At 33.3% G+C, this 72,089-nt stretch overlaps 2 protein-coding genes across 8 annotated transcripts; both read left to right on the forward strand.

Moving 5' to 3' along the window:
• Positions 1-4,682: 4,682 nt before the first annotated feature.
• Positions 4,683-36,127, forward strand: LOC119639622 (G protein-activated inward rectifier potassium channel 3). Of its 7 annotated transcripts, XM_038037108.1 has the most exons (7): positions 4,683-4,726; positions 7,807-8,438; positions 30,732-30,846; positions 33,700-34,230; positions 34,300-34,489; positions 34,560-34,796; positions 35,682-36,124. In XM_038037108.1, exons 2-7 carry the CDS (start codon positions 7,975-7,977, stop codon positions 36,122-36,124), a joined length of 1,980 nt encoding a protein of 659 aa, XP_037893036.1. In that variant the 5' UTR covers positions 4,683-4,726; positions 7,807-7,974. The 7 variants fall into 7 exon arrangements, with proteins under 7 accessions (XP_037893036.1, XP_037893037.1, XP_037893042.1 ...); XM_038037109.1 differs by lacking the exon at positions 4,683-4,726 and having other exon boundaries at positions 7,975-8,438; positions 35,682-36,127; XM_038037114.1 differs by lacking the exons at positions 4,683-4,726; positions 7,807-8,438 and adding an exon at positions 15,760-16,283 and having other exon boundaries at positions 35,682-36,127.
• A 6,729-nt stretch (positions 36,128-42,856) lies between these two features.
• On the forward strand, positions 42,857-53,537 carry LOC119639181 (ATP-sensitive inward rectifier potassium channel 11-like). Its single transcript, XM_038036446.1, is given in 5 exon segments — positions 42,857-43,666; positions 45,099-45,395; positions 51,042-51,316; positions 51,397-52,170; positions 53,072-53,537. Coding segments are annotated over 4 exon segments (1,371 nt in total). The 5' UTR covers positions 42,857-43,666; positions 45,099-45,114; the 3' UTR covers positions 53,113-53,537.
• Positions 53,538-72,089: the final 18,552 nt, after the last annotated feature.

Below are 72,089 nucleotides of genomic sequence, written 5' to 3' on the forward strand. Positions count from 1 at the left end.
ATTTTCTTTTATTCTTAAAATTCATAGTGTAGGGTACAGAAAGGTAGGGAAATTTGTTTTTTTTTTTTTTTTTTTTTTTTAATTTTAAAAAAATTTTTTTTTTTATGTTGAGGTTCAATTTCTTAGCGGAATGTGTTTCTAGTGAGTAACGTATCGATAAAATGTTGTTGGCCAAAAATCGTGACTGAAATCCAAAATTATAGATTTTCGATATTTTTTATGGGCATTTTTGCTAGACTTGTTTATTTTGTTTTTATTTGCTGTGAATTATAATGATATTTAATGTTTTTGTTTAAGGTAAATAAACGCGGTAGGACAGCAGATTAACTTATCATTCGATTAAACGACAAAAAATAAAAAAAATAAAAATAAATAAATGTTAAAAATAAAATCAAAGCAACATTTGTCTTTGTCAAGTCAATTATCAACAAAACTCCATCAGTTTGCTTTGCTTTCAATTGATTGCTACTGTATCTAGAAAATGAACGCGAAAACAACATAATCTGCCTTACCATCGGAGATTATCAGAAATTTTGAAATTATTTTCACAGCCAGTCCTAAGTCGGCTTTTTTCATTCCGGTTTTATTCACAATCAATGCTTCTTCTTCTAAGCACTTCTTAATAAATAGTCTTAGCGATGCTTTCTATCATAATTTGTTTACCATAATTTGCTCTCAAAAAAAAAAAAAAAAAAAAAAAGAAGAATTTATATGAAAAAAAATTTCCGCATTATTTTCCTAAACAAAATATTATAGTAAACAAGTATTGCCGACGAAGACTTGTAACATGTAGTTGTCGACCCTCGTCATGGGACAAGCGCGTTCGTCTTGCTCCCGCTGTTTTATATATGTTTTACGTGTATTCAAAATATGTTTATTAAAATTAATAACAATCAAGTCAAAAAACTCACTACACAATCAGTAGTAATGATATTATTAACTGACAAGAAAAAAAATAAAATAAAATAAAATTAAAGCTCGTATTCGGTTGGAAACGAATCTTTTCATGCCCACAGTTTTTTTTTTTTTTTTCTTTCTGATTTAATAACAAATTCTATTTTTTGTTTATCCCGACTATTTGACCCCCCTACTAGAGGCTTAGCTGACTTAGTTTAGTTGCTCTCCCTGAATAACCACTTGGACGGATAGGGGCAGAACGGTGTAGGTTAGGGTCACAGATACTTCTTTTAGATTGGCTCCCGTTACACAATGCATTTGTTTTCAGGAGCATAAGATATAATATTTTAATCCATGAAACCGCTAGCACGAAATTGTGATCCGAGTCGATCGCCCACATCGCTGTGCTGACTCCTCTTTCCTCCGCCCGCAAAGGACAAATAATATTAAAAATTATAACAATAAACTCGATGATGGAAGTATTTTCTTTTCTGTAAATTTCTTGGAAACGGACCTTCTGCCTTGAGCCTTGAAAGTCCTGGGTTTATATTCCGGCTAAGAAAGCTCGTTACGTATATACCATAAGATATCTGCCGGAGTATCGAAACACTAACATAATTGATAGGAAATCCTTAACGTAAAAAGGTAATGAAGTAATTTAAATGACATAAGTATACACTAACACAGCCTAAGGGAACCTTTGTTTCGGTGCTTTGATCTGACAATCGCTGTTTCACCACAGGAATAAAAAAGAGAATCAAAAATTATTTAATCGTTTTTAATACATGTAGCTTGGTAGGGTCATAGTGTGTGAGCGACGTAAACATTTATTTGACTTAATATGATCCATGTAAAAATAAAAGGCGAGGAAAGGTGTTTAGGAGTCAAGGCGACTCTTGTGTAACCATTCGCTAGGTCTTATGTCTCGCACTAGAGACTTTGTCCTGCACGCAAGATACGGTGGAGAGAGATTTATGCCCTTTTTCCTTGTGTTGCCCGTTGAAATACTTTTGGAGTGCGTGCACGATCATCGTCTGCTATTAATCAAAGAACTACTACCATCTTAAAAATGTTGACTGATTTCTGCACAAACTATTACAATAACTTTTCGGCTTTCGCTCCTGCACCGATCAAGAATGATTTTCTCTAGTTCAGTTCAGTTACGAATGAGATGACGAAGTTAAAGTATTTTCGTTTTTTTTTGCGAATTACGAAATCCAAGTTGATAAAAATTCCACCAGTAGTATATCTTACAGTTTATTTTACACCCAAAAAAAAAAAAAAAAAAAAAAGGAAAAAAGAAAAAAATTTATTAAAAAAGAAAGCTGAAAGTGATTTTGAAATAAAACCGAGTGAAGAAAAAGAAAGGAAAGGACAGCGAAAAGCGAAAAAGAGCGGAGGATTTGCCTGACAAGCGGGCTATTCTAAAACATCTAGAAAGGAAAAGGAGGACGAAGAAAATCGCATTGTATTTCCTAGTAGACGTATTTTGTATAAAATAAATTCCAAGAAAGCCGATCACTGAATACCTTTTAACTGATAAGTTTTCTTGTGCATCTACCCATGCCTGACTTAACAATATGTAAGTAGCTGCGTCGTGTGGATATCGTCTAAATAATCAAGTTTATTGTTTCTGAAATTAAGCAGCGACTCGACTAGTTAATATTTCTATGCATAAATATACTTAAGTTAAAAGACGAACACATATACACATAGATACACCAATATATTCAAGTACTTAAAGTCTAAATGATGCCAAAATAATTGTATGCTTAGAGGCTAACTGGCAGTCAAATGGAAAGCGATTTAAAGCTAAACTTAGCACATATGTGTACATATATATATTTATATATATATATATATATATATATATATATATATACATAAACTGACTAAGCTTAGTGAGTTATCGAGTAATTATCTTGAACTGTTGCGATATACAAATGTAGATAAACCTACACGGGGAGCAACAGTTGATGACGGTGGCAATGTTGACAATGTTGTGCACACATAAGCACATATGAAGGTTTCCACACAATGTTTTCACATTAATTCTAATGCAGATCGAGTTAATCAAATATCGTGACTACTCCTCAGAAAGATTTAACTGAAGGGAAAGCAATTGAGAGCGAAACTCCTCCACATATAACTCAATGGGGTTTTCTTTATTAAAGGGTACTGCAGCTAACTGGTGAGGAGAAACAAATATGTTTTCGTTTTCTTTTTTGCATCTTTATTAATCTATTTAATTAACTTTTATGGTATTTTTCTTCTTTTTGTCTTGTTGTCTCTCTGTAGATTTCCTAATGCAATGACCTATAAATGATGATAACGTGCATATAACACCAGAAAATATAAACAGAGAATGGCAGAGTGCGCGCAGTGCAGTGCAGTCAAATGTAAGCATGGCATAGCTCGTATAGCTCGTGGCTCTCCATTAACTTTAGCTGTTGTAGATTTGCTGATGATATCAATATAGTTACATAGTAAAACGAACATAAGCGATTTGTTGTTTGCAGTCGCTGGTCTGATTCTGTTGAGAATTAAGTCTCATGTAAAATGTGTCTGTTCACTAACAGCTGCGCATAGAAAGAACATCGGTCTGTGAAAATGGTGAGTAATCGGCGAATAAGAACGAAACGCATGGCCCGATACGGAACGCGGTGATGGTAGTGGTGGCGGTGTAGTTAGCGGCGTTAAAGCAAACTGAATTCGAGTCGAATTAAACAGCTCAGTAACACAAATGACGGACTGAGGTTGATTGCAGGCGGCAAGAGCTGCTAAACGGAATCAACCTCAGCACACAAATGTTTTAGTCTCAAATATAGTCAGAGTCAGTTAATAACGTTTGCTCAGTTCGAAAGGCAACTACTACGGCTGTTAAGAAGAAAACCAAGAAGAAAAAAAAAAAAAAAAAGGAAAAGAAAAGAAAACGAAACGAAATATAAACAAAATAAAATAAAAATGTAATCTTGTTATTTTTTGTTTTTTTTTTTTTTTTATTTATTTTAATGAATCAAATAAAAGAAGAAAGCAAAAAGAGAGAAAAATTGGAAAAATATATATAAAAACACAAAAAAAAAAAATAAATAAATAAATAAATAAAAGTCTAATTACACTATTAACCCATGGAACGCCGTCTATACAAATGCCAGAGAACGTTAGTTGCTTTTTGTTTATATTTGTCGTGGTTTGAGTAAATGTTAAAGAACTTCAGGTGAAACGCTGTGCTTGGATTTGTAAATTAAAAAAAAAAAAGAAGAAAAAAAAATTGAGCTGCTAACGAATATCAAGCCAAGTTTCTTACAAGTGAAAACAAAAAATAAAGTTAAAAAAAAAGAAATCACATAAATGTTTGTTCGTTATCCAAATCATAATAATAAAATATTAATAATGAAAATAAATTAGAAAATAATAAATCTTTATATGTTCATGTATATCTGTAAAAGTATATGTGCGCATATGGTTATATACGAATGCCATTCTGAACAACTCAAGTTTGGAATTTAAAAAAAAAAAAATTTTTTTTTGTTTTTTTTTTTTTTGCATTGCATTTTGTATTGTATAGCAAATAAGAAAATATTTCGTTATCTCTTGAAAGCAAACACCGCAAGTATAATTTTAAAAAGCAAAATGTGAACAAAAAACATAACAATATTAACATATAAAAAACAAACCAAAACAAAGAAACACCAGTAACCTCACGTAAAAATAATTTGTAATTAAAAAAAAAAAAAATAAATAATAAATAAATAAAAAAATAATTTATTTATTTATTTGAAATATGAATGAAACCATATGATCGATGGATAATAAAAAAGTTTTTAAGGTAAATAAATGCTTAGAATATTTCGAAATCAATTTTATATAGAGTTAATGAGTTGCTTATTATAATATTAAACGATTTAATTATGTTATGTTGGAAAACTAACAACAAAACAATATTCACCTTGAGGAGAACCTTCACCACCTGCCTATTCGGCTAAAGCAAAGGTTTTTTTATTCGGTACAGCTGGGTTTATAGATGGATTTAGACGTAATAATTAACTCGATTCAGAATAGCACGCTACTGTAAGCACTTTCCTTTTTTTCTCCTTGTTTTGCCAGATAGATGGACGAAACATATGTAAAATAAAATAAGTTTCGCGTTTCCAGTACTTATCAACATGCTTTTCCTTAGGGTAATACCCTGAAAACGGGAGCATTTTCGATCAACCTTGGGATGAGAGGAAAAACTAATATAGTAAAAATCAGGCAACAAGAAGGCAATCTGCCCAAGGTAAAAGGTTTGCATCAAGCGCAGCGCAGATGAAAACGTCCAATTTTCGACCCGGAGCAACAACGTGTTCATAAATTATATTCAAAGTGAAATCTAAGATAGGTAACCAGCTTTGTTATTTTAGATCTGACACCAATTACGGAAAAAGTACATTAGTTCCTCTATCTCTTAATCCCTAGATATAATAAGATAAGATAATTTTATAAAGAATAACAGGGATATAACATCCTATAGTAGCATCCCCCAAACGATTCGTTTTAAAATGACATGACATTCCGGCCATCAGTTTACAAGCTTATAAGTGGTCCAGGGACAGTAAATTCAGATTTTTCCATTGTTTTACAAAAAGAAAAGTAGCGCCACCCTTATGGAGTGATATACTACATAAGTACTATTCCTCGAATAAGTTTTCAAATTTAGTTAATTAAGCACGTTCATCCGTCGTCGCGGAGTAGAATTCTTCGCCTTGCAAACTTTATGTCTAACTTTCGCTATAGAAAGGATACGATTCTCTTGCTCAAGATTAATAATATATTTGCTCGACCAGGATACACGTCACATACTTCTCAGAGGTGCGTAAATGATTTCTTCAAAGCTCACCCACTAGCGTATCCATAAATAATAAAAGAATTTGTGAAGTTTTCTAAAATCGCTTAGCAAAAATTTACTTTAATTGAAACAAGTCTTCTTGCGATACCAGATCACCGACGGGTGGTGATTAGTCAGTCAGAGTAATATTTAAAAATAGATATTAGAGGTATAATATATGTATGTTTGATTAGCTTTATATACTGAATCGTGTTAATCTACTTCTTCTATTCTTATGTCAGTCCGTCTGTCCACCTATTCGTCTCTCTATCTACTGCTTATGTTTTGTACATTCAGTCATCAAAATTAAATTTAAGCTTGCCATCTGAACTTGTAAAGGATGGTCGCAGATCAATTAATAGGCATACGGTTTTGGCTACGAAACGTTCCCCCTCAGTTAGATGTAATTTCATTAGTTGTTTTTCTTGGCCTTCGATTTTTTTTAACACTTAGGTTCCACACTTTTTGGGATAAAAAATAATTACACGACTTTTCACACGTTACAGATTTTCTTCGCACTCACTTTGTCCATTCGACGAATGCGTTGAGATAATTCCGTTTACTGTTTGCTTTCGTTTGGCCATAGGGTGTAATTCTATTTCTACAAATTACTAAGACTTTGTAAGTTACATTTTTATATGAAATGGAGCGGTAGTTGTATAAAAACTATGTTAAATTCTCTTTAAGACATTTCCAATTTTATATGATGTGGTATAGCTATCTGCCTCTAAGCAATAGGTAATCATGTTAACTAAATAAGGACGACTAAGTATGCTGTTAGATAAATCTTGAGTTAGATAAGTTTTTTTCTCTTTACACTGCTATCATCAGAAAGTTATTATAAATCGATATCAGGTTTTTCTTTATACACCCCATGAACAAGTCCATTAAACAATAAATTATCGAAAAGCATTAAATGAATTATTTAGGTACCCAACAAGTACTTGAAAGGTTATGAGATAGCTGTTCGAAAAAAAAAAAAATAAAAATACAATCACAAAATCCATTAAGATTGGATTTGGTATCAGATTATCTATATATATTTATATATATATATATGTATACTAATCGAAGCTAATAAATTTTCTGATTTATTAAGTGTTTCGTCTTTTATTTATGGCACTCAGCTAAAAGATTTGTTGTGTTATCTCAACTGATTGAGTATTAAAGCAAATAAGTGGCAACACTTTTATTTTTTCATAAATGTTTCACTGATAAACACCAATCAGCTATTAAAGCCAACATAATATAGATGGACCTCCAAAATTTATATCATTTTCTTAGTTTGATTTTTTTTTTTTTTTTTTTGTTGAATATAAAGTTGTTGACTCACGCGGCCAGACAGCAATATGTTCGCTTCGTTGTTAATACGTATCCCCGGTCTTTTATATGTTTTTTTACATTGGAGTTTAAGGCCAAGCATAAGCAAGAGCAAACTTGATTATTAATTGAATTGATTTTCTATCGAAATTGATAACAAATTTCGAGCCCTGCCGCCGCTTAATCTTCACATTTTTAGCTGAACGATTTAACATTTCATACTACGAGTCGTAGCAGAATACGAAGCGGTATCTATCTGTCTATCTTTGTGCGTATGGTAAACCAAACTTAGATGAATTATGTGGGAGTTTTCATATCTTCCATCGCTTGTGCCAGATGGGTATTTGAAGTTAGGGGGGTTGTATGCAACGCTAAAAGAAACTTGAAATAGATTTATCTATTATTATACCGATCAATTCCGAAATACTTGCTATGTCGATTTAAGTTTGTCTGTCCGACTGTTCATTTTGCTTTCTTCAACTTACGGGCCGCAATTCTTAAAGCATTTTAATGAATTTCTTTGAGAGATTGACGTGTTTTGTTTCAAAGACGAACGCTATTGAAAATGGATCTGATCGGACCAAAGTCATTTTACGTGAACTGTCGCCAGCTGCAAGCCTTTTACTTAATTTCAGCTTAAATTGAAGAAAATTAAATGCAAAAACTAAAAGCATATATCCATTGCTTATTACATCTTGGATTTTTGTAAACTTTTCTTGCAGTGATTACTTTCTTCAGCGTTCCTCACTTGAAAACCATATGGAAAGTCGATGCTTGCTTTTAAATATCTTCAATTATGGGGAATTCTTTATATTGCCTTGATTTTTAAAAATAACAATAAAATAAAAAATTCTTAAAAATTCCATCGAATACGAACAAACAAAAAAAAAATGATTGTTGATAAAGCGGATATGGTTAGCGAGCATGCTTGGACAAAGTTGCTCAATGAACATGATACGACGGCAACGGGCAAAGGCGCTGTGATTACTAAAATGATGTCACATAACGATAATAGTTTAATTAGAGATTTTAAGCAACAGCACAACAACAACAATAATAGTCATAATAATAACCATAGCCCTGCTAGCGAAGCCAGTCCATTAACAGGCGAACATAATACCGTCCAGCAATTAAATGGTGGCAGCGGCATGGTAGGTGGCCCTAGTAACGGCACGGTTACCATATGCCTGGGCAAAGATGATATAAACGATACTACAAAATTGAATGCCAACATTGGAGATATGAATGAGAAAACTGTACAAATACAACGCAAAGAGTCCTTGCTTGGAACATTCCATAAACATTTACGAAGATCGATAAAGGCCGTCAGTGAATCACCGGGACCGATAACGAGGTAAGTGTTCGCCCAAAAAAAAAAAAAAAAAAAAAAACAATTGATTAATTTGTCAAGAAATCTGACTCAGTCAAGATTTAAATGAAAAATTGCGGCCTTTTATGAAGAATGTTCTCTCTCTCTCTCTCTCTCTACCACACTTTTCCATTAATTATTTACTTTAATTCATAATTTTGATTTTCTGCTTTAATGTTTTTTTTTTGTTTTTATTTTTGGCGCTGCAGAAATTTCGATTTTTCACATTATCATCATTATTCATTTTTTTTAATGGTATGGTGTGTGGAAGAATATATAAACAGAAAATTGATTTTTAATAATGCATGAAAAATTTTATGTTTATTGCGTCAAAGGCGATCTTTTTTTTTTTTTTTATTTTTTTTTTTCATAATTCAAAACGATTCATTTTGTGTTCGAGTTAATTGAAAAGTAAAAGTATCTTTATAATGGAATTAAGTAAAAATAAAGTTTTTGTTAAAGCAAATAATTTTATTTTTGCAAAAATAAGAAGTTTTCTCTCGAACCGTTTAAATTGAAATAAATTTCTGAACATGTGTGATAGAGAGGGTTCTCACATTCTTGCCATTCCATTAAGTAAACTTATGCATATTCATGTAGATATTAATGACAACATACGATATCTCTCTGTTATTGTAAGACAAACAATGGCAAAAATATTTACATATGTTTCTGTTGCTCGTTAAACTGTTCATACAAACACAAACAAGCAATAATTTTATTAAAAAAAAAAAAATGTTAAAAAACTTCTATATATGCCTCAGAGCGAATCTTGGACACCCTCTAGCTTGAATTTTTTTTTCGCAATAATCGGAGGTAGCCAATTTTTTACCTTGAACTTTTCCACGGTCCCCTTGAATATTTATACAAATATTTAGCTTACAAGTTTTGTTTCTCTTTTAGTACTAACTTGTGGCGAGTTTACGAGCCGATTTGACTGCAGGAGAAGAGAGAACTAAAATTTAGGATACGCGAATGTAAGATTTTAACTCTGTCTACCTCTTCGCATATTTTGCCACTTTGAAACCTCCAACAGCATCTGGCGTATGCAAGGCACTCGGCTTTAAACGGATTATAATTTTATGTTAATCAACGATAGACTATTTACCTCTACGGGGCTTCTTCTGCGTATTTGCAAATGTTGCAAGAAGAATGACAAAACTATCGCCTCCTCATCCTTTAATGATGGCATTCAGAAAGAAAAAAAAAATGAAAATGTCAAATAAATTGTTAAAATTGTTATAAAATTGAAACTGTGTGAATCACATAAGTACATACGTGTACAGCGCGCAGGCGAGAAACGGGAATAATTTATATAAATTGTGTTCTATTAAAATTAATTAAATAACAATGAAAATATGTTTATTAAATTTTCAATTTGATTACATTTAATAACGTAAAGAGTTCAAATGAATCTGTGCGAATAAAATAAAAATATGGAAAATATTTATTTTTAAATGTCATAAAGCATAGTAAACATCATTGTAAATCCTAATGAGTAAATGAGTATTTTGCTAAGCATTTCTTATAAAATTAATATTTTCTTTCGCTTGAATCCATTAGAATCGCTAAGCAAATAAAAGCAAAGAAGAAAATAAGTATACGAAATATCTCTTGAACTTGTAATTTGTTAAATTTGTTGTGGTTGGCCGTTAGCCAGGAATGAAATTTAATGAAATTAGCTTAGTTTTTTATACGAATTGAAAATCTTGGGCGAATAGCTTAATAAACCATTTAATTTGAAAGATTTACATACTAACGAGTACGATCCTATTTAAAATCTAACGGAGAATGCGATTTACTTAGGCGAACAGCTCTTCTCATTAAGAATTGCAGCTGCTTGTAGGCAAAGTGAATAAGTGAAAGTGAATTTTTGCGCAAATTCTGTTAAAGTATTTCAAAAATAAAAATGCAATTATCATCTTTGCGATAATTTTACGATACTGAACCTTATGTTCAAAGTAAGCAGAAAATATTTTGAAAAGTTTCCAAATCTTCTAGGGAGACTTCATCCTTATGCTTCGATATGAAATTAATTTTCAATTTCGTGTTCTTTTAGTGTTTTGCAACAATTCTCAAGGGCTTCCAAAACGCCGATCTGGATTGAGAAGTAATTTTTTAAAACTATTCTTACGGTGAAAAGATTTCAAGGTTCACTTTACTGCAAATTTAATTAGCTTACCCCACTTCAAAGTGGTGTTTCTAGTTTCCTTCTGCTACCATAATATCCCATCTTTCAAATCATACAAATTTAGTTAATTAATTAATCAAATTGCAAAAAAAGAAACACGTTTTTTGTACGAATTTGAATCGAAAGCCATGGCTAAAATTTAAATTGTCCTCAATATCGTTTACTCCGTAGCTTAAGTTATTTTGATGCCTTCGCTTTAAGCGCTTACATGATAGGACGAACATGTTTTTATTTTTCTATTAAGATCTGGACCTATGGACCATTTAGGCCTATAAGTTTTGCGGGACAACTACAGCTATAAAAGGAGAGAATTCTTGAAAATCCATTGATCGATTCAGAGTGGGCGTGGTGTGCTTATATGCACGCCCGCCAGGCAGAAGAGACTGACACAAGTTAGGGAAAATACATTTTTTTCCATATTTTCTCCTATAACTGTGTTGTAAAGTGCGGCGCCTACATTCATTAAGCGATGGATCCGAAATATTTCATTTTTAAGCTTTCGTCCCTAATGACAGTAGTAGTAGTTTGTAATAAATATGTTTTGTTAGATTTCGTAGGGTAATCGTTTATACATTCTATCAGAATAATGTTCATCAAGCTTGATTTTGTATGAATTAATTACTGGTCGTGGCGCTTCAGCTTGAAATTTTAAAAAACGCAAACACTCATCAGCCATACTCAGAATTGATGAAATTAGACCAGATCAGATGGGCTACCGCGCAATCAAGTCGCTAAGAAGCGCGAACATATAGCCGCGGTTTCAGTCTTCAGGGCGGTAGACCTTACTTCAATTATGATTTCCGTGTGGCCGTAGCTACTGTGACGGCTCGATCGGTGATCACTACTTGTCGGGCATTGACTTCCTAGGTTGCAACCACTTTATATCTCGCTCTTCCCACTTCTTTCCGTCTTATACAGATAGGGGTCACGCCCAGAGTTCTTGGTCATATTAGAACAAAAAAAGAATAAAGAAAACCATCTACACGGTTTTCCATGTGATCTAACTGATAATGCAAAGAAAAGAAAAACGGTCTGATCACTTTTGAGAACGCCCACATACGCACTTATCGTACTCGCATGAGTGAAACATATTAACAAAATCGAATCTGGTTGTAATTTTCTTCAATCGCTCATAAATTACAGCATTTAACGATCTGCCATTTGATAAGAGCTACGACTGGAAAGTAGAAAAAGTGTTTTCAAAATTTTTTATTTATTCAAGTGCCTTTACATTACTTGGAAGGAGAGAGTAGGATTCATTTCTATATTTTATTTTTTTTTAGTTTTATAATTAGAAATATTTACTAAAGCATTTCTCATACATATACATATATATTTATATATACGCTCTTACAGATTATCGTTACGTTACTATTTATTGTAAGCATCTTGTTTATAAAGAATTCTATCGAAATGTTTTGACTTTTTCGTTACGTTTTTCTCTTTATTTTTTTTATTTTGACATGCGTGCGTTGATATTCTGATGAAAATGAGTTATTGTTATTTTTATCGCGAAAATAAATCAAAAATCTTAAATGTCCGCCGACATTATCCCACATACCTAACTAAATAACTGCAACAAATATTTGTTTTTTTTTTTTACCTATTTTTAGTTTTCCAAAAACACAGGAAAATTCTTGTTTACATTAAATGAGAAAAAAAAGAAGATTTTTGTCCATAGTGCAAATGCAAATCAACAGGAAGAATGAAGGGCAAATATCTGATAGATATTTTTGTGCTGTGTTTACTTTTGATGAGGTGTTAGATTAGCTCTGTAAACTTATTTATATATTGAGGTCGAAAAGCAAATGGTTTCTCTTTTAGCTAATTGCCTGAATCTAACATGAACTGCGTTAATACGCTGCGTTTTATAGTAAATAAAACAATAATAATATATGCGGCTAATCAAGTCCAATGCTTGCTATTCGCTTAACTATGTTCTTAACATTCGATTGTAAACTTTGAGGCGAGAAAAGCTTATTCATCTTAAAGTAAACGAGTAAAAATATTGCATTAAGTACCCTAACCGATTGCGCTATTTATGCGTTATTTATATAAGAACTTTTCAAAATAAGGCTTCATATGCTCGAAAGTATGGTCTAATCTGAGCTATTTTCAATATTCTTCTTCCTCGCACCATGTGCCAAATTTCATCAAATATCACAACCTGTACGCTTAACACAAGCATACATGGGCAGACAAGGATAAGACATAAGACAGACAAGCTTAGATCGATTCAGAAAGTTATTGTGATATTAAAGGGTGGGTCTATCTCAAGCCCTTCCTTTCGAAGTTCGGAAGTAACACATTACTCAATAAGTTCGTAGGATATTATATTGATGGATCCATATGATCTGAACGCTGAAAATGTGAATTTCGTGGTCGGAATGTCATGAAATTTTGACAAATCTTTATCCGTACGACATCCTACGAACTTATTGAGGGACGTATTATATATCCTTAATGTACATACGCATACTTTAGTATATTCGTCAATACAGTCAAGACAAGTTCTCTACAATGCTACGTTATCTATTAAGCGGCCTATTTACAAAGCATCTTTCATAGAAGACTATTCCAAGAGCTGAAATTGTTTGAAAATTTTCTTAAAATATTATAGGATTTTCACGTAAACAGAAAAAGAAGGAGTGGACAGAGAATATTTGACGGTGATGAGCAACAATAAAATGTCGCAATGTCTAATTTCTATAATGAAGTTTTATTTGTCGTAATCGTAAGTTGATGCGTTTAGAAAGAGATTCTGATATAAGTCTGAATAGATGCGACTTATGTGCAATTCAGTTATTTTCAAGATTCTATGTAATGAGCGACGGATTCGATTAATTTATATTAATTGTGAGTTTTTTACGTCCACATGCATATAACAAGGTATAAATTAGTCCGAGGCCGGTTCATGGTTCTCGATATCGAACAAACTCTATCGAGTAAGCTCGGTAGCTGCGAATTATGGACCCAATATAAGGAGTGGAGAGTTTATGGTTGCCGATAAACTATGCATTTTTTTTGCTATCAAATAAAAAATCTTTCGATCTAATTTGTTAGATATCGAGAACGATGACGTGCTTTGTCTTATTTCTATATTTCTCGTAATGTGTTTCTGTTCGAACGCTTTTCTGGATTTGAGTTAATTTTGAGTTTTATTTAACATTATTTTAATATGATGCGTTACGAATCAATCGCGACTCGACTGTATTGCCTTTTTAATTCTAGACAATTAGGCGAAAAAGATTTTGTGAAATCTACACATGATGATCATTGAAAAGTAATTCCGTTTTCTATACGTATTCCGTAGCTATAAGAAAACTTTTCATGCAATGCAAAATCTGGGTTATGCTTTACATTAAAAACTGTTTGAATGTTGCGGTCACGTATGCACATGTGTGCTTGAATTACATCAATGTTTATCGTCCATGCCAAAAAGGAGAGAAAAGGGTAGTGCATATTAGCTTTGGAGCACTTCGTAGTCTTTTGCAAAAAACATGCAAACATCATATATTGAAATGAAGTGAAAATTCAAGTAGACGGCCCGTCATGCTATTAATATGATAGACAACATAGTTACATATAAGCCAATTTGGTAAATAAGAGCGTCTAATTATATTACTTTTTTTTAGCATTAGAACTGCCAATGCCTGTATTTACCTATTTCTACTGAGACGCATCAATTTGATCCATAAGTTTTGTGAAACTAGGCAAGAAGCTGAAACTTGTCAAAAATAAGTGCTTGTCTATAAACAACTCAAAGTTAAAAAACGGGCTTAATCTGTTTACTTGATTCGTAACTGGGTGCAGAGTGTACTGAGTTGCTTTAGAGTGAACTGCTATTGGAATTTTATCGTTCATTGAAAGCCTGTTAGTAAAGCTATCCAAACCGAGAAGGATGTGATTCTATCGAAGATTTCGGAACGAGATAAGAAGTTTTAGACGAAGACATGGAAAAATTGTTTGCGAAAGAACGCATTGCTGGAAGAGGTCAGAGCCATGCCATATAGCGCATATCAAAAGCGCTTCGATGATTGGATGAAATGCTGGCACAAGTGCATTGTATCTAAGGAGGATTACTTTGAAAAGGACAAAATAAATATTGGCGAACAAATAACTATATTTCGAGAAAAATGATGGGCCACCATTTGTGTTGAACATCGTGATGGCCAGAAAGAAATGGGGAGTAAGGGATAGTGTATGGCCGGTAGCCTGAGAGGTATACGCCATACTGGCAACCGTTACCCCTTCATCAAATAATAGAATTGGCATATTCCTTTATTTAGATGGGGGGGAGGAGGGTTTAGGGGGCGTGCACCCAACTAATATGAACGCAACCTTTTCAAACTACGTTTAAAGTTATTCATGGTGTGAATCCTTTTCGTGTATTGCGTAACGAAAATTACTGCTATTGCCGTTAAATGAAACCTGTTGCTTGTCTATGTTTTATTGATTCACTTCTGTTACTCAATTCATTTGTTTTGAATAACATGATACGATGGATATGTTTTAACAGATGCGTCGTGAATATGTTTTTGTTGAGTCGTTAACGTTTGCAGCACATGATCCCCTGTTATTTTATTTAAAAATCTACCTCTTTACTGATGTATACGGTGTAACGTGTGGGAAATGGATGGGTGCAATATCTGCTTACATACGTACGTACATAAGTGTATCGATCAGCGCTTTTATGTGGTTTATTTTTTGCTTTTTGCATTAATTGTTTATTAGATTGTTTTACTTTACTCTAAACAGATATCATATGATTTCGTTACGCTTCGCTTTCGCATATTTTCCTTAATCGTTTGGCTATTTTTCTTCTTTATAGTTATGCATGCAGAAAAGGCAAAGACAACAAAATTATTTTAATTTCCTTTTAATTCTCATTCTTTTTTTTATAGAATAAAAGCATAAAAATTACAAACCTGTTGCATACATTTTTTCAGTGTTGTTGAAAGCGTCTCGGGCTAAAGCAATTTATTGAGAATTATCTTTTGATAATATATTGTTTATTACGCAAATTATTTTTGTTTTTAATTCTTAGAGATTTTTTTATTCGTGTAATTTTATTTAAGTTTAATTTATTGTAAAATTTATCTCTTTCGTGGCGTTGTGTTATAAGCATAAGAATGCTTTACGTGATTTCGTTTATTACAAAAATTTCATTTGTTTTTTGTTTTTGTTTTCCCCGATAATGTCATATTATGACTTTTGTTTGCATTGATTACAATTAAATACCGAAGAAGGAGAATAGGAAAAAAAATATAATATATATGTCAGTTATTAAAGCATTATAAATTCGGTAAGAGCGCGTTATAATCTCTGTAATTTTTCACAATACGTTAAACTACACAAGGTTAAGCTTCAACACCAGTAAAAAAGTGGCGGTAGCAATCTCTCAATTACGGTTTTACGATCAATGGCAAGCGATTGTCTTTTTCGTTTTCATTCCTGAGAAGAAAATCATTAAAGAATTTTACACATTCCATGAAGTGAAGAAATTTCGTTTAAAGAACAATAGAAAAAAACCAATAAATTTATTAACTGTTACAATAAAATAAAAAAACAAATAAACATAAATTTGCAATGAAACGCCTATTGACCTGGGAGCGAGATCTAATGGATGCCATGTATGAGTAAGTGTGAAATAATGTACAAAGGCACGTACATATCATATCACGTAATAGATGATATTGATGCATGACTTTCACATTATATTAATTAGTTTTCTAAACATACGAGGGTTGTTCGAAATGCGTGTACCAAAAATGTTTAAGTTTAACAAAAAAAAAATCCGAATGAACCACGTTTTGAATATCGGATGGTGTACCTTTAGAACTTGAAATCTGAGCTTAGTTCTCGATTATTCTCAATCCTTTGTTCGCGTGGGATTCTCTTCAGGCTGATAATGCAGGTTTTTACGCGGACATTTTTTCTGCTCCAGTTATATCAAAAAAAAAAAAAAAAAATCCAAGATTTGCTTTAAAGTTTTTTGGGAGGTATACATTCTACCATGTTTCGCTCACAAGGCCAGAACTCTTAAATCTAAATACGGTTAAGTTTGGCAATGTCTAAGAAAATTCCTGAAGAGCAAAAATTTAATTCTAGATCAATCGTCAAGTGCTTTCTTAGAACGGTCTTCATGTCATGCAGGCCCGAAATGAGCGATTTTTAGGCTAACTTGTCTCGTAGTAGTTGCAGTAGGTTGTAGTAGGTTTCAGTAGGTTGTAGTAGGTTGCAGTAGGTTGTAGTAGGTTGCAGTAGGTTTTAGTAGGTTGCTTGAGTTGCCATTCATGTGAAAATACTTTTCTTTCTCATTTGCGCTGCGCCGTCGCACAGTTGACAAGCAACCGTCTATTGCCGCCATTTGCAAGTTCATCTTGTTCAATGAAGATTTAGGGAGGGAGGGACTTAACCAGCTGAAGTTGAAATGAACAGAACATCGTACTGCTCGTAAAAATCGAGTAATCTTTCATTTCGATGACTTTTTTACCCTAAACACTTCCATGAAACTAAAACGGAAAACGGGGGAAAAAAATGCTGGATATGTTAGTTTACACGTATTCACCTTTGGATTGCATATCAAATTATCCTCGTATGTAGATATTGCGTGCTCTTACATATGTTATAAAAAGTCATTTTTAGCCCCTTTTAAATAACTTAAAATCTAATTAAATCACCTTAAGTTGATCACCCTGAGGTACATGAATTTTTTCTCTTCTAGAAATAGACTTCGAACACTTATCATAAATCTTCTTTACATATATGTCCGATTAATACACGATATTGAGTTTACTTGTCGCATCTATAAACTTTCGATGCCTAAGTGATATTAACCCTCAGAAATATATTTCACATGGTTGTCTTTCTAAAATGATTACAACTTGAACCAATCATCGTCCATTAAGTTATAAAACGTTTTTCAGGGTTTATTTTTTTTAGCAGAAAGTGTGTCTCTGTGCTTACAAAATAAATAAAAATAACTCAATAAAAACGAAAGAAAAAAGAAAAAAATCAAGTCAATAAATTTACATTGGTCGATGAGTGTAGTGTTTGTGCAGAGATATATATTGTTAGCTTTGCCGACAGATAAAGAACAAATGTGACTGGATTGATTTTTCTAATTTTTGCTTTTTTTTGTTTCGTTATTTGCTAAAATCAATGCAAAAGACTTCTAAAAATAATTGCCATCAAATTAATCAACTTGTTCGTTCATGCGCTATGCCAAAGAAATCTTACCTCTTGATTTTGAAGGCATTGAACGTCTAAAATAGATCGAGTTCAGACAACAAGTATTGTTATTGATTGAATGATTTCATTAAAAAGTAATAATGATAAAAATAAGCCAAAATATTTTGCAGACTCTTTGCAAAAAGCGCAACGAATTATTAAAAAATGCGCTTCCATGAGACAGCTTCTATCCTTTTGCTGGATGCGATGTCGACACTCAAAAGTGATCAAACTCAATATATATATAATTTTTGCGTGCATTAGATGCATCGTAAAGGTTATTACAAAACTGGTCTAGAGTAGAGCATACTGAAAATAAAAGAAAACTAAAGACGCTATATTCCACGGGCCACGGTCCATCATAGAATTATTCATATAAGGACTTTTCATGCAAAGTGGTCGGAAAGTGGTCGGATCCGAAAACACATCCGTGTATCAAATTTCATCAGACTGTCTCAAAAATTGGGGCCTTTTGGTTGAATACAAGACGGACACTACTGACGGATAGGTGAACGGGCAGGCACGGAAGGAGACGGACAGGTAAGGCTGAAAGCGCTTTGTGAATCGATCGGTATTATAAAAGATGGGTCTATCTCAAGTCCTTATGGGTGTTGTTTACGTTCGAGCGTTGCAGGTTTTAAAAAGCGTGTATTAGGAGGTTGCAAAAATATTGGTCATTGTTTCACTTGAAAAAGACATTTATTGAGAAAAATCGGTGCAGTATATATTAATCAAAACTTCCCGTCACTTTCTACAGCACTTTATCATATTTCTTGTAACGTGCTGATATCGTCGTGTTTGAAAGAACTTGTATTGTTTTGGCAGGAATCCACCCACCGACCTAATTTTGCACTTCTTCAACTTTGCGGAACCGCATACCAGCCAAGCCATGGTGCATCCATCTGAACAAGCGGTAATCAGAAGGAGCTATATGTGGTGACTGAGCTGGAGGCGGCGGAACTTTCCTCTCGAGCTGCAACAGTGTATTCTAGGGCAACTCTTGAAACCATCGGACAAAATATTCTTTGCGAGTTTGAGGCACGTTTTCATCCAATTCATTGCTTTCCAGTTTTCTGGGGTCCTCCAGGCCGTTTTTTGTCATCGGTATGTGATGGTGGAACGTCATTGTAAGCTTCAGAACGTGCTTGGTGGTCTTCGGCAGCAGGTTTTTCAAAATTAAACAACAACAAAAACCAACGTCGAAAATGCACTTTTAAGGGTCCCATCAACAATATTAAGTGGAGCACTGTTATTTTATGCAGGTACTGTCATGTACCCTAGTATTTTCCATTTGCTTATCATTTCTCTCCGCAGAAGTCGCTGGCCGAAGATGGCCATATCAGATTTTGGATCAAGCTAAAGGCTTTCACAGCCTGTAAGTTATTGTTTTTTTACGAGGGTGTAGGCTCATCACAACTTAACTTTTTCACTAAACTTTTAAGTTGGCGCCACCGATGCAAGTTACAGCTTTTGGAACTGTAAACGCGATCCGAGTAGGGTCGTGGGCCTTTTCGAAGCTGATTCCAGGCCATCAACTAAGGGCATTTAGAATTTCGCTGCAAATTTCCTGACATTTCGTCAATAAATGGAACCGGAATGTATTGGTTCTTTAGTGCGCGTTTGAAGGCATTATAAGTGGGAGACTAAATATAGTATACTCCTATTCTTCGGTGGAGGATATACGTATACATGTTTGTGCAAATGCATAAACTCGCTTGCATTAGGTATCGAATGGCAGGCATACAAGCGGATATAATGAAACTTTATTGCAACCATTTTCCAAGAAACATCATTTCCACGAATATGTTCTAATTTTTTGCTTTTGTTTTTTTTTTTTTTTGACATGTTTGCATGCACTAGTTGTCTAGCAAAAATTGTCAATTTGCCAAATATTCGTACGTGTACGTGAACCTGTTTGGTTTTGACATTTGGTCTAATTATTTTTAATTTTCAATGCTGTTAACTGCATATAAATTTGTTTTTATTTTTATATCAGTTTTTTCTCCGTTTTCTAACGAATTATGTGTTCAGAGGTTACAGCAATCGAAAAAATTGAATAGGGTAATGATAAACTTCGCAATTGCTAAGATAAAGTTGCGGTGGACGTGGAAAGAACATCTACGGGGAAGGTATTGAAGGTGTTCCCAAAGTTAGTCTACCACTACAGAAAAGTCGGTGGTAACCTTAAAAGTCATATGGATTTGCCAATAGTTACGACGTCTTAATGTCATCCTACGAACTTACTGAGGGATATGTAAATGTTAGCATTTTTCTCCTCTTAGATTGTTATATTACCAGATATTTTTGTCTGTGAAATTCCTCAGCAGACAGACGGACAGGTTGTTTTTTAATGTGCTGCGCTTTTGAAATTTGAAAAATCAATTTTGAACTTTGATATTTTTAGGAAAATCGTTAGCTGCAAGTATATTAAATATTTTAGAAATTAAGTTAAACAAAATTTAAGCAGATTGCAAGGCGGATATTGCAACTTATCGCGAATCCCGTGTAACAATATTTTAAATAGCTCTCCTTAAACATGATTTAAACCGCCTTTTCATCAAGTCAAGCAAAGATTAAGGAGAGATGAAAAAGTGGACAAATACGCACGAAGGCCAGGACTTGTTGGGACGTGAAGCATACATTGAGCTAAGCAATGAGCAATGAGTTGCTAGATGTGCAAAAGAAAGAACAGCCTAAATTTAACTGTACCTTTAATTTTTTGCTTTCTTTCTGTTTTGATTCGTCTCTTTCAAAATTGTCATCCCATATGGGAATTAAGCATGTCTACGCTACGTAAGTGGAACAGTTGCCGCAATAATCTTTGTCAACGATAAATCCAATTAATTCATGACAAGAGTGCTTAAGCAAATCAACTAATATCCTAAACAGCACACGATGAATGATGAAAAAAGAAATGTAAAAAAGGCAAAAGAAAAAAAGAAAAAAATAAGAAAGAAAATTAAGAAAATATACAGACAGCACTAAAGAATGTAAAATGATTTTTAGATAATTGTTTTAGGGCAAAAAAACTTTAAAAATCTTCAATTGTATCAGAACAGTGATACTTTAACAAGCATCAAGAGATAACGTGAGATTTATAAAGATTTATTATAGAGATTGTGAATAAAAAGCAAAAAAAAAAAAATTCGTGAATTAATTAAATAGAAACAACAAACTATGACAGATGTTAAGCCAGTTACAAAGCCAATGTATTTCTAATATTTATTACGCGTCGACTTTAAAACAAAAAAGGCGGTATTTTTTCATATTTTTCACAAGAAACATCTTTAAGAAAAATGGCCGAACTACGACGCAGTCTAAGTCGCTTATCAATGCTTGTATTCGCCGCTACTCATTCCAGTCAGCAAAGTTGGCGTGAAGAATTACTAAGGTAGTATAATTATTTGGATTTCTGTTATTCTCTTTTTTTTTTTTTTCTTGCTTCATTTCTTTTTATTCAATTTCTTGTTGCGCAATACGAATTAAAATTTCTCATTTAAGACAACTCGTTGCCCGTAAGACAAAGAGATTTTACAATCGAATGCGAATAACGTTAGGGTTTAGTTGATGCGGTATTTAAATGAAGAAAGACTAATTAGATAATGGCTTTATGGCAATTATTGTATTGGAAAACATTTCAAGAAAAAAAAAAGAAGCAAAACATTATTAAGTTCTTTTATTAAGGGCAACTTCTGAAGGATTGGTAACGATTAATAAGAGCAAGAAGTTGCAATAATAAGGGAAAACAATAAAAGTGTGAAGAGAAATAGATCATAATACAACCCATATTTTCTTTTAGAGTGAACCAACTACACAGATTTATTAAGCTTCAATGCCTTTACAAGTAAAATTTATCCCATACGCTATAGAATACTATTATGAGATATTTTTAATTGCGGATTCATGCGTATATTTATCGCAAAGCAAATATATCAACAGTTTGCTTCGATGCATTTATTCTTGATGAGATTTAGTAGAGGTTGGGGATAACGTTTCTTATTCTGAGTTGGTCCACGGTTAGCGGAACCTCAATAGCGTCTTCGAAATCTTGTTGCGGTTATCATTCTCTATCTTAACTAGTTAACTGTATATGACGTCATGATCTATCCATCCGTCTTTGTTGTCAGCGTTTTAAAAAATATTTTTCTCATTTGTCAAGACGGTCCATTACAACCTAATTTCATCATATTACATATCGGCTCTGTTCGACGAGTATACGAGAATGTCGCTAAAGAGGTCGACATAGTTCACCGCTTAACTATTGCACTTGCTCTTATTATTTCGCTTTCTTTGGCTTGAGCGGTTCTTAGGCGCGCTTGTAGTTAGAAACAAAGGTAGCAATTAAAAATATACCTTTTAGTTAAGTCGGCATAATCTCATCTCATTAAACTCATTGCGTACGCATGTGTGTAGAGATTCTTTTTTGTTATGCAAAGATGATTAATATCCTTAATAAATATATTGTAGATATAAATGTAATAAGTGTATGTATAAAAGGAAAAGCGTAGATAGTTCGGTGTAGAGTACTTTTTAGACAATCGTGACCACCAACGACCCATTTGTGTTTGTATAACAAAGAAAAGACCGGCAACTTCAAGCAAATGAAAAGTTGATGATATTTTTCTAACTTGCACACTTGAAACACCAAATTAGCCAAAGGTTGCGGAAGTTGTCTGACATTACCTTTTATATTTGCACGATTTTATTTGTAAGCACGTCCTCGTATCATTTTGCACGTTGTGCATTTCAAAGAAGTTCCATCTAATGTTTTTGTTAATTTTCCCGAATTATATTATTTGGCTTGCTTAAGCGTTACCTCTTTGCTTTGACATGAGCGATTCAATTAAAATCATGAGCAAAAACTTTATTCTTTTTTATAAAGACGTACATGTACGTCATGTCAAGCATGTCAAGCAAGTTTAACCCTAATCCAACCGACGGTTTCTATAACGAGTCCCTCAGGCATTTATAAAAATCAGCGAAAAAACGGACATCGGTTTTCTTCGCAATTTCATTCAAGTTCAAATTTAAAAATCCATAGTGATCGTATTGGGGTTAAATGTAATAATAAATATATTTAACACTTATTTGAATTTGAATTAGAGAAAAAACCACATGTGAAAAGTATATTCCCGTGAGGATCCATTTTTAAGTCAATTCAAGACTTAAAGGCTGCTCATATTTTTTTAAATGAATGTATGTACGGAGCAATAAGACGATCCAGATCAGTATTATATTACCCCCGGGCCTATCCTACGGAATTTAAGATCAACATCTCTTAAAGCCCATAAGTTGTAATGTTTTCAATTGAATTTCTGCATGCTTCTCAAAAAACATTTCCACTAAATTTTAGACAAATTTAGGCAAATATGACTTGCAACTAGGATGTGGTTGTAGGTGAATCACACTTCGCAATTAAGAATAAACATATTTCATTTTTATCTCAAGTTTGGCGAATGTGAATATTCTACTAAAACAAAGCAGAAGATAAGCAGACAGATAAACAAAATTGCTTCAGTACTACGAACCCTATGGTAATTTGCAAACTACCCACAGAGCGCAATGCCGGCAAATCTTTTTTTAAGAAAAAAGCCGACAACTTGAGATGGTAGCAATCTTCGTATTTTAATCCCAGGGTTTATTTCTTTCGTGTAAATAAATTAAAGCAACAGTGATAATAATTACAACAGCAATAAAATAAAAATATGTTAAAATTTCACTTTTTATACCCCACTACACTATTGCGCCACAATGGTGTATCAAACTTGTGCAGACGTAAACAGCACAGGGAAGCACTTTAGATTGATCCATCTTTTATTATACCGATCGTTAGAGAACCGATCTAAGCTTATCTGTCCGTCTGTCCGTCTGTCCGCCTGTCCGCCTTCCCATCTGTCCATATTGTATTCTCACGACGAGGTCGAAATGTTTAAAATAATTTTATGAAATTTGTTACACATTTTGCCAGAAGAATTAACGCTAGCGAAAATCTTTCGGACCGGATCACTTTTTCGATCATTTCCCTTAGAACATCTTATTATGGAAAGTGTGTCATATGAATAATTGTACTAAGCAAAGTTGTTTTCCGTAGCTGCTAACATAAAGATTAAGTCCATTTTTCAGTGGTAGCTATAAAAGCATTATCTTAGTGCATTCACTTCTAAACATCAGGAATAAGAAAATCATCTTGCAAGATATTTAGGAAAAAAAAACAAATGTGGAATAGAAAAATAATAGACATATGATGTATGTATTTATCCACTTAATAGTAATAACTAACGTACTATCGACATGCATTCGGGATGTCAGCAAAGGGTAAGAATTCCCGAACGCTTGGTACGTGTGCCTTGAACAACAAATATCTTTTTAGTGAGAATGTAAGTTTTGGTATTTCTCACACTTGATTTTAGCAGACGACCAGTAAGTAATTGGCGCCACATTGCGCCAGTTCTTCGATTCATTAAAAACTTCCCAAATTTGCAGAGTCCAAGTCGCCGTATGCTTGCAAGCTTAACATCAAACTTTTTTTGCAAAGTTCGGCAAAGTTGTTATCTGATAGTATCGTAATCTGTCAGAGTTATCGTACAGAACATGAAAGTATCTACCTTCACTGACTGATAAAGAGGAGCATATCATTGTGATTTGGCTTCGATTAATTACTGATAATTACTGCTTGCGGACAAAAAAAAAAAAAAAACCAAAAACATCTGCTTATCACAATCGCTGGGAAATTAAGAACACATGTATAGAAAATAACAGAAAACTAAATACGCCTTTCATAATATGTGAGATAATCAGCAAAGTGAGAGTATGATGAACTGAAATGTGTATGCTAAGCACTTTAAAACATAAACAAACAAACAAAAAAAAAAAGAAGAAAAAACTAAAAAAATTAATTCAAAGTCATGCCTACTATAAGTGAGTTGAAAGACCAAGAAATGAACAAAACTACTCTAAAGTAAATAATAATTTTTGTTTATTTTCGTTGAAGAGAGCGAGGAGAGCATAAAAATCAAGAAAAAAAAAAAAAAATTACGTTCGCCTTACTCAACGTTAACTCATGTCTTAAGAAAAGTGCCTGAACGTGGTAATGGTTCTGATGCTTGGAATAGTGTTTCCAGATAAAATTTGGGTTTTATTTGCGCATTTGGAATGCATAGCTAGACGACTGTGCAGCTAAATGCCTGATGAGGTTGATTGCTTGATGTTACAAATCTTTGCTCGAATATAACATACCCTCTACGATGGACATTAAATTTACGCCGATAAGAAACGCGAGCTCTCTGTAAATGCTTTCATTTCCTTTATGGTATTTTTTTGCTCTTGTTTTCATTGCACAAATTATGCACAAAGGGAGAAATTACGAAAGCAAAAAAGAAATACAAGAAGAAGAAGAAGAAGAGGAAGAAAAAAAACGAAGAGTAAACTAAAACAAAAAAAAACAAAAAAAAAAAAACATCGGCAAACCAAAGAACACCAATTAAGCTTAACTCTGAATAGAAACAGTTGTCAATACCAAGTTAAGCCAAGAATACCGGAATAGTTGAGTGCATTGCGGACAACGTTCAAATCTAATTTAATTACTAATTAGAGCACACACTCTAATAGCGGTTTAATGTGCTTAAAATATATTAATAGAATATTTTCGTAGAATGTTAAAAACTTTAAAACATCGTAAAAAGAAATCCATTAAAAATATTATTCAAAAAAAAGAAAAAAAAAACTTAAGAAATTCGTTTAAACACTTTATGTGTTTTTTTTTTTTCTCTCGTTTTGCGTTATTTAATGAAAGCTGTGACACGAACATAAACGCCTGAATGCCTTTTATTGAAGAACAATAAGTGTTTTTTTTTTTAATTTTTATTGTTTTTTATTACTTTTTATTTTTTACATTTCCCGCTGCTATCATGCTGCTTATAATCGGTTTGGTTTTATTGTTGTTTCTCAAATTTTTTATTTCACAAATTTTATATATATTTTGGTAAATTTTTTTTCGTGTCTTTCTTATCTTGATTTAAATTTATGATAAATTGCATTAAGCACAGACTTGAGTGTTTTTTTTTTTTTTTTTTTTTTTTTTTTTTTTTCATCTTGGATTCTAATCCCTAGTCATTTACTTGGACTGCTTTAGCTTATTTGGATCGTAATTAATTTATGTTTTGCATGATTGCGAGTTAAAATGTATGCATGTATGCATGTCTGTTTAGATCCGGACGGGCAATACATAGTAGCAATCCGGATTATTTCATCATTTATACTTTAACAGCTAGTGTACGATATGTGCATGAACTCATAACAAACAGTTAGCCTGCGCTTGCTAAGTACTTAATAGGAGAAGTTAACACATGTACAAACACTCGTAATATTTGCATATATGTTAAACAGATCTTAATCTCAAAATGCTGTCTTTCATAAAGTCTGTGTTGTATACATCACCTCTCAACTCCCTCTCCCATTATCCCTACACTCGCACTCTCTTTTCTTTTTAAATCATGGTTAATTGGTAGCCTTTGGAATATTATTACGCAGATTTGCTTTTCACTTATTTCTCGCTTGATTGTTATTTCACAGAGCAATTCATACGCTTTGCGTAACCGTAACTTTTGCATTCAAAGAATTATGTGTATCGACTAAGACTCAAGGATATGAGGATGCTCAAGGTTCTCTTAAGTCATTAAGTAATTCGAACGTTACCCGAGGATAATTCGCATTTTGCTTACTGTATTTATTTAGTTTTAGTCCGTTTGTTTCCATTACGTATATGTAGACGTGATAGGAGAATTTTTTTTTTTTTTTTTTTTGACTGATCTTTAAAGGGAATTTTTTTCTTATTTTTACTATTATAACTCTTTTTTTTTTATGATTCAATCATCTCTGCTGGGGTTGAATAAAGAAAGGAAAGAAAGTTTCCTTAATATATATTTCAAGTGCTTTGTCAATCTTGATAGCCAACGGTATCTTAAATTTGAGTGAACGCGTGCAAGAACCGAGGATCACCCCGAGCGATTTAGAATCACATTCTTAATCTAAACTTTTCTATTCATACGACCGCCTTGTGTTCCGCAATTTTTAAGATATTTTGATTAAATATGGTGCACTTTGACGTGTCTTAAGTCAAGGACGAACACTATAGAAAATGGCCCGTATCCGACCACTTTGAAAAGTCGTTATATAAACAATTGCGGGTTAACGTGGGATATTTCATTGTGGACAACGGTTCGTTGCGGACGAATGCAACACCCAAAACCACACTCGTAATCTAACTTGTCTGTCCGTACGCCCATCTTAGAAATTTGGTACTTTGCCGTATTTTGGACTAAGGACTAAACGCTATTGCAAATGGCTCACATCAGACCACTTTCAAAAGTCATTTTATGAATAACTGTAGGTTGGTGTAGGGCGTTTTATGGTTAGCCGCGGCACCCTTTAGTCTTTTCACTTGTTTTATTCCAAATATTTGATTTGATGTTAGGTAAATTATTTTTCTTGCACACTTTCCGCCGCTAAAGTAAAAAATATCTTTAAATTTGTGATTTGTTTTTGCAAACCCAATGAAAAGTCATTTGAAGCGTTTCCGTCGTCATTTCATTGCTCTTTTTCAATTAGTAGGGCGGCTTTTGAGTCTAAGTTTTAAACTGAAACACGTTTAAATTACTTGAAGAACTGAGACCGTTCAAGCAAATTTTTATACCCTCTTATCTTTAACTTGCGAAATATAATAAGCGGAGACTAAAAGTTCGACATAAATTCTTATCAAGGTTTGCTTCGATTAATACAACCTAAGACGCAACACTAAGTTCATTAAGCTTGTAAGCATTGAAAATCCTTCCAAAGAAGAAGTGCTACTTCTTTTATAAAAGATTTGCCCTAACCTCCAATTCGATTTTCAAAAAATACTGGACTTTTCACTTTTCTCCTTTGTTAGCAAAAGGTTAAAAATATTCCATTTGTGAAGCATCTTTTTTGTACAATATAAAACGTTTTCTTGCAAAGTGTTGTAGATCTACTTTACGCTACTGGTTTGTATATGGATAATATTTGACGAATATCGGCTTAAGTAATATGACCATTTAATGTTTCTTAAAGCAGTTTGTTTAAGCCGATAAGAGAATCATTTTTAATGCATTAGTTAAAAGAAATTTATAGTTTTGATGGCCTGAAATGGACTTGCACCACTTTCGAAGTTAACAACTTATGAAAATCAAACATTAATGAAATATTAAATATGGGATTTCAATTAAATCAAACCAAAGTTTTTATGAAACGTTTACTAAATAGGTTAAGAAAGCAAAATAAGAAGAATTTATGTGAATATCTCTGCAGGTAATGCCATATAAATTACTTTAACCACAACTTCATATTAATATTTGAAATTTTTTCATTTCGTTCATTATGTGAAAGTTTTTGAGAGTATGGGAGAGATGCGTAGAAGGAAAGTGATGAAGATGATAAGGGATAATAGATCCATCTTATGTAACATAATTTTTGACACTTGTAAAGTAATTTTGTTTGGAGGTCCGCCAATTACGTAACAAAGCCATGAAAATTTTCTAGGTTTTTTTTTGGAATCTGTTTACGGATGAAAAGCTCATAGCACATTGCGTTCATTGTTCCCATTAAGTACCATTTGATAAAAATGAACTTACACCACTTTGAAAGAAATTTTCACTATGCAGAGATTGGGTGGACGCTGTGACTCACAGTTGAAGACTGAGTAGCAAAATTGCTTGCTTGAACCTCGATTGGGATCATAGCAAAGAAAATTGTGGATTCTATAAGCCACACAACCATCATCGTCGTAAAGCTTAATTGAAGAGAGTAAGGGAAGGAGGAGGGTAACGGAAGACAAAGAGCAGATGCTACGGATTGAAAATTCGCTATAGCATTACTTGTTGCAGCTTATTTGTTAATTGCTTTGTTTCATCTTTTTCTAATATTCAAAATCAATTCCATTGTTTGCAATTGAAGAAAAGTTTTTCCTAATAAATTACACGTGATATCTCAACGAGTCGCAATTATATTCTAATTAGTGATTATTTATTATAATGAATTATAATTTTATTCATTTGCATTTTACATAACCGCCTACAATTGACGCTGGAGTTCTTTTTGAACCATTGTCCCTTTGTTTCGTTTCCCATAATTTAATAGAGTTGCGTTGTAGAGTAATAATTTAAACAGCTTTCAACTTATTATCATAAACAAACACACCTTTGTTTGTCTTTCACGCTTAAACTGTTGCCACGAATATAAGCGAAGGGAGCGATAGAGAGAGAAATAAATTTAATAATATAAATTATACGTAAAGAATGAATAATGGATTTGTTTTTAATTACAGCACGTTTCCAGCGTTATATAATTGATGAGAAACCATAACATTATTCTAAATGAAAACTTATATAAAATGAACAATAAATTTAGAAGAATTCAGAAAACACTTAAAGACTTGAAACATATCGCGCGTAATCAAACAAAGAACATTTACATTTAATAAATATTTATTAAATTTTCTTTTCTCTTTAATTTCTTAATCAATTCAATTTGTAATCATTTCAGTGAATTTAATTATGTTGAACGTTATTGCAAAAAAAAAAAAAAAAAAAAAAAAAAAAGAAGTAAGCTCATTATAGATGGGCAAGGTCGACCATTAGATACCCTGTACAACTTCGCCTAGTACAAAAGAGTGAATAACTCTTTTCGATAGCAAAACACCAAAAATTGCACATTATTTACCTGCAAAGGCATACTTTTTCTCAAATGTCTGCAGATTGGAGGATGCCCGAAGCATTCCCGAAGCATTCCCGAAGCATTCCCTACTTTGTAAAAATCATAAAAATTCATACAAGTTCTTCGCTAGAAAGGCTTGCTTTTCACGGTAACCCCTATTTATGCTGGGGTCTAGGAAATCGACCTATCTGGTCCAATTTCCTTACTGTTGATTTTTTTGCTGAATTGCTATATTAAACCTTTGTGTGAATGACTTACTGTCCATGAGAAATCTTATATAGGACGGGATCCATGAAATAGACCCCTGTGCATTAAATGTGGTCCACTTAATTTTTATGTCAAATTACTATCATCTACAAATTTTCATCCTGAGTATTCTTATATGCTGTGGTTTCCAAAAAAATAGACCAACATGGTCCAAATGCAGTAACATTGACTTCTTCATCAATTCACTCTTACGAACTAATTTTCACTTCAGATAAAATACCGATAATTATACCTTTTTAACATACAAAAATTCACATTTCGAAACAACTGTTATACGAGGGCGGGTTCAAAAAATCGCTCCAGGCGAATCAAGGCTTTCATACTAATTTGTAATGTCAAAGTGCTATTACTCAACAGGCTGTTTCATAAAGTTTTGAACATTTGTGGGCGAAAAAGTGGACTAATCGGGACCATTTTCAATAGCGTTGTCCTTGTGCCACAATTGCGACCTTTAGGTTAAACACAAATTACCCAAAGTGCTTAGATCAATTCAAAAATGATTCTGACTCGATTGGTGTAACAAAAGGCGGATCGGTCTTAAGCCCCTCCCGTTGTTATGTACGTCCGCACAAACTTAATACACTCATTCGCACAAGTGGTGTAGGGTATAAAAATGAAGCGTTTAAATCCGTAGAAGAAATTCCTGCTGAATTGAATTATTATCGTAAATATATTGTTCATCAATCTATTAATTCTTATAGCATTTCTTTACAACTGTGACAGGGTAGTCGTAGCAGACAGTATTGTTCCTAGACAGCTATATTAAATTTTAATCTCTTTTTTGTGTGTATGTATTTTAATGACGTATGTTGTGGAAAATTTTACAATGTTTTTCCATTTGTCTGTTTGTTGTCTTGCAGGTATCGCCAGACACGATTCAGTTCGCGACGTGTAAGAAAACGTGTAATATTCAAGCATGGTGATTGCAACGTGGTGCAAGGAAACGTAGCGAAAAGACGGCGTAGATATCTGCAGGTGAGTGCTGATGGAAAAACTCAACTCAATTTCGTCAACTTCATGCTCAATACTACAACCAGCGAACACAAATTAGAAAAGTGAAATGAGAAGATAGTCCAAGACTAGGTTTTAGGTTAGATATTGCAGCAGCTAACAAGTGTGTTCTCTTTAAATACAATGTTCACTTCGGATATTTATCCAAAGTGATTGCTATTTGGTGATGAAGGGGCTCCTTTCAATACTTGATTTTATTTTTACTTGTGCAATAGCTTTCCGAACGTAGACAAGAGGAATAAGCTCTAATTTCCCCTGAGGTAAATGTAAGTGCAATTAGCAGAAGAGGTTAGTTATAAGCGATTTAACAAAACTCATTCTTCTCTCTTGTTTGTGGCTGATTTGTACGCATAGGCTTTCCTTGAGTAAAATGCACCTGATCTTGACTAGAACTTATTGTACTTACGTTTACGAAGCCGTTCCAGCAATAAGGGCGAAAAATGATCGCAATCGACTTTGCATTGCAAGCTCGTGTTTATTAACAAAAAATTTTGTGGCTATTAGTATTCAAGAATCGCCTCAAAGTGGGGCTAACGCAATATTCTTAGTTGTTTTCTAATTGATTTATTTCTTCTTAAATGCCTTTCATCTGCTTTTGATTGAAATTTCAAGCGAATTGAATAATCAACTGCTATAACTTTTGTTTTTTCTATTTTAAAAATATTTTCTTATTGAAATTTACACGTCTTGATGACTATTCCGTATATCAACTGTGTTCGCATACACATATCCACACGTATACACACAAAGGTGTGTGAATCTGGTTAGAAGCAGTTCAAACTAACTCAAATTGGCTAAAATGTTTTGTGAGCGGATTGGATTTTTCCATTTTATTTTTATGTATATATACACATGTGTAGAGATGTTTCGGTATATGGATACTATTCCGCGTGCCCGATATAAGTGTACTAAGATTATATAATTTTCTTCTGCTACAAAATAAGTTACGGGGTAAGCGTTTTATACACTTTTCTAAGCCTGAAGATGGCCTGCGAAGTATTTCACGGTGTGTGTGCGAGCGTTTAAATTTAAAATATTCAAGACGTTGTGAATTCCAAGCTTGACAGAAATGCCTCCATTTACTTTTTCAACTTAAAATGAAGAGAGTTGGAAGAGAGTTCACGGTGATCCGGATCTCACATTTCCGGATTATCACTCAACGATTTGTGACTGTTCCGTTATTCCAAGCAAAGAAGTCTTCGTTAATTGCAGTCATTCTTATAGGTCAGATAGTTGCCTTGACTTTTAGAGTGAAAAATTTTAGATAGATGTACGCTATGGATGAAAATATTTACAATTTCGTGTTTCTTTTCAATACTCATTCTCGGTTAGATCTGCGTTGTCCAGCTTGTTCTTTCTACTTTTGCTGTTCAAACTTTTCCTTTTGTTCTGTTTTGTTTCTTATCATTCTCTTACCTTTCTTATTATTAATATTGCAATATATTCAAAACAATAAATTTTATGGTAAGGTGTGGATAGTGTCCCCCAATGGGGATAATATAACAATGCAAATAAATAAATGTAAACTGCACAAACTTGGAAGATTCATTAAGACAATTTAATGAACAAAAATAGATTCATTTCTGACTGAAAGTTCCAAAAAGGAATCACTTCCAGAAGGGAACTAGGCAAGAACCAGTTTAAGGAACAAAAATAGATTCATTTCTGAATGAAAGATCCAGAGCATCTGTTAACCTTTTTATCTCGTTGGCTTCATTTAGAAGATTGGGCTGGAAAAGGGTTTACGTGGTTCATCTATCTGACGAGATATTTTAAAGGAAGACGTTGTATTTGAATAATCAGATCACCATGAACTCTAGCAAACATTTCAATACTGTCTGTTCAGTATAATTGTGTGCCCTAAGTCCAAACTGATCAGCCACCCTGTAGGCGTGGACATATTGGTGGTCCAATGTTCAATTGTGTGCACAGAGAGAAGGAAAAAGTCAGTAGTATTCCTGGCTTGGGATTTCGGTGGTGCCCATTATCACTAAGAACGTTCGCGTAGTCTAGTGGTTAAGAAGCTCGATCATCAATTCCGTTCAATTTCCATTGTGGTGGGCCATACTTTAATTACGATTGATGTGGCCAGGATACCGGCCGCATCCTATTACTCTCTTCCCATTTCTTTTGTATACGCACATAGGAGATATTTACTGAGTAAAATCAGATTTGGTCCGCCATAGTGAATGGAATGAATGAGAACAAGTTCACTGCCATCGGTTTACACCTTTTAACGTCATAACTTTGGTTTAGATATAAAAATTCGATCTTCTCTTAGCACCTGTACGGTTGTTAGATAACGATTAACAACTGTTTGCTTGAATAAAAAAAAAAAATAAAAAAAAAAAAAAACAAGGAAAAAAGCTAACAGAAAGTGTTAACTAGATAATTAATAGCGAAACAATTAATGGAAGATGAAACTCGATCGAAAATGTACAATATAGGAAGAAGAAGAAATCTATTCAATGATAATGATAAATAATAAGTAAATAGGAATGAATTGTAAATGTGTTGCAGTAAAAAAGGTAGAATATGATCATACGATCATATAATTAGTGAATAGATAGCAATTTGCTGAAGGGGATCAGTTATATTATATATATATATATTATAAAGGCTTCACTTTTGCTGAGGTTTTATGTGTTTAAAGGACTTGTGAGGCCATACTTTAAACTTTTACTTTGGCGTTGAAAAGATTTCTAGCGGTGAGTTTGCGAAAATGTTCGCAAAACGCAATGAATGCGATGCGTACTTTTCGTAAGACGACTGAATGTCAATATTAACCCAAAGACTTTCTTAATTGATTTGTTTTAGGACATCTTTACCACACTTGTGGATGCACAGTGGCGCTGGACATTGTTAGTATTCGCTTTAAGTTTTCTCATATCGTGGGCATTTTTTGGTTTCATCTGGTGGACGATTGCCTATGCACACGGTGACCTCGAATGGATATATATGCGTGATTATCAGCCAGAATTAATACAAAATCAAACGCATCGTATGTGTGTAACGGAAGTGAGGAGTTTCACTTCAGCATTTTTGTATTCCATTGAAACTCAACACACAATCGGTTACGGCAATCGATTTGTAACGGAAGAGTGTCCCGAAGCCATTTTTACCATTTGTCTGCAATGCATTATGGGTGTATTTATACAAGCATTTATGGTTGGCATAGTATTTGCGAAACTATCGCGGCCCAAGAAACGAGCACAAACCCTGCTATTCTCCCGAAATGCTGTGATATGCCATCGAGATGGTGTGCCATGTTTAATGTTTCGCGTGGGTGATATGCGAAAATCGCACATAATTGAGGCTCACGTAAGAGCCCAGATAATCAGAAAAAAGGCAAGTGAAGAAAGATGATTTAACTTAAAGGTAATTTTTTTTCTTATCACATTTGTTTCTTCACTTTAGGTTACTAAAGAAGGTGAAGTGTTACCTTTCTATCAGCAAGAGTTACAAGTTGGTGCTGATGGCGGTGAAGATCGCTTGATGTTCATATGGCCTACAACCATAGTGCATAAGATAGACTGTAATAGTCCTTTGTACATGTTATCAGCTTCCGATATGCTCAAGGAACGTTTTGAAGTTGTGTGCATGTTAGGTGAGTTCTCAATGTATATACATTTTTTTTTTTTTTTTCAAGAATTTATAACGTGCTCTGGACTTTACAGAAGGTGTTATTGAATCGACGGGGATGACAACACAAGCTCGTAGTAGCTATTTACCTTCAGAGATTTTGTGGGGACATCGTTTTGTCAACGTTGTATCATTCCGTAAAGATACTGGAGAATACGAAGTGGATTATACCTTATTCAACAATACTTATGACGTGGATACGCCCTTGTGTTCAGCTAAGGAATTGGACGATCTCAAACTCGATTACGCCAAGAATAATAAAACCGGCTTTGGTAGGTGAAGAGACCAAAGAAGTTTTTTAATTTTTTAGTACCGATTGCATCAACGTTTACTGTCTTGCAAACTAAGCAGCTGATCGAAAAGGACAAAAAGGGCATAGTGGATTATTCTTTCGGCCTCTTTATCGGCCTCTTTGACAGTTAGTATCTCCTCATCATTTGAATCACTGATTTATTTTTTAGCCTCTCTGAGTTTCCTGACTTTCCCGCATTTTCTACTCTGCAGTAGTCTTATGTTCTTTGTTTAAGCGAATGAAATTTACTTTATGCATTCGGAGACGCTGCTAATAAATTTTAAATCAATTTTCTTATTCTTCGCCAGAATCCGTGCATGTAAAAAATGTTTAAGATCAGTTTCCATTGCGTTACTAGAAGTACGACTTTAGTAAAAAAACAGAGACCGAGTGACCAAACAGGCAAAGGATCTCGACTAATAACGCAACGCTCGTGGGGGATGCTATTGCTTTAAGAATATGTTTCTCTGGCGAAGTTAATTATAATAACAATAATAAATATGGTGGGGAATCTAACTTTAGTTCTAGCATATATTCTTCTGATCTCTGATCTCAATAGTAATAATAACAATATTTTCTAACACTTATTATTGAAGATAAAAAATACTCTTACATTTTTTTCTTTCGGTGTTCTTAGCAAATAGGGGAATAGATCCGCGTACACTTCTCGAAGAGTTAGTCAGAGTCAGCTATAATCTGCCGATATCTCTATGAATAGGTTCCTTGTTAAGAATTTACTCGCCCAATACAAGATGGACGTTAACTAGGAATGATGCGGAAGGACATCAAGACTTTTTTCTATTCTATAATCGATATTAGAATCTTTCAACTGTGTTTAATTAATAGTTGCTTCGTTTGCTTACAGATCGTGCCTTATCAGCCGGTTTGCTGCAACACATATCCTCCTCGCCCTCGTCACTGGTCGATCATATGGAGCCCGCCAGTGATGAGAGTTTAGATTCAAATCGTTTACAAATGCGATCTAATTCCATACCCAATGGTCATCTGCTGGCAGCTGACTTGGAGCCCTTAACAAATAATAACAATAATAATAATAATAATAACAACAACACGCCGTCATTTACTATGGGTGGTTCGAAAATAATACCAACCATTACTACAAATAACTATAAAAGTATTAATGAGAAAACAAATTCCATTAGTCATCACAATAATAACAACAAAAACCATAACAATAACAATAATCATAACAGTAGTACAATAATGCAGAATGCAAAAACAAAAGTTTCTAATACGCGACGTCTTTCCATAAAGCAAGATCAGTTACCCAGAGATTCGTTGTGCTGATAGTTTATAAAATATTTGTAAAAAGAAGAAAACCAAATCCAAGTAAAAGAAAAATTGAATAAGTCAAATTATATAATAAATAATACAAAAATATATATAGGGGGGACGGACGGAACTAAACTAATTTTTTATTCTTTAATTTTATTTTTTAACAGAAAATTAATTGATCAGAAAAAGGCCATATTTTTTATATAAATGTATTTAATATATTTAAAAATTGAGCTTAAGCTAAGCATAAGTAATTATTGTAAACATTAAATATTGAGAAAAAAAAAAACAAAAATAGAGGAAAACTATATGAATTTAAATTTTAATTTTAAAGAATAACAACGGATCGATCCCATATGAAATCTGAATATATCCGAAAAGCCATAAAATCGTAACTTGTATTCGTGTAAAAGGGTATTCTACGTTCAGTTTTTTTTAGAAAAATTCAAACTCAGCAAAACTTCAAACTAGATAAAGATCAACTCTCTCGTACACTTTCCATTTATTAATCGCCGACAAATCACTTAGTATAAATACAACAGTTAAATATAAAATAGAATCGCAGCTTTAATTAATTTTATTAAACACTGAAACGAATTTATTGTGCACTGCTTGCCTGTAGTTTTTCTTTTACTTCTTCTTCCTTCTTCCTAACCTCAATGAACAAATTCACAAATTATTGTCCAGTTTTAGTTAGATACAATTGTGTATAATATATATATATATATATATATATATATATATATGTATGTGTATGTATAAAACCTCTTGTGGTATTATTTTTTGTTATTTTCTTTTTACTATGTATAGTTAATATTAGGAATTTTCTTTTCAAAATGGACAATAACTTTAAAAAAAAAAAATGGATATATACACACACACACGCAAACACACAAAGAAATGTATTTAGAATAAAAATTTAACAAAAAAAAAAAAAAACCAAAAAACATTTGTTTACTAATATTTAGTTTATGGTTTGATGAGTAAGATTATCGTTTACATTTTTTTTGGCGAAACAAGTAAATATTTAAAACAAAAAAGTTGAAAAATAAAAATCAATTGCCTGAAATATATAGAAAAGAAAAAAAAAAAAAAAAAATAATGGAAAAGAAATTGACTTCAGCTTTTAATTTTTAGGACAAGAAAAATGAAGTCATTCGATAGAAGCGCCATAAGAGGCATTTATTTGTTTATCTGGAGGATTGGGACGAGGTTGAGCTATTGCATGTGACTTCGCTTTAAGTTCATGTGTTGTACGCCAGTTCGCATGCATCGAGTTGGGTCAAGGCTATCACAAAACTTTAATACTTAATACCAGTTCGGGCACGACATGTGTCGATTCGGACTATTTCTTCGAACCCTTCCCCCAGAGGGCAATATTATGAAAAATCATTACAAGGAATAGCTCTATTATGCAAAGTGGTGTAAAATAAAATAGTAGGCCCTGGCCTAATATGATCTTCTTGCTTGTGTTTTAAATCGATTCCTTTCCAGAAGATAGATTTATTTCTCTCTGTTTCTATATTCTAATCCTTAAAGTTAACACGATATCCGATCAATAACGAAAGAATGATAAACAAATTAAAATAAAAAATTTTCAACGACTTCTCCTTCGTCAGTGTATCGAGGCTATCTCAAGTGTACAATGCTGGTCTATCTTTAGAAAACTATTCGATCTCAATCGCCAATCTGTTAATAGCCTTCTAGATCATAAGTTAATAAGAGGCATTTTTAGTTGTCTGATCAGTTATTGTCCATGTAGCTCGTAGGTTTCTCTTGTTCCTGGCAATAATCACAGAGCGAAGTGTTTACTCCAGTTGCCTTTCAGTTGAATTGTACGCACACTTTTTGGGCCACGGTCCATCATTCAATACCCTACACCACTTTGCTATAATATATAATAAGGTGTTACATGAGAAGTGGTCGAAAAAGTTGTCCTATCCGAACCATTTTCAATAGCTCTCGTCCTTGGTCCAAAACTTCCTCAAAATATTTCTAAAATTGCGACTTGTATGTTGAACATAAGAAAAAAAGACGGATCTGTTCTATCTGACAGGCGGGTAGACGGGTGAATTGACTGGAGACAGGCTTAGGTCGGTTCAGAAACTGACTTTGAGTCGGTCGGTGTAATAAAAGGCGAGTGAGTCTCAAGTCCATATTAGTATTGTACAGCCGTACAATATTAATATACTTCTGTACTACAAGTGTTGGAAACGATAAAAATTAAAAAATATATATATATCTGTTTGGTACGCTAACAGCATAAAATATGCGGTAAGTTTTTATACTCGTCCTTGCAATGTATTGTCTCATTAACTTACAGTATTGCTCTGCTCTCGCGCATAATTTTTCTGCGCACACTCACCAAAAAAGTTATTTAGTGTTTACTATAAAAGCAAACATTTTGCCGCATGGTTAAGCGACACGATGTTTTCGTCTTTAGCGGAAGTGAGCCGAGATAAAATCAACCAGAGCTGCACATACACGGAATTGTTTTTCTAAGACTCATGCCGTTTTTTAAAAAAGAAAGTTTAAAAAATATTTGCAATTTCTAAAATTAAAGTCGCCTTTAAAGGCGTGAACCAGCAAAGCAAAATGGCCAACTATTTAGGTATATGCAAACAATCAGAAAGATTTGCGATACAATTCCTTCTTCTGAAGGCATTTGGTGAAAACCACAAAATATAGACGAAGAGAGTTGTCTTATAATTTGTTACTATGGAAAAGGGCTAACTATTCTACTTATTCTCTCCTTAAGCTCTTCGCTTGCCTGTAAGCCAGAAATAGATTTCCCGCTTATTTCCTTTCTTTTTCGATGCCATCAAGACGAAGTAAATACCTTGGATTTCATTGGTGCGCTCAATGGTAAATTAGAGATACTACTACTCCACTCTAAACTCTACATCTACACTAAGCTAAAAGTTCGTCTAAATCGAAGCAAGCATTCTTGAGTTGGAACGAAAAAAAACTTTAAATCTTTTCTTTACAGGTTCACCTGTATTAACCCTTCTTCTTATGTTATATTACATGGGTCCCTTTTAATTTAATTAGGACATAAGCGAAAATAACTCTGGTAATTTTGAAAATATTTCTAGTCACAAAAGAAACCGAAAGGAAATTTTTTAACAATAAATGTTAAGCTTATGCATCGTCTTCTCTTCTATTCTCGCCCCTATGTTATTTCACTCTTACACAAGTTTTACATGAATTATTAAAAGTACTCGTCTGCTCAAAGAGGATGAGTGAGCACAGAGTTGTCATCAGTTCCATTTTCTCTTTGCAAAAAACAAATTTTTAATAAAACGATGGGGAACTGACTCTAAAAAACTTTCTGTCTGCTTTCCATCGAAGAAAATGCGGTTCCATCGAAGAAAACGGTAGTTGTAAGCTACTCGTTACAGCGATTCGATAGTAGACAGCTATATACCGGCCCCTGATTTTGTGATTGCTTGCTACGAATCCGAAAGTTTGTTTTTCGTTTTAGTAGAGGTTCTTAGCAAACTACCGTTCGTTAAATCCGTTTATACTCGATCAATAAAAACACCGCTGAACCATATATACAATGAGAACAATTGGAGTTCGTACCTCATCAATATATCCGTAACTCATACAGCAGAGAAGAAACTATTTACATGTCCTTGTGTATAATGGTCTACGTAACAAAAACTGTGTGCATGGTTGTGTACCATGTAATTTTTCTAATAAAGCGAAAAACCAGCTTGTCGAGTTCATGGCAAACAAATAGTGAAAAAAAGCTCCTTACCTGTCCCTGATCGTCTTCTTAATATTTTTCTCTACAACCAATAAAAGTCACGAGTGGTTTCTCTATTCTTTTTCATTCTCTTTCGAAGAAGTAACAAGTAACAACTCTATTGTTATTCGTTCCCTTCGGGTTGTGTTAGTAATGCTTTTGCTATGAAAGCAAGGACAACATATATGGAAACTTCGCAGAATTTGATTATAATAAAAAGGAGGAGGAAGAAGAAGGATACGATTATTCATATCTCTCTCCCTCTAATATTACCTACGACATATTCTATTAGCGCTTGAGGGTAACGAGTTAGACCTCCGTATTTACATATTGTTCCTGTTTAAAAGAAAATTTTCGCATTTTCATTGCATATTTTTTGGATCTGCTTAATATTCAATTGTGGATTGTATTCACTAAACGCACTATTAGGCATACATGCAAACATATATAAAATAATAAAAGAAAATTGAAAAAAAAAAAAAAATGAAATGAGAAATGAGAATGCCATTGTCGAGCGGCCACTGCCGTTTCGTTTATGAAAAATCTAAATATCTGCCAGCATGTCACATGTTCACTGATATCCAAAACAAAATAACTATGCTTTTGAATGTACGGTAAGTAAAACCATTCCCAACGAGTGGTTATCAAAAGTTCGGTACAGCGTTATCTATGGCCGTGGTTACCTTTATGTACTATATATATATATACATACATACATCCATACACACACACACACATAGACACACGCTCACATTGATGCGTTGACATTGCTTCGAATTAAAAAAAAAAAAGAAGCAGATGACGGAAGAGATAAAGAATAATTATTTTTATGAATAGTATGATTAAATATCAAGGATGTCGCTTATTTTTTTTTTTTAAATCCAAGTGTTTAAGAAAAAGAAAAAATTTATGTATTAAAGAAAACATTTCTGAGAACAAATTTTTCCTTCACATTCCTGCTTTCACTTAAGTTCATCTTCTTTTTGCAGTACAAGTCAAAGCAAATAAGGTGATCGGAAGTAAAGGTACCACGACGATTACCAGTCAATGTCAGTGTTTGTAGCACCCATCCCTATCCACCTAAGTGACCAAATAGACAAAGGATCTCGACTAATAATTCAATGAACGTGGGCTCAAATCTCAAACGCGGTAGAGTTCTCAATGAAAATTCGATAGCCTTAGACGGTAATTCTTTGAGGTCATCAGGGCATCAACTTGTATTTCTCTGGCGAAATATAGTAATAATAATAATACTTAAGTTTTCGGAGAACTTCAAGTATTAAGGTATTGAACTTTATTCAAGTGGCTAAACTAATCAAAAAAAGAAAGAAGAAGAAAGAAGAAAAAGAAGAAGAACCAATAGTTAGCTGCTAGTACGCTTTCCACTTTTATTCTTTGCTTTTATTTCCTTGGGCTTAAGATTATTATAAGACCTTTATAAACCCTTCTATAAGAGCTTTTTCCTATCTGTGAGTCATTTCAGAATATTTATCGCAAATCGCAAAGCTCTCCGCCATATATCGATCAAAAATGTATATTTTAGTTCCACCATAGCAGAATGAAGGTTCGTTTACTTCTTATTTTGTGTTTTTCTGCTTGTCTTATGACCGAAGACTCCGGGGATATCCACGGTATGTGTAGCCTGGTGTTGGTCAGAAAGAAGTTGGGGAAAGCGAGAAAGATAAGAAGAAGGGACACAGCCCAGTAGGTGTATGCCCAATTAGAAAATTTACCAACTTGAAGACTTTATTTGATTTAGATTATGAAAGCTCAAAATCTCATAATCCTGAGACAAATCCGCTAACTTTCAACTGCTTGTATATAGAAAGCGAATAAAGATCAACTGTTGACTTCTGAGTTGGCGCGTATTACGATAGTCGGCTTACTTTCTCTACTCAAAAAATTTATTTATTTTTTCCTTATCAAAAGCTCCCTCAAGCGCTACCTAAAGTCCACTTCTATATGCGCATACGCGACTAATTTCATTAAACTTTAGGCATTGAAAAATGCTCGTTGCAGGTGACGAGAATTACAATTGTGGTCGCGAGCTGACTATAATATTCAAACCACCTTATTATTATCTTCTTATTGCGTTAAAAATGTTGTCTGATATTTGATTTCTTGTTAAAAATTTGCGTTTCCTGGCAAAATTCTCACTGCCTGCATCACTCGAGGTACGAAAGTATGTTAAGTTTGAGCGGATGTATGCAACACTCAGAAGAGTTTGAGATAGACCTACCTTTCACTTTTTGCATCGAGCTAAGGTTGTATGTCCGTGTGTCCGCATGTTTGCCTTGCATTCAACATACAGGGCGCAATTTTTGAGATATTTTAATGGAATTTGGTACATCGACGTGTTTTGGCGCAAGCACGAACGCCACTGAAAATGGCTCGGATCGGGCGACTTTTTCCACCACTTCCCACCCGTAACACCTTATTTTGGGAAGAAAGTTGAAAAATGCCTGCATTAAACGAAGTAGTCTAGGGTGTTTAATGACGGGCCGCGCCCCCAAAAAAGTTTTTTTTTATTTATTTTTATATTTGAATTTTTAAACAATTTCCATATGATTTTTTGTTATTAAAACTCAATTTTAATTGTTAGGTGAAAAGTAAAAAATTGTGTTTGCTCTCAATAATAGCTAAATAGCTAAGCGTAGGTCTAGTGAATGTAAGAGAGAGTATGTGCATGGTGGCGTATAAATGTTGAAAGGTAAATACATCCGCGCACACACAGCTATTATTGTTTGCATTGTGTGTAGAATTTACAATCCACAGCATTTTTATTTCACTGTTTGATGGCGCATCGGTTTGATTGTTGTTCAACTCTACGTTCATTTGTTTGCTTGTATTTTTGTTTTCTACTCTTTATCCGCGTACCTCCGACTATTCTAAAATTCTCTATATGTCTGTATATGTTTGCAAATAAGTTCTTCTGTTTTTATATTCTTTCGTTTTTTATTTTTTTTATTTTGTCTGAATTCTCTTTATAACGTGGATCATGTACACGGCACTAGTTAAACGATCAGTTGTGTATCAGTTGTCATTTATTAACGTCCGGAATAACGACATGTGTGGTGTTTTTGTTAGACCGTTCGAGCGCCTCCTCTAAGCATTGTGTGTGTCTAAATAAATCATAAATTAAATCTTCATAATATAACGGTAGCAAATCATAAAAAATAATAACGAACAATAAAGATTTAATGTACTCGTATTTTTTATTACATTATCGTGTGTGTTGATCTAGAGTACAACATTTAATAATTTAATATTTATATATTTATATATTTGTTTTTATTATTAAGAAAATGTTTTAAATTAAATTCGCATACAAGTGTTAACCCAAAAGTCAACTGACGAACATTTCGAAGTTTTCATGAAGTGAGAAACGAAACCTAATGTTTTTTCGTTTAGTTTTCTTTAAATTTTTACTTGTATTCATTTTCGCGTCATTTGCGATATTTAGTTTATATACTAAGTCAATAACAAAAAAAGAAATGAAAACTTTTTAAAAACAAACTAAATTCGTTCTCGTTATCTATAAATGCTTTAAATCATTTTTAATCAATCCCTTAAAAATTTTATTACAAGGAACTTAAACAAAAAACAAAAAAGAGGAAAAAATTCCAAAACTAATTCCCAAGGTCAAGGTCATTCAAAAGGAAACTTAAATAACTTGTAAGCGTTAAACAAACGGAAATAATGCGCTAAACAAACGGAAGTAATTTTTATGAAATCATGTAAGAAAACCTTATTAACTTCAGCGGAATTTCTTCTAACTTATCAGCTCGTACCCACAACCTAAGGTAGGTATTATACATGAAACCCTTTAATTATAGTATCTCGAAACCCAAAATTTATTTCGACAAAAAAAAGTTTTTTGTACACTACGTTAGATAATAGTTTAGATCAACTACTCTATAGAAAAAGATTTTCCTCGGTTCGTTCTTCTTACGCATTTTATGCCCTACACAACTTGTAATGTAAACGTACATTAAGTTTGTATACAGCACCCAGAAGGACTTGCCGCAGACCCGCGTTTTATTATAACGATCGATTGCGAATCATTCTACGATCTTAATTTGTCTGTCTGTATGTCCGTTCTGTGTTCTTGCGTTCAACCTACATGGCGCACGTTTCTGACATATTTTAAGGAAACTGTACCGGTCCTTTGAACCGTTGCCCATTTAAGGAGTGATTTTGAAAAGTCGTTACGTGAATAACTGTGCCAAGCGAACCGGTGTAAAGATGTGTTTTCTAAAAATGGTCGTTCGTTGCGCACTACACATTTTTTTTTTTGTTAAATAATAAAGCACTGGCCATAGAACCGACGCTTTATATACTCATGTGTCTGGGTAATTAATATTTAATGGTTATTTGCAACCCTTTGATAAGATTTCACTGACATTTTCAAGATTTTGTTTTCGATGCCAGACTTCATTGTTCAGTCCTTTCTTGCAATTGTAAAATGATTCATGGAATAATTTTTGCGCAACGCTTTAGAAATATTTGTAATGTTCAGCGGTGTATAAACAAACGCATGACGTTCATGACGTTTCATATTTAACGCGATTAGTTTCAAATTAAATTTAATTTGAAATTAATTAAAACCGTAAGCCGCTCATTTCATATCTTAGCTTGGTATCGCCATAAATTCTAAGCACGTCTTTATAGACATGTAAGATGTCGTCGTAATGTAGATAATTAAAATCGTAAATCTCCGACTGACATGAATTTTTTTCAATACATTTCTCAAAAAAAAAAAGAAAAAAAAAGGGGGTGCAGTAGTTTTCAATTGACGCAGTTTTTTTTTCCTTGATAATAAACTCAAAATATTACTTAAGCTTTTACAATTTTTCCAGCGATACTTAAATGAACTTCAATTTTTTTAAGCAATCAAAACCTCTTCGTATGTGGAGGCAAAAAAATAAAAAAAAAATCAAGTAAACAAACATACATTTATATATGGCCATGTTTTATAATAAAATAAATAAAATAAGAAGGCAAGCAATCGTATTTATGTCAATAGTAAGTCAAGTGCCTAAGTGACGATAGCAGCAGTAATACTAGCACTAGTAGTAACAATTATATTAGAGAAGAGTGAGAATTTAGATTTACTTTGAGAAAAGTTCATGTATTGAAAACTTGATAGCATTTTACACAATATTTCTTCTCTAAACTATATACTAAATTAAAAAAAAAGGAAAAAAAAAAAAATGCTTTTTTTTTTCTTTTCAGATTGTTCCATGGGAACATGGATCTTTTAAAGCAAATGCGTGCAAAATTTTTCAATTCTTCCACTTCTACCGAGAGCGAGAGTAAAGATACTCCCACCTCGGACAAATCAGCTTTAGAACCGTTAGCCGATCCGGGACGTTTTCAGCGCCAGATTACCATAGAACCTGAACCAGATTCATTGGACAGCGTTTTCAGTAATCCTCAGTCCTATCCAATCACAATAATACCTAATCGTCCGAGCACCCTCTATGGACTAACACAGAATAGCAAGACTTTCCAACGCCAAGCGAGTTGTAGGTAAAGTTGAAAAACAAACTAAACCAGAAATTCCATAAATAAATTGTAATAAAATTAAGCAACAAACGCTAAAAATACATACTTATATGTAAAATATGATAAAATTTTAACAACTTATGTCAGGTTGTAAATTATCTCATGTTTGACATCATTATCGCAGTTTGTAGAATGAGGGAATTTTTAGTACCGCTTATACCTTGTAAAGAGCATCAGCGATTTTTAAATTTTTTCGTTTCTGATTATTTTCATGACAGAGTGCATATCGGATATAACAAATATATGCAATGACTGGACATCGGATCTCTTGCAAAGTGTAGGCATTTTTGATCCGTTTTGATTTGAGCATGTCCCTCATTTCATGAGTCGTCCGCTTGTTTTCTGCCGGCTCGAAAGCTTTCTACAAAAGGACAGACTTCGTGACAAATTTCTTCTTTGTTTGTGTTGTGTTGTGTTGTGTGACCAATATTACATATATCAAGAGATTGATCCTTTTCGATTCGTTTCCAAATTTTTAAGCGTTGAAATTGTCGATGCTTTTAATTCAGAGCCTTCCTTTTAGTTCAGAGCCTTAAGACGGTTCTTCCTTAACAAAGCCATTGCGCCATGTTTTTATGACAAGAACAATTGCAAAAACATCGTATCGAGACTACATATGCTACAATATACGATTGGTGTATGGAAAGTGAAAGGCTCTTCGGGCTATTTTGCACGGAAGGGCGCTCATGTTAGCTCATGTTAGCCCTTTTGCTTACGTCATGCTTTCATTATGTTCTATCCGAACAATGAGCGCAGGCTCGCCTCTACGTAAAATTGATGTCTTGCTTATGTTGCATTGGTGTGTGCATGCGTCGCAGCCTTTGAAGCTACATTACAAGCATTTTTCCAATATCACTATACCCTTATCCTTCTGTGGTGGTTATGGAATACGGAATTATTAGTACTCCATGCAAAATTACGTTGTGTATAGCTTTTACTTAATGCATGCGTGTAAATAATTTCTATAACTGCCGTTCGTCTGTAAAAGGTCTGTAAGGTTCAGAAAGGTGTTTCCAAATCCCCATGAAGCGTATCTATTCTTGGTCGGTATCTAATTCGGAATCTATCTATGTCCATTTCGCCTGTCCGGCTATCTATCCGTCCGTCTGTCCATTCACTTGTTAATAAAATTTTTGTGCCAAGCATTCTGCCGTCCAAAAAATTAAGATACAGTGCAAAGGATATCTCGATGAAAGGCCCGCGTAATAATGGATAATATCAACCACGCCCATCCAACGCTATAGAATATAAGAATTTATTTTTTTGCTCTATTTTATTACCTTTTAAGGCAAAAGTGGATTTAGTGTACATAAAGATTCGGTGACACCCGAATACAGTTTTCTGATTTGTTTTTCCAATTAGTAAACAATAGGAGGAAATACGTTTTAATGGCGAGAAAAACTGTCTTATCTTCAGTTTTTTATTATACATTTAACTTAAGTGTGTACATAAATGGTTCGTTTAAGCAGTGGAATAAGCTTTTAATCATTATGTACGAGAAAATGTTAACTTTAAAAATATATTTGAATCTTTAAATACATCAACTAAATCGATCAGTGGATAATGATGAAATATGTCAATAAGATAAATAAATAAATAAATAAAAAAAAATTGAAATTTTTTAACTAATATGACTTAGGGAGACTTTAATTGATATTAATTAACACTTGCGAAAGGGTAAAAATTTTTTAAACAAATAATTTAGCTAAAATAATTCTCAAGCAAACTATATAGGAACTAACTACGATTGAATGTCATTTCACGAAAACTTTAAATTAAATTTCAGTGCGACTTACAATTTGAAACCTTTAAAACGTTAACGGGAATAGTGCGATAATATCCACATTTGAGTAAAGGATTTCGTGTATTCTTAAAATGCATAAACCTTTGACGGATGTACATGTGTTAAGAGATGTTGAGGAGGAACCTCTTCACGATAGGGATGATCATCATAGTAACCTAACGAATCAATGGCGGCGTCAATATATGCGCGGCACTTCGGTAACAGCCTCGCAGTCTGGCGGTGGTGGTATTTATTATGAGGCTTTGAAAGGATCCACAAATTCATTGGCAAGAATGTAAAATGTCTTCCACTATAACAGATAAAAGGAGCTTTATAGTTATGTCGGGACAGTCGTTAACGCTTCACTTGCAACTGCAAGCCCGATTAGCGGGATGAGTTATTACCGAAACGGGACAGGACGTAACTGAATGTTTTTTACCTTTCAAGGTGAAAAAAGAAAGTTATCTGCAATGTATTCAAAATTCGGTTAAGGTTAATCTATCGATACAAGCGCTAACTGTATGGTAAACTCTAACCTTCGTTATTCAAAACGCGATCCTCTTAGTTGCGTGCTTATCAATAAATTGATCGTAGCTTGAATGAAACGAAATGAGCAATAATGTCAAGTATGCTATTCAACTTGTGACTCTTAATGCGATTAATATGAAATTAATTAAAACTTAAATAAATTAATTAAAGTTCACGCCATAAATTGTTTAACAAATATATGTGACAGTCACATAGCAAAAGCAATTAATTAAGAAATTATAAAAGAATATATGCTATTGTTAACGATAAAAGAAAGACTAAGAAAAACAAAAACAACAATAAAAACAACAACAACAGATATACGAACGTTTTTAATAAACATATTATGACATATGTAGCGTTTTTTTTCCCCGCTCTTTGCAAAGAACGTGCGATCGGTGTAGGCGATCAAGCTATGAAAATTTATTAAAAAAGAAAAAATGGAATTATTTAATAAAAATCCGGTTATTAAAACAAAGTATAACAAATTAGTAGACAATCTAAGTAAATTAATTTCCAATTATTTGACTTGATTCCAATATAGTTTAAAAAGTTCAAGAACGTGTTTCGTTAACGAAACTACACCACAATCCTAACAAACTTAAAGAACTTGAAAATTGTCTCCCAAGAATGCATTAAAAAAAAAAAAAAAACCAAAATTTTCGTCTTTAGTTTACTTTAGTCAAGAGTGACATTCTCTTAATCTCCCTACTAAAACACGGACTGAGATTAGCAAGGATAGGGTGTTCTAACTGGGCGTGTAATTTGTGCTTTAAGTTATCCCCTCGAATGACAATCAACAATGAAATGGAGGGTATTTTCGACCTTCAGATAGCAGATGTAAAAGGATTAACTAAGGGCTACATTACTTTGCCTGATCTTAAGGTGGAACGTCACTACACCATTGGCTTCAAGCTTTCCGTTATTACGGAGAAAAACAAAATTGATGATAAGCTGAAAGAAATGTTGTCATTTGAAAGCGTTTCCAAGCAAAAGAATGCTAAAGCAACATAGATACCTACGAAGCGGAGAGAGTATCGAAACAACTGAGCATTTCTGCTAAGAAATGAAAAGTTTATGAAAGAGATTCCAATGCCAGTTCTTCAAAGATGGCGGCCTATTCCGCCGAAAAATCGGAATCAAGGAAAAGGAATGAAGAGAAGACAGAATAAGGCGTGATTCAATAAGTTCGTAGGATGACATACGATTTTTAAAGGCTAAGACCAATCGCGAAACACAATATATCAAAGTTTTATCACATCCCGATCATCAGTTTATGAATTGCGTATATATATCATGCTATAAACTTATTAGTTGATAGATTATTTGAACATCGCATGACATTTTTTCGGTCCGGGGATCGCAGTTTAATAGCAGACATTAATAAAAGAACATGTCCACTGGGCATTTGCGATTATTTTGAAGGCGTTTTTTATGCACAAAGCACCGCTGGTGTAAAATCTACTTCAAAGACTGAAAGCCCAAATTCTAGGGTCTGAGCTAGAAAGGCAGTTAATATTTTGAGCATTGCAATGCACCGCCTTGTTTATATTATTTATCTCCTTTACTAGTAACATTACTAATAATAATTATATATAAATAATAGAAATGATAATGAAGTAATGACATAATTATCATCGTTAGCAAGAGATATCGAGATTATTACAAAACTATTACATTACATGAAATGTGTGTTTATTGTAATGATCTATTTTGTTTAACAGCTAGTGACAGTTTAATGTTTAAGCGAAAACCACACACATGTCTCAGTTCAAGTTGAATGTCGCTGTTGAGTTTATACAAAAAAAGAAAAAAAAGCAAGCATGTGTTCGGATATAAGCAAACAGATTTTGCTCAAGCAACTGATTATTGCGGACAGCTGTGACTGTATATATGCACACACATACATATATGCAGAGCTGTTTTGATATGTGGGTTTATATGTCAGAAGTGATCTTAATAAATTCGGTACTTATTGTCGGGTCGGTTTTCGATTTACTGATGTGTATGAAGCTTGTAATGAGGAAATGTTTTATGTAAATTAGTTCTGTAACTATTTTTTAATTAATATTTTTTTACCTTTTCTTGAATATTGAAACTAAATTGATGCGTATTTAAAGTTTTCAGATAATTTACTTTTCAAATTTTTATTTTCAAAGACGAATAAAATTTTCGTTCTCTCATTTTATTTATGCTAATTACAGTTGAATTTAATTACATATTAGTTTGGCAATTTGGCAAACAAACTGTCAAAATTTCCTTCTTGCCGATAGGCAATTGCGATTTTATTTTAATTCGGTTTATTTTAATTTAAAGTTTTTGTTTTTTATAATTCATAGTAAGCTAGACATGCAGCTGTGTTTTTTTTTTTTTTTTGCATCAATTAAGTCATAATACTTACAAAGTGTCTGACATTGAACACAGACATAGTGTTAATTAGCTTTGATAATATTTGCATAAAGTCCCCCAAATGTGTTGTTGAACATAAAAAATCTTTACGATTAAAGATATCATCTACACCTTGTTCTCCACACAAACACAATCCACATATTTGTTTAGCATTAAAGAAATTGTACAGCATATGCTAGGGCTGTAGACAAAATTTACTATTTTGCTTATGTTTTTCAAAATTATTTGTCTTTGCGTTTTAGTCGAGCGATAACTAATCTTGCTTTTCAAATCTATACCGAGGTATATTCATGTTGTCACGCATATGCGTCCTGCAACGGCCGCCAGTAAAGTTCAGAGAAACTACAAATTATATAGGTTCATGATTAGCATAAAGTTCTGAGCCGATATAGGCATGTTCGTCTGTCTCTCCATCGGTACAATTTCTATTGTAAGCACTCTTCTGGCCGCGAAAAGGAACATATCGCCCATAAATTTGCAAAAAAGAGTTTGGACAATGCCCACATGTCTGCGTAACGGAAAGTAATGACATGTTTGCTTTCCGCTTCTTTTGGTCATTGCTCGTGAACTACACACATACATGATACAAATTCCCACAAAATAATTCTCCAAAAATCAGCCACGCCCGCTCAATGTTATTAAATATTCGAAAACATATATCTACTATTTTTCAATTTTCGATGGGATTCTAGGAAATTCTAGGAAAATGAAAAAAAGCTGCACCTCGTACCAATGATGGGGGGTATAAAAGATAAGGTCGCGATCGAATATAATTCTGTTACTCTTTGGCCTTCGAGCTGTTACTTGGCTCGAATGACAAACAAGCTCTAACACAATTTCGCATCTACTAATGAGTACAGAGCTACACTACATTCACACACATTTTACAGATCGCGTAATTTTCGCCCTGGTAGTATGCGCAAAGTGCGCAGGCGTGCAGTGTTCAAGAATGGCGACTGTAATGTTATCCAAAAAAATTTAACCCGTCGACGTTTGCGGTTTTTGCAAGACATGTACACCACTCTCGTGGATTCACAATGGCGCTGGACGTTGTTGGCTTTTGCTATGAGTTTTATATTATCGTGGCTTTCGTTCGCGGTATTGTGGTGGTTGATCATGTACACCCATGGCGATCTGGAAGATTTGCATATGCCCGATAATCAAGGTAAAGTTTTAAGGTAATTGGTGTAAGCAGAATATTCATTGATGGTTTTTTTTTTTTTTTTTTTTTTTTTTAGGGAAAAGGGGGGGAAGCCAAGTGTTTTAGTTAAAATTGTTTTACCTCTTGCTTTCTCTTCTCAATTGAAACGCAACATACGATTGGTTATGGTATGCGCACGACATCCGAAGAATGTCCGGAAGCGATATTTATGATGTGTATACAATCCATTTATGGCGTTATGTCGTCCGCCTTTATGGCGGGTATTGTGTTTGCGAAAATGACACGAGCCAAGCAACGAGCTCAAACTTTATTATTCTCCAAGCATGCTGTGATCTGTCAACGCGATGGTTGTTTGACGTTAATGTTCCGAGTGGGTGACATGCGTAAATCGCATATCATTGGTGCTGGGGTTAGGGCTCAATTAATACGTACGCGCACCACCAAGGAGGGCGAAGTAATGACTCAACATTTTACCGAACTTGATATTGGAGCAGATGAATGTGGTTCCGATTTATTCTTCATATGGCCCATGATCATCGAACACAAGATCGATGAGAACTCGCCGCTATATAATATGTCTGCGACGGATTTATTACACGATAAATTTGAAATTGTCGTAATCTTGGAGGGTACGGTAGAGTCAACAGGGCAATCGGCTCAAGCTAGATCGAGCTATATTAACACAGAAATTTTGTGGGGTCATCGTTTCGACCCTGTAGTAGTTTACAATAAAGATTGCCAGGCTTATGAAATCGACTATGCGCGCTTTAATGAAACCACACAAGTCGATACACCATTGTGCAGTGCTCGGGAATTGAACGAAATATATAAAATACAAGAAGGTTTTCGCACACCAGGTACGATTATTTGTTATACAACTTTTTTGGCTAATGGTTTTTCGCTCAAAACATTTCATTTCATTTTGCATGAGAACTATAGTTTTTTGTTTGATATTTGAAGACCATCGCAGAAGAATGGGGCTTCCGCTTGCAATTCACAAAAAAAAAAGGCATTAGGGGATCACTGGTAGGATTGGTTATGAGGCCTCTGAGCACCGTACGTACACTGTTGATACGTTCACGGACATGAAATGGCACATTGACACTTTGCTTAAAGGCTTTCTTATTAGAAAGCGGGAGAGGCCGGACCGCATGTCTTAATTGATTTTTTTTAAAAGCGATAATAATCTACGACTTGTGACAAATTACGCTTTTGACTTCTGCTTAATTAATCCAAACTTTGCAATTTCTTATGCAATTGGTTTGTGAGGTGAATGACGGCGGATTAGCTCGAACGTCTCCATTTTTACTTCTTTCGTATTCAACATAGGACTGAATTTGACCGAATTTTTAAACAATCCTTAATAGATGCAATAGGAAGCAGTTAGTTGACACTACTTACTCTTACGTAACAATTACGCTGTTATCATATATATAAATAACTAAAAATAAAACCTCTAGGTAAGCGGAATGTTTTTTAGTAAAAAGCAAGTCAAGCAAGATTAGTTTTTTTTAAAACTCTTTCTCTAATAATTTTCTGTTTTTATGCAATTTTTTATATATATTTTATATATTTTTTTTTTTTATACTTCATTAATAGCTTGGATTTTTATTCTTTTATTCTTCTTAATTATCGTTTCAATTTTTTAATAAGTTCATAAATTTCATAAAAAAATATTTGTGCATGATTTTCATATATGTGTATTATCAGATAATTAATTAAATTTAATTTACGCTCATATTCCCTTTTGTGTTATAGAAACCACATTTACTATGCGCCAATTGTCCTGCAATGAATAGGCATTAAACAGAAATATCATAAAACAAGGGAGACACTAACATATATATATATGTATATATATATGTGTACATCTATATATATATATGAAAAGTTAATACAACATGTACAATAACATAACACACTAATTAAAAGGAACATAAAGTGAAAAGATAAGCAAAAATTGGTGAAAAGATAAACAAACACAAAACAAGTAGAGAGAGAATCGCTTATATCAACTGGTGTTTGTCTCGTATAATGTTACATGTAATCGTCTAATTGTGCATCTTGCTTACAAAGAACAAATTATAAAATACATAAAACTATATCCTTATTACATCTAATTAATGTAATTACTTTAAATAAAACTTAATTGATGATAATTGAGGTTTAAAAATGAATTTTCATTGGCTTTAATTTTCTAAAATTAGAAACAATTTTATCCATACTTTCTCTTTGTTTTACTCTACCATGCATGAAAATATTTGCAGACTTTGTTCCAGTTATTCGCCACTCAGTCTCACAAGATGGCAGCTCATGGACTAGTAATCTTTTAAGCCCGGACTGGTCACCCAAACGTAGGAAACCTCACTTTAACTGGCAATTGTCGCTGGATAAGTAAGTTTTAAGAAAAATTTCTCTAAATTTAGTTTTTTTACAATTTTTGTACCCTTCTGCACCACATCGCAGTACAGTAGGATTAGCATTGCACGGATATGTGTAATATCCAGAAGAACTTAAGATGGACTCATCTTTTATTGTAAGCTTGTCTGTCCGTCACAAATTTTGGAATTATATTTGGTTCACTAACGTGTTTTGGCTCAAGGGGTAACTCTATTACAAATCGATTACATCGAACCGGTTTTGTGAACAAACCCCTTACCTTAGTTTGAAAAATATTATAATTTGTAAGAATTTTCAGCGAAAATCACTAATAATAATATTAATGTTTCGTTATTGCTTTTATGATGAAAACAAGCTTTGCAAGGGAAAATTTTTTAAGCTCTCTAGCTTATAACCGGAACTGCGAAAATTCAACTTTCAAAAGGCCAGTGAGTCTGACTTTTAATATTTCTTGATGAAGGGTCGGTCTATAAGACTAATTTGACATGGAAATTAATTCTACTGAGTTTGGGAGACATAAGTCCCATCTCTAGTTTCTATACCCTTAAAAAGGGGCGAAATTGAATGGGGAGTTTACAGCGAGAGAATAGGAAGACAATGAGAAGATAGGAGGACAAGAGGATGGAAGCCTTTACATAGCAGAAGAGCGTACGCATTTCTTCTGCGCTTTATTGCACATATTTCCTCTTCCCTGCTGGCTCTTATGCCCTTATGTTAAGTGAGTTGATTAAATGAGCTCATGTCATGAGAGTGTATCCTCTTATATAAAGAATCTGATGAAGAAGGATAATAATTGCTCGTACTTTTCACGGAAATAAGTGACGAATTGTATTAAACGAAGTGGCTTTGGGTACTCAATGTTCGGCCTTGTCCGATTATAACATTTCCAGTTAAGTAATAATAAATAATTTAGGATTAAAGAAAATATTAATTTAAATATTTTGTAACGTGTTTCGGTTAAATCTTTAGTTTATGGAAAACCAGAAAACAATACAATTTATATAAAAATCAAACTTCAATATTTACGATTCATTAGCTATCTCAACGCTACTCTGTTTTAGTTTTTTTTTTTTAGAGGTTTGTGAAAACATAAATTACTTTCAACACACCTTTTGTTATAAATTTGTTATTACCCTATATTTTTTTTTTTTTTTTACTTTTTTTTTTTTGGTAAGTAATGAAAATGAAAAAATAAAACAGAAAAAATGGTAATAAAAATTCACAATAATCGCAATAAATAAATTTTGTTTTATTAGATTTTTGTTGTTGCAGTTGTATATTTTTATTAATTATCGAATATAAAATATTCGAAAAGTCATAGTTTTTCATTAAAAAGCAATCATTATAAATAATTGGTGTTATTGTATTAAAATGTCTGCATATATGTGTGTGTGCGTGTTTAAAGGCATTACATGCTATATTACTCACTTCATTTACGTGAAAAGCTTTATTAGAATTTTCATAAATTTTTATTATTTATTAACTTTGGCTTTATTTTATATGCCAACGAATACAAAGCATTATTGATGTGGTAAGCGCATGTGTATACTTCTAACTAAATATATAGAGACATTAGGGTGGAAACTTATCGAAAATTTGTTTATAACACAATTTTTATTTAATTGAGGTGCTAGTCGGCAGTCGGAGGGAGAGCATAATAAAAATGTATTTCATATATGTCCTTAACCCACTTTCCTAATATTGTTAGTGATGGTCATGCTAGTAACGTACAATAAGTACCATGGTTCATACAGTGCACAGATAATTTTGGCTTATAATCTCTGGCGACATACACTGATTGTGGTATCAGAATACTTTACATGTATGTATGTATGAAGTACGCAGAAGGATTTGGACGGACTTTCTGAGCCGATCTGAACCTGCCTGTCCGTCTGTCTACATTTTCGACCATTTCATCCTTATGTGAAATGTGTGTAGTGTATTTAATGGTGGTGGGTCGTGTTCCGCTATAGTTCTTTTACGGTCTGAATATTAATTCAATGCGATTTATTGAAAATGTGATTATTTCTCTTCTATAGTATACGGATAATTTTTGTAATCAAATAAATCGAAAATTGTATAAACATATGTCAAGAATTCATTTCGGTTTATTATGAATTTGTTTCGCAGAACATATTAATATGATTTTTCGAAGTACGTTAATTGGACAAAGAATAAAATGTTGGAGATATCTTTGAATAATGAATAATTGTTTCATGCCCTCATCAAGCTCAGCCCTTTGCCCCCGCATATAAAGGTTTGTATAAAATCGAACATCGAACTGATTATGGAGGGCAGTTACTTTATTATAACATATCACTCAATTAGGTCGTAATACCACTAATAAATAGATCAACCATTTTAAGTTAAAACTCATCTTTATTAATCAACACGATCGCCTTCACAAGTAATAAGAACTATTGCATTTTTAAGCTTTTTTTGCAGAAAAGTTTGTTCAACACTTCAAAAAAAGGTTCTGTACCGGTAAACAGCTTTATATTTCTACTCTCGAGTCTTGCATTGAAGCCATATCTCTTTCCGGTGAGCATCGTTTAGAGATTCGCGAATGAGTGATTGTCGTTTAGGGCTAAGTCTGGATTTTGATCACTTTGTCCACTCACATGAAAAAATTCTCTTCATTTCTTCTAATCAGCTCCAAAGTCGCGATAATTACGGCGAGCAACGCTTTCTCCTGAGCAAATGTTCGTGCAAAATGGTGAAGGGGCTACCTTTTGATATCTTTAGCATATCATCGACTTCGCGCAACTTCAATTTTTGGTCTTCCGAAACGATATTGTACACTTTGCTTATGCTCGCCACATCAACCGTCGAGTTTGAGCGGCCATGATGTTCACATATGATCGGCATTTGTACGACTTCGTTTAAAATTAACAAACCACTTCTGTAGCATTTATCTCGATAGAGTAGAAAACAAAAAAACAACACTTGCCAAGCTATTGCTTTAATTGAATAGTGTTTCAACTCAGATTCGAAGCTTGTTTTCCAAATTACAAAAGTAGCGGCATCAAAATGATTGTCGTCGGATTGTTATGAGAATTTGATACATTTCGTTTGATAGGCGGTACTATTTAAAAATTCTATGCGATCGTCAATAACAGTGTACCACGCTGAGGATTTTGTCAGCGTTGTATTAGATATCAGGTAATGGATCATGAATTATTAGTGGATAACATACCTAAGTACCTAAAAGGGGACAACAAATAAAACACAAGAACAACAGCAAAACAAAAAAAAAAAAAAACAAATGGATAAAATGCAGTACTGACGGATAGTAAGGAAAGAAGAATGAATGTGAAATGTTTGATAAGACATCACGAGTAATTAGGCGAGACTGCGTACTCCCATCCCTCCGTACTCATCTCTCTGTACTTGAAGAAAAATTCACACTTAAGGTTATTTGGGAGTGCATCGACTGTCCAGGCGCAAGTTGTTTCAAATTATGAATTTATTGTTGAGCGAAAGTGGCGACTGACGGTTCTAATCAATGAAGGCAGAAGATGAAAACCAATTGCCAATGCATTTAGGTTTGTTAGCAAAATTTGTAAGACTTTTCTTCTATGAATGAAATTTCGCGGTTAATTCCCTCGTTAAATGAATCGTAATAATTGTTTATGTCTTATTGTCTTCTAAACGCGAATAAATATAATTCCCATAATTCTTTTCCGCAGACACTTTGCTCACATAAAGAGAAAATGAACAACACATTAACAATTACATTAAAAAATATTTGATTAAATAAATTGTAATTGCTTTAAAGTAAACGGTCATAAATAATAAAAATAAAAAACAAAGTGAATTATATAAAAGATTATAAAAAGCAAAAAAAAAAAGCAAAAATGTTTTGTTCAAACGAAATTGTACCTGTAAAACCAAAGTGCACGTAGCCAAGCAAACATTTTTGTTTCTGCACATGAGTGGAGACTTGAAATGAAAAGCAAAACATTTAAGGCGTGTTGGCACTCAGTTATACCTTTTTTTTTTTTTGTTATTTTGGTTTCTTTTCTTAAAATGTAAAAAAAAAGAGGAAAAATCCGAAACTAAAAGAACTTAATGTTGTAATATATATATATATATATGTGTGTACATTTATATGTACAAATAATGTGGCTTAGTTACGCTTGCCTGAGCACAAATTTAATAATAAGCAAATATATTTAGTCCCCACACACACACACATACACACATCCACATACACACACACACACACACACACACAGAGATATAGGTAAAGGAAAAGCCATAATATTTTTGTATATGAATTGATTAATTTCGATTTGTACGAGGTAACGAATATGAACAAAAGCAAGATATTTAAGAGTTCAACTTCCTAAAAATATCGATTTTATGTTCTGTTTTGGTTTTTTAATTTGCGATTTGGGTTTCTATTTTTTAATTTTTTTAATTTTTTCGTTGCATTTTTTTTTTTTTTGCTCTTTTCACCCACAAATGCTGATCATGTTGTTGCCTTAATTTGAACACACAGTTTTTATGCTTATTGACTCAAATTGACTTGTGTTGAACACAAGTCGTTATGGTTCAACATCATAGAATTAGTGTTCTCTGCCTTGTTTTGCAGGCAATATATTTTTGACAAAATACACAGAGACGTTTGTCTAGCGAAAACAAAAAAAAAAAAACATAAAACGCATACATAATATATACCTTCGTGCATTTTGCATTACTTTGCCAGATAATATTTTAATTTTTTTGTTTTTTTTTTTTTCTTAACAATATGTGTATATTACGATGGTGTGTGCGGTATTAGGTTACCCACCATACTGTATTTATTTTCTCATATAGATTTTTAGTAGGTTTTGTTTTAGAAAACGTGCTGCTTACAAATCATATTAAAAGTCATGAACATTAGAGATAAATATTGTTTTTGTTTTTATCTGCTTTATAGATATAAAGTAATGAGTAAAATAAACACAATGTTCACCTTAACTTTAGAGAAAAAGTAACTTTGCTTTTCTATCATTAGTGTTACGGTTATTTATTGGAGTAATAAGTGTTTGTCACTCTCCTACAATTTTCAAAATTTAACCTCAAAAAAACAAAAACGAAATCAATTTCAAATTTCATAAGATTATCGTCATATTGGCCGCTTTTGTGTAGCATGTGATAATATTTTTATTTCATTTATTTTAATATCATGATAGAAAATTTATATCGATAGGCGTCGCTAGGTTGGCTGTCACAATTTTTTAACAAAATGTTATAAATAACGAAAAAGAAGAGAGGAAAGCTGATAGCGTCCGAAATAAAAAATTTCCAAATTGTTGAGTCATTCGGTCCGTTGTTTGGAGATTGTAACGGATAGACACAAGTCTCATGGCAATACTAACTACTTCAGTAGTAGTAATGATCCTAATGGAGCCTTATAGAGACAGCCGGACGAACGGAACTTACTTACCGGCTGGGATGATCATATGCCCTGGGTCACTTGACTTCCTGCTCCATCGGTCCATAATTTTGTCTGTGAGGATGTTTCCATTCTAGGTAGATTGAAAGCAAAATTACTTAAGTTTATCCCTTTCATCTTTCGCTTATCGCCCAACAACTTAAGCACTTACTTTGCCCCTTTTTGGATGACGCATAAATTTGGTATAACATCCTGCATAAAATAATGTAAACGTAGGTATTCGTTATTTACTTCAAATGTTTGCTACTTTAGGACTCTGCACATGCAGAACAGCTTGTCTCATCACTTTCCGATTCGTCACACATCCAATAGAATGCTGGCACTCTGACCATCTCTCTCTTTGCCCACATCTTTCTAGTCTAGTCACCGTGTTACGCATACATGGGCATCCTATACCTGATTGCTCATATCGCAAAGGAAAAAGAACTTGCTTTTGAAAAGTCTTTCCTGTCATACCGTTATAAGTCTTTGACTATTTTACATGCCCCATAAAAACATATATTGCCTTGCTTTGCCCTCTTGGATAAATTGTGGGGGGAAAAAAAATAAAAAAAATAAAAAAAATAATATATTTGCAACAGTTTTATTATCGAGTGTATAAATAAATTAGTTGTAATTTTTTATTATTCTTGTTTGAAACTCCATATCATGACAGTGTTTGTTGTTAGTTGTAAATTTTTTTTTTTCTCCATTTTTAATTTTTATTTTATTATTATTTATTTGGTTTCTTTTTTCCTCTTGTTACGGCAATTTTGCAATAGTTGCACTCATTTTTGGCATATTAGTGTCTTGCTGCAAATAATTGCTTGCGTTTGCATCTAAGTTGTTCCATTTTTGAATTTTTTTAATAAATTCATAGGTTGAATATGCTGCTGTGGTTTCATTTTATACTAAATTACCTGTCGGTGGCAGTACTTTTTGTCTTTCTTTCTTTTTTTTTTTTTTTTTTTTGTTAAGTGTGTTTTTGCAAAAAATACCGAAAAACATTACGACTAAATATATATATTATGGTGGTTGCAGAATGTGCATAATAATTAAATGCATTAAAAGGAAAAAGCATGGATTCCAATTTGATAAGAACAGACAGAAAGACAGGTCGTTAAAATTTATATTCAAACTTGTAAACAGTCATTTTTGGTTTGTCAAAGATATTTAAGACCCTCGAAAGCAATATATTATTAAAACGATGACGATGACGGTGACGATGTGTCGAGTGAAAGAAAACACATTAAACCGAAAAATAGTAACATGTTGTCAAGTTTTTAAGAATTTTATTAAGTAGCGGTAAATTTCTTAAGTCCTGTAATTGCGAATTCTTGCGTCAGAAGGAGTGCTCGACAAGCGTTGAAACATTCAAAAGTAATTTTTTGACAAACATTGCTATACTGCATGAGAAGTTTAATAACAACTTAAAAATCTAAACCATAGAGGGCAAGCAAAGTGAATTTATTTTGAAAAAGACCATTCAGGTAACTGGACAGGCAGGTGTGGGGAAAACTATCAACAATTATGCTAAATAAAAAGGAAAAAAAATATGAATCTTACGACAACAACGTACTCAGTTGGTAAATTACGTTGTAGAGTGGACTTATAGCTTACATTTAGACATGTTCGTGTGTAATTGCAGATGGTGGCGTTTGAGTACTACCGAACAACTGATAAATCTGACCTCAAATTTCATTCGTTATAGTTTTTGTTCTACGATCGCTACCTGTCGGAATGCAGGTAAGTATATGTTGGCAAATTTTCGAAAGAAGCTTCCAATTATATGTGTGAGAATAGAGATAAACGAGGACAGAAGTGACCTATCGCTGGTCGCGTACAATAATTAAACAGGGCCTTGCAAGTTTCTTTTAAAGGTAAGTCATGTGAGAGAACATTATAGTAATTCAGTTATAGATAAGCAAGTGGAGATCATTTGGAAAACCGTGCAGATGGTTTTTTATTCGGTTTTTTTTTTTTTTAATATAACCAAACAATCTGGGGACAATCCGTGTAATTCGTGAGAAAGAGTTAGCGAGATGCCACAGCCTATTGGGGAATTCGTCTTCACCGACTGAGCAGTTAGTTTATAGCTGCTCCACTCCATTCACATTTGCACCCGTGAACATTGACTTGATATTAGCGATCCTTATCTATTCTGCTAATCGACATGGACCTATTATTTTTGATATATCATTTTTCTAATGTTTGTATCTTTATAGCTCAAGTAAAAGTTTTGTATAATAATACTGTGTTCAAAAGCTAAGACCCATATTCGAGTTACCTATCGTATATGAGGAAACACTATACATAATACACGTCGTGAATGTTTCAGCTGTGCTTAGTTTTGTACGACACAGAAAAAGTGTTTTTTCCCTATTTTTGCAATTGTGCACGAGTTTGTTGAGAGAGTTTGTTGTAGAGAGCATTTAGTGGGCAGACTTTGTCGGAAGGAGATGTTTATAAGTGTTATAAATAGTTCAAGGAAGGAGTAGTTAAAGATGAAGAGCGCCCCTTACGACAACCATCGTCCGCCTATGAAAGTCACGTCAAACAAATCAAAGATTCGGTGCTCAAAAATGATCGAATAACAATTAGAGAGCTTGCTGATGCTGTTGGCACTTCAAATGAATATTTTGGACCTGAAGCGCGCCGCATCTTAATTAGTACCAAAAATCCTCAACTTCTTTGAGAAAGAGCTGATGATTTGTAGCTACTAATAGGTCATGAAACGCATTATTATTGGATGTGGCGCTTGGATCTAGACCAAGTAAGTTCTTCGATTATCGTGGTGTTGGACACTATGAATTCTCTAAAAATACTTCTCTTATAATATGAGTAAGCATTTCTTCGAATCATTGCTTTCATATTTTCGACTAGTAGCCTGAGCTTTCTTCGAAATAAACGATAGCGTGCAGCGGACATTTCGCAACGATGTTTAACGATGAACAAGAGATACGAACACATAAAAACAATTTATATAAACTCGTAAATCATGCATAGTTTTCATTGATACATATTTTCTTTGCATTTGTTGTTTTAATTTTTTTTATTCTCCCTACAGGTCCGCTAATTACATGCACGAGCGAAATTTAAGAAAATTTACGACCGCAAAAGATAATCAGTATAACAATGTTTTCTTTTCACACCAGAAATACGAGCATATATATGAATAGAGACATTAAACGCTTTCGTTACGCTAAGGATGATAATAAAAAATAAAATGGAGAAAACGAAAAAAAAGAAGAAGAAGAAGAGCAAGAAACGACCTCTTCAGATTTTCGGGCACGATTATGATGTTTATGTGATGAATGCATGCGTGAGCCTAAGCGCGTGTACATAAGAATTCCCGAAGAAAAAGACCAATAAAACAAAGTCAGCCCATAACTCAACATAAAATCAACACTGTTTACATATGGTTTGTAAAAGAGGCCATAAAACGCAAGAAATTATGCCAAATTTTGTGCTGCAAATATATGAGCTATACACATATAAATATATAAACATGCGCATATATATAGATATATATACGTTCACATGATTATAAGCTTTTGCTTATATGTATATGCCTATAAACACTCTCGGTGGCATAATGAAGGCAGTTAATTTTATTTCTTTTTTTTTTTTTTAAAAAGAAAAAACATCTCTTTTCCCCCCCCTTTTTTTTTTTTTTTTTTTTTTTGTTTTTGTGTGTCTTACTGGCTGTTTTCAACTCTCTGTGCGAATATAATTTATTATGTGTTCAAAGCCCTACATATGCATAAGCAAGCAGATTCATGCCATTCCGCAGAGTTGCCAATATAGCCGACATACGGTTTTCACCATAGCATCGACATTAAACTGAAAATTGATTAATTGTAGTTTCGTATAAAAGTGTATACCGTGTGTGTAATTTTTATGTTTGTATGTATGCGTGCATATAGCCTCGTTATACAAACTCCATTACTAAAGGCTGCCAATGCTTCGTCAGACTTTGTACTAAATCTCTCTCCGTGCAGCTAAATTCCACAACAACGCCACAACAATATATTGTTTGTCTCTATAAATTATATACTTTTAACATTAAGTAGTGTTTTTGTTGTTGTATTCTTAATTTTTAGTCTCTGCTTTGCTGTCCGCCAGCATCCCAAACGTATGGACGGTAGTGACTACAATTGATTTAAGTTACCTATAAAAATTGTTTTATGTTTTTTTCATCAATTTTTTTCGTTTTTATTTTTCTTTAATCATTTTCTCTCACTTTTCATCTCCTTCTTAAATGTTTTCAGGCCCTTTAGACTTCATTCTCTTCAATAACGTGGCAACCGCAACTGTATGTTGCGCATGTGCAAATTATAATATTTTGAATATGCTGTTGTTGTTATTGTCGGTTTTTTTTTTTTTTTGTTTTTTTCATTTGTAACTCTTGGGCCAAAGCAAAAAATAAAAGAGAGTGAAGAGGAATAAACCAAAAAACCTTATAATTTAACTCACTGTGCTGACAGAATACAAACAGAATTTTTATTTTATTTACAGGCGACATGTTGAGTTGTCTCTTCCCTTAAGGTTTTAAAATAGCTACGATATACTATATATATATATATATATATTTATTTATATATGTATGTACATATGTACGTACACATATATATACTCGTCGGTGTTCTGCAGTAGTTGCTTGTTGTTTGTTAGCCATAGGCTTTAGTTTTGAAATTTCATTTTTTTGCTCACTCCTGTTGAAATTTATTAAAATTAATAACCCTCTCCCCCTGTTTTTATATAAAATATGTGGTCGTTTCGAAAAGAAAAAAAAAAATGAGAATGAGAAAAAAATACAGGACAACCAGAAATTATTAAGTAATTTTCTTGTAACTGTAAAGCTTGTATTGTTTTTATGATATAAAACAAGTTTTTTGCTTAAGTCTTTTGTATGCTTTGCATACCACATACCACAATAAAGTCGTTTGTTTGTCCACGCTGTTAATGCATAGTCTTGAAGGGCTCCACTCATCATTTTTAAGCACATTTCCTTCTTCTTCTTTGTCTTCTTGATTTTCATCTTCTTAATTTATAGCCGTTATCTCAGGGTGTCTGCTTGTGAAATAATTATTTCTCTATATTAATTGATAATAATTAAAGCATTACACTACCTAAATTTCTCATCTTATTCTTCGTGACAAAAAGTTGAGCTTAGGAAAAGAAAAAAACTTGCCATTATTTTAATTTATTCAATATTCTTGCATTATGTCCTACAACGTTCCTGCAGCAATATATTAAATTACTTAATTTACGAAGACTGCAAGCATTGCTTTGGGTTTATTTCTTATGCTATCGCATCATCTTTGACCCATGTTCCAAAAAACAAAAAACGAAAAACAATCCTTTTGCGTTCAACATTGCAAAAACATAAGAAATGAAAGCCGCTTACTTTAATTGTAATGAAGAGCTCTTTATGTCTTTACTATAAGGGAACAATTTAACATTTCTTATATGATTTTGCATTTTGTTTCCAATCTCTAGTTGGTCTGCCAAGTAAGCTATCGCAAGCGAAGCGAGTCTTTACGTGACGAAACATACATAAGTATGCAGATAACTTAGGATCTGTTAGTAATCAGCTTATAGAAAGGGATATTGTGTCTATTTTTACTTTCTCTGCCAAATATTTGGAACTCTCTCTCTCTCTTCGAATTCTCAAGATTAGCGGTCTTGTTTATTTTCTTTGGAGTGTGGAATAAAGATTAAAATAACGTCCATCTTATGACGTTTTTATGATCAAGTAACACGTTCGACACCAAATATTAGCGAATGCGTTTTCGTTTCTCTCTTAAAAATTATTATTGTATCGAATCTAACATTGCAATGCTTCGAGAGAGGAGCAGTACGTCTGTGTCTGTTATTTAGCTCTCATCCCGTAATTATAAAGTGACATAAAGTCTTCACTGCAAAGAGCACTTTTTTATTCATCACAGAATTTCTTTATGTGGAAATATAATCTTTTTTGAATTTCAATTAGTTCAGTTGAAGGAGTATTACTCCTATATAGTATAATTTGTTTATGACAAATTTATTGCTTATTCTTCTGCGGCTCATATAGAGATCGCATTATCAGGTTTAACGGCAACTACTTGTGCAGAATGGATATTATACTTTAGTTAATGCTCATGGATTATGTTCTCCAGGATTACTTTGTTTGGCAAGAACCTTCTACAGGATGTCGAACTTAAAGTTAATAAAAGTATATCGAATTTTCTATTTTTTATAAGTTTATGATGAATTTTGTTGTGTTCAATTAATGTTATGTAATAACGGCTTCTCCTTCTTTAAATTTAGTGGGAGAAATTTCTTTAATAAATGGAATTAGTTGTTTATCTTGATTATCTATGTTGGGAAGCATGGAAAGAAAGAAAACAGGCAAGCAAGCAGGCAGGGAAGCGTCGACATAGTTTTCGATGATTGCTAGAAATGCTATATATGCTCAAACTGTTCGAAACCAAACAATCCGCTTCACTTTGCTTGTAATACGCGCTTTCTTATGTGCACGTAATGCAAATCACTAAAAATACATACGTTCGCCTTTGAATCGTAACGAACACCGCACGTGAAAATGAAGCTTGCAACTGATTTTTTGCTTCGAAACATGTAGTGTAATTTGAATGATATAAAGATTGGCAGGTGTCAAAGTGCTTTATTTTGGCAAAGCTTCTTCCTACACCGCTTCCTTTGTTTAAAATATTCTTCATTTTGTCCAAACGTTTGCGTCGCCAAGAAGAAAACTATAGCGAACCTACACAATATGAATATTCCGTCTCCCCCTCTGTCCGTATGTTCGTCTATCCATTTCTCTGTGTTAAGCGTTTCTTTGTTTGCAAAAATTGGAGGTTTCCCTGCATATTCTAAAACAATAGAAATAATCAATCACTCCTCCCCAATATTATATAGTATGAGAACATAGTTTTTCTGTTTTTCTAGTCTTTTTTTAAGATAAAAATAGTTGGTAGGAAGGTTCGGGTCATAGCCGAATATAATTGCCTTGCTTGGTTTTTTTTTGTTTTGTTTACGAATACGAAAATTGATAACAAATTGATCTTTGAATTGACTTAGGGTAGACCCACTCTCAGGATTCTCTTCTGAATTGATCTAAGACTGTTTGTCCGTCTGTCCATCTATCCGTCCAATGTTTGGCTTTGTAAATTTTTATTGTAGTTACAGGTCAAATTTTTTAAGATATTTTGATGACATTTTTCCACCACTGCCCATATATCGGCCTATTTCAAAAGTGGCACTTTTTAAATTTTCTCAAGAAAAGTGGCTAAGTAATAGTATTTGGGCATTGTAAATTGTACATTGAAACTTTGGACTGGGTGTAGGAGCTTTTTGAACCCCCTCTCATATAACTTAGAACCGATGTTCATATGACAAAGTGGTCTAATTTTCTAAGCTTCATGATGAAAATCAGATCATAACAGTAATTTAAGATAAAAAAATTAGCCAATAATCTGCATTACTAAATTTGGGCCATCCCGACCTATCTGCTGGATTCCACCTTAACAGGAATTTTCTCGAAAAATTTTGTTTTTTAACGCAGAAAAGTCTAGCTTTTAATATTCTATGACGAAAATTAATCGATAATAGTATTTTGATACAAGAATTAACTGTGTGGAACAGGTAGCTCAATATTTGAACCTCTTGGGCACATCCATTCTTACAGAGAGCCTTTATTTGCAAAGACATCTCATTTTTAATATGCAGTTGCCCTCCATAATAGTGCATTCATATAAAGACCAGGTCAATTTTCGTGTTTTATAACCGGCCTAGCACGACTATTATGTTTTGATTTCTTTTATTTTAATTTTCCTCTGTATATTCATATATCTTCACTTAATTTTAACATATGATCTTTTATACAGGGCCAATGTTGTTTATGCAATGTTTACCGCGATCATTATCAACTAAATGTGAAACAAAAAGAAGAAGGAGACGAAGAAATATGTCTCTTATAGGAATTTGAATGCTTTTCTTATTCATCTTGTTATAATAATAATAATAATAATCATAATAATAATAGTCATAATGAAGTAGAGAGACCGCATCATATTTAAAATATTTCAGTTAAGTTATTAACTTTTTTTTCATTTTTTTATCGAGTGAATTTCAGAAACTATGCTCAGGTTTTCCTGATTAACTTGTTTTCATTTAAATCAAAAGTAACAACAATAAGTAAATAAACATTTAGCCCATTAAAGTGAATAGCAGCCATGCTATAAAGGCAAAAAAGATGAACAAAACGATAATAAAATTAAAAGCAATAAAAAGTAATAAGGAAACTGAACGCGCCTTGAAAGGAAATTTTGGATATCAACCAGTTTATTTTGGGTAAATAAAAGAAAACTTTGCCTCGTTTTTTTTTTTTTTTTGGTTTAATAGGTGTCGATGAAATTTCAGATTGATGGCAATTAAGCTTTTTAAAGTCTCGTCAAAGCTGATTTGCGTCAGAGAAGATTTGTTTTGCCTCCAAACATGGTCAGTGGGGACACTTCACAGAGAGGCTTAAATGACAATGTTTACAATTAGACGAGCTCTTAGAAGAAAGACGTAGGTGATAACACTTGGATCAGTTCAGAATCAAACAATGATGCTTTGTACAGAGACTTGCTCGCATTCGTTTTATTGTTATGCTTCCTCGTATAATCTTACAGTTATATATATTTCTTCAAACCCCTTACCAGAGATAAACATGTCAAGCTGTCAACTGTTCGAAGCCTGACAAGTTCTATAAAGCTTGTTAAAGCTATAGTTTAACTTCATATTGATTTTTATGTAACTGAGTAAGTGTAGCGCACATTGACAGAAAATGGTTATCCTTTAATTTTGATTGATAAGTAAGTTGCTTTTAACTTTGATTACATGCTTTGTAGAGATATTGGTGATGTTCACGCTCATATGCGAGCAATGCCCTCCAACCTATATTATTACAACACCATAAGTAATTGCATAATAGCACAGCGATACCTGCCCGTACTTTTTTTGTACTTTTAAGGTTTTAACCTTGTTCTCAGATGCATTCTACGCATTGCATTTATCGTAAGGCAAGGTTATCTGCCGCTGATATTATACTTATTTGTAAATGCTTGATGCGTGAGATGTGTTAATGTTAGGTTTTATAAATATTTCCCCAAGTTGTGTTTAGGATGTCTGCAAAGTAAAACCTTAAATTACTTATAAATTAGCAGCAATTGTACTACAATTACGGAACAAGTACAAAAACGGTTTTTATTTTAAAGCATCTTTTAAAATTTGTCACTTTTAAAAATCGCCTGTAAGACGTTTCTGTTAACTTAATTTTTAACCCAAAAAGAAAAAAAAAAACAAGTGAAAAAACTATAGTGGACCACCGACTATCACCGTACAGGTATTCATACGACGACTTCTCAAAATAAGGCTTTATATGTTAAGTTATCTAAGACGTGGTGGTCCTACCCGAACCCTACATTTCACTAGCGTTCGTCCATAGCCTAAAAATTGTGAGCTTTTCAAAAACACAGGGAAGTAAGACGGACAAACAGACAATCGGTCTCACTTAAATCGATTCAAAAAGTGATCCGGAATCGATTGGCATAACAAGGAGTAAGTGTATCTCAAGGCATTCTAACTGTTGCATACATCCGCAAAAGCCTAATATGCCCTTGTACCGCAAGTTGTATAGGAAACAACAAACTAAAAATCTACATATTATTATCAAAAAATCAGACTGTGTGCGTGTTTGAGTTTCGATTATTCAAAGAGAAGAAAACAAAAAAAAAACGAAAGGAAAGAACTTAAGTAACAAACTTGTGACAGAAATTGCTACTGTGCTTAAGAGAATTATTTCTTTTCCACTGCATATATAATTTGGATCGTTTTTGTTATTGTTATTGTTATTGTAAAGATATGCGTGCCTTGATTTCTCAACGACAACATCCCCGGGGTTGCGGTTGCATTTGAAGTAAATAATATGGAAAGAAGCAAGAGCTTGGGGCCGTCAGGTGTTATCTGTTTAGCGCATTACCGTTAAAGAAGTCAAACATCACGTTTTTGTTTAAATTATATTTACCAGAGGAACAAAACAAAAATTTTCTTTGATGTTATTTGCATAAAAATATTGCTCTTATTTTTTTGGCTTTTATAAGAAATGACATGATTTTTGGTTTTTTCTTAACGAAGCAAAATATTATCCGAAAAGCAAAAACGAAACAAAAATAAATGGCAGAAAAAAAAAAAAAAAGAATTTAAATAAATTGCAAAAAACTGCCATCATAACGTATAACAAATTATACACCGCCAGTCTGGTTTTGTTTGAGACAAAACGTTGTCTTGTTTAATTTTAGGGAATTCGTGTAAGGTTGTGTTTTTATTTGTTTTTGGGTTTTTTTTTTTTTTTTTTTTTTTTGCTTACTTTATGGCCGTACGTCACGGTGTTCGGATTTTATTGGTTCTGTAGCTCAAATATGCTGCTGCTGTTGCCTTATATTGGTCGATTGTCATTCAAGAGAGGACCGAAAAAACGTTGTTTTGCTTACGGCAGAAATTTTTAAGTTTGTCGCTTGTTGCTGATAAATGACCAACAGTAGCGCAATCAACTACTGTTTATTTTTAATGGTTTTTATATTAACGTTGTCGTTGCTGCTTATGCTGTTTTTCATTCAGACACATAAGTTAAGTCATGATTTTGCTCATAACTTGAAAAATTTTTAAATATTCTAAAGAAAAAAAAATAAAAATAAATAAATAAAGAATAAATCAAACACAATCGTGAGAAAAATATAGGAAAATGCCTGGCGTTGAATTGTGTCTTATGCACGTTACACGTTGACGAGTGAAGGTCGTATGACTTCAGATTTTATAAGGATACGATAAAGTTGAGAAAACAAAATGCTTTACGTACACGAGTTCTTTATACAAAATTGCCCCAATTATTCAAATTAAGGTGAACCGAACTGACGTACTTATGATTTTCTGTTACTTCTAAAAGAATAAAATAATTTTTTTTTTTTGTTTTTATTTTCACAAGCTATAACGACTCTTTGTACTACATTTGTAAAAATCTGATTTATAAAGAGTCAAACATCCGACCGACAGATGGATAGAGATGTTTCGAATTACTCCAGACCGCTTGAATGCTTCACAAGCACATGCCCAACACTCAATGAGAGAGCGGGCCGCCTTCTTTTAATAATTTTGCGATCTTTTCCTTTCTTCTTCGAAAAGATATTGGGCGTCATCTTAATAAAGCTTTCCAAATTCGTAACATCCAAGCTGTGCTTAGATGCAGTGGTGATGATGTTCGCTATAAGAACATTTAACTTCTTAAGGCTGCCTTAAATTCAGGCAATGTTAAGATTATAGATTTAAATTTCAACTTTCTAAGGAAGGTCTTCATAAACAGAACGCAACATTTTCACGCTTAAAGCACTAACAAGGGAATATAAGTCCAAGTAACTATGTGCACAACTACTTATAAAGTATGGTCCACCGCACTCATATCTGAGACCCCATCTCTTCCGATCTGCTCGTGTCGAATTTTACACCTTCGGCTATGCAGCAGCCCTAATGACGAAAACTTGCTTGAATGAAGGTATTCTGAGCTCGACAACCAGTTGGTTTAATTTGTTCTTAATGCGTTTTATAGAATACTTCTGTAGGCAACTTTTACTTAGTTAAAGTAATAGTGCACAGTGGTTTTTGGGCTCAAAGTATCAATATCTGCAAAGTGTTGCCTATCGCACCGAGATTCGATAACTCGTGTCTTATTTTGAGTCTTGTTTTCCAATTCAAGAATAAGTTGGTATTTCTACTTGATATTATTAAGAGAATATGTCTTTAAGCGATTCCCACTTAGTTTGGAGTGGTAATGAAAAGTGTCTTAATTGAATTCTTCATCATATTCTTCAAGAACATGATTGAAAGTCTTTTGTAGCCGATTGTAAGACAATCTGTTCTATAGAAAGCTACCGCATGCGGCGAATTAGCAGAAACGTGGATGGATATATAAAATGCGTATTTATAAAGCAGTAAAACCACGCCTTACGCACACGCATTACTCTAATGCTTACGGTCTTTGGAATGAAGCGTTTCAAGTATTTGATGGCTGCGCTCTTTGCTGCCGTTGGTATGTATGTTTGTTTCTTTTTTCTTAGTTTGTTTTTGTGAAATTTTGCAACACGCATAGCATGACAAATTGTGCAAATGCATGAGATACTCTGATTCGGTTTTAAGGCGGCTGCTGCTGCTACTGCTATTACTGTTGCTGTTGTTGTTAATAAAAGCCTCTGGTGGTTGTGTACACACAAACTGTTGCTTGATTGTATAAAATTGCATAAGAAAAGCTGTTCATAAAGGAGTTTATCTAATAAATGCAAGTGATTTGAAGTTTTCTTACATTTGTGTGTGTGTGTGTGTGTGTGTATGTGTCAATAATATTGTATATATCAACGCCATGCTTAAAATATTGTCAAGTTAGGCCGGCACAACATAAATAAAATATTTTTACTAGAATATATATGTATATGTAATGTAACGTAACGATGGTTTCCAGTGCTTTTGCTTCTGTTTTTTTTTTTCATTTTTTTATTTTTTTATTTTTCTTACCATTGGCCAAATATTATTGATGTGTTCGGTGGTGTAAACTGATAAAGCTATGCCCATATCATTGGTTGACATCAGTTACAAGCGCACGCATTATGCGAAAAACGTTGGGTAGGAAAACAAGTTTTACTTAAATGTTTTAGTTAAAGTCTTATTGGGTTATGATGCAACAACATTAAGATCAGGGATCGGTTTTACCAAACATGGACACAAACCACCAGAGCAAGAGAAAGAGAGAGAGAGAGAGAGAGAGCTTGAGAAAGACTTAAGCTAACAACATTAATTAAATCTTACGTTTATAATAAATTATTTGATCAATTTGCAGCACGGGTGCCTGTACCTGTGCATTCG

Source organism: Glossina fuscipes, unplaced genomic scaffold (assembly GCF_014805625.2).
Source record: "Glossina fuscipes isolate IAEA_lab_2018 unplaced genomic scaffold, Yale_Gfus_2 112, whole genome shotgun sequence".
Lineage (NCBI taxonomy): Eukaryota > Metazoa > Arthropoda > Insecta > Diptera > Glossinidae > Glossina > Glossina fuscipes.

Bases quoted from the DNA above. Each gene is read 5' to 3' on its own strand.
- LOC119639622 (XM_038037108.1), top strand. From the start codon at position 7,975: ATGATTGTTGATAAAGCGGATATGGTTAGCGAGCATGCTTGGACAAAG. The intron at 8,439-30,731 runs GTAAGTGTTCGC...GTTGTCTTGCAG, and splicing joins TCACCGGGACCGATAACGAG to GTATCGCCAGACACGATTCA. The intron at 34,490-34,559 runs GTGAGTTCTCAA...TGGACTTTACAG, and splicing joins TGAAGTTGTGTGCATGTTAG to AAGGTGTTATTGAATCGACG.